Raw genomic sequence first — 72,089 nt, 5'->3', positions numbered from 1 at the left:
GGGCGATGGACGCCGGAGTCCAGCATCGTCCGCGGGAGCTGAAGCCGAAGGGGGCGGGCCTGCAGAGGGAGGACGAGCAGTGCTGGGAGATGCCATCCTGGAAGGAGTCGGGGTATTCTTCGGAGTGTCTTCAGCTTTCTTGTTGAGAGGGCAATCTTTAGCAAGGTGACCGACTTTATGGCATCGTCTGCAACGGAAGGGGACTCCTTCATAATCCAGTAGCTGCACCCTGATACACCTTCCCCACTGAAGCGTGATCTGCTCCTCAAGCCCTTCCCTGGTGTCCAGGTGAACCAAAATCCGCGCCAGTGTTCGACTCCCAGATTCCACAAATGTGCGATCGTAGTCCAAGTAAGTCCCCAGGGCATTGCCAACCTGAATGAAAACTTCTTCAGCCCAGAATGGTAACGGAAGACCAGGGAGACGAACCCATATTGGTCCTGCACCGAGCTGCTCCCTCTCAGGGTCGAAAAGGGGATTCCAGCGCTTGAGGAGGACCGGGGCCATTTCAATATGCCAGTACCAGCCCAAAACCAGGTTTGTTTGACTTTCCTTGGAAAATTTAAGGGAGAACCATCCTCTGGGGAGGACATGGACCTCTGGTAGGTCAAAAAGCACTCCGCCCCAGATCTCCTTCACCCATAGATTGAGCCTCTGTCTCGAGTATGTTCTACCCCTGACGTGCCCTACTAACACAGTATTTGCAATGTCCATATATTCTCCGAGCGGCTTCGATTCGTCGAATTTGATGGAGATGTCCCTTGTCGTAGATCTAACACATTTTGCCTTCTTTTTGCCGGATCGAGGGGCCGACGGATGATCCACCAGAGGGTTGGTAATACCTTCCCGAGAAGGGGGTTGAGAGGGATGAATAACGACCGCAGGAGTTTCAAAGCAACCAGATGGGCGGACTCCCGGGACAGAGGGATGAGATGCGGGTGTAGCGGCCGGCGGGGGGAATGGTACCGATAGGAGGGGCGGAGCCTGTGGATCGAAAGAGGGCGAGGGAGGAGTATGCGAGGCCAAGAACTGCAGAGAACCCGGCGAGAGCGGAGGGACTTCGAAAGGCGGAGATTCAATGGGGTGTGCTCCTGTGGATGATGGAAAGGCGTGATAAGCAACGGGCGCAGCGGAGGATGGGTAAGGTGAGCGCGCAGGGACAGTAGAAGAGGAGGAGGGCGCAAACTGAGAACGAGGAGCAAAACAGGGATTCCCAAAAATAGTTTTGTCCGGCGAGGGATCCGCCGAATAGTCCACCGCTTCATGCTCTGAGTCATCCATAACTGTCACTTTGTCGGCGACCGAAAATGACAGGTGAAGAAATCGATGGGGATGCTGCAGCTGGAGGTTCCCTGGCCGTGACCGCAGCGGTAGTATTCTAGACGTAGAAGAGCTATCGAACCCTAGCCTCTACGAACCACAGTAAGATACGTGAAAGGAAACCCTAGCCCAGTCCTTTGCGCGTGCGATCCATCTCCCCAATCAACCTCCAGGTAAAGGCTTACTTCCCATTGCAGTTATTTTTTTCTTGCACCAGTGCAGGTAGATTTCAAGGTAAAAATATTGTCTTTCTTGTATTTTCCATTTCAAAAATTCCCAGTAAGTTTCTTTTCTAAATTCCCCATGAATTACCTTCCTTTTCTTCCAAGAAACTACCCTTATCTGATTTCGTAGAATCCCTCTTTTCCCTTGATTTTTTTTCCCACATCCTATTTTGTTTATCCCTCTTGGTGATATTGTTTCTGAAGTCCCTGCTATAATATTCCTTGTCATTCTAAAATTTTTACCCCCTCTACCACTTCTTTATTCCCTCATAAGTTGATTGCAGAATTTGATGCAGTCATTCAGAAGGCATGTCAACAAGCACCAAGGGATGGAAAATATTTTTTTCTTGTATAATGAGGAATTTTTTTAAAAAGAAAGTCCAGCTACAGAAGTATGTCCTATCATATTCTTGTTTGGTAAAATTCTTTGGTGCAAGCACAACAATACAAGCAGGTCTGATGCAGAAATTTAGTTGACTGTGAAAGGAATTTACATAGTCCTGAAATGGTTTATCAAAGATTTATGGGCCTATATTTTTTTTTCACATGTGTTGATATGTTATCTCATTCCATGTTGTAATTGATGCTTTGTTTCATTAATTACTAATCTACGAAAAAATCTTTAAAGTGCAAGATGTATAAGGTTGAAATCTAATCTTTTTTTAATAAATGTTGAAATATGTCTGATTGAATTATGATGCTGACTACAGAAGGGCACTACTGTCCGATAACTTGCACTCACCCTCCTTGCAATTATTTTGCATTACCTGACCATCATTAACCTACCCGTAATCTGATCATTCTAGTCATTGCATTACTGCCACCTATACCGCCACTGCATCTAATCATCATGATTCACCTATAACAAGATGACATGAATCTACAATCAATGTGGAGGGGATTATTCCATCATAGCCGGGTGAGTGGGTCTAAAAATACGGAGGGTGAGGAACCTCCAACATAAAATTCTCGGTGAACGTTGGAGTTACCCTGAAATTATTTCAAGGGTGTGATCAGTGAAGTGGAGGAGGTTCAAAATGGCACCTGTGAGGAGTGAACTTGAACAAACCGCCGAGTACAGGAACAATCTTGCACTATTGCAAGAATCAGGGTTCCTACCATTCCTTCAAAAATTTGATGGGTTCGACATGGTCGTAGTGCTAGAATTTGCAAGGACATTCAAAGAAGGCCGAGACAAGGTTGAGTCCTTAAAGTTTAAAATTATTGAAGAGTTCATTTCATAAGCCACAGGCCGGCCACTTACAGGGGAGTGTTGGTTTAAAAAGGAGTGGTTGGCGATGAAGCATTGGCACTGGTTTGTGGTCGATAAGAAGATTAAGGTCGACTAGAAAAGATGACTTCCACAAACCGCCATGGTTAGGAAATGGCGATATTTATTGTTTATATTACAGAATTTTGTCACAGGAGAATGATGCTATACCCTAGCATTCTTATACCACCTTCGATTGCTGTCACATTTCGAGGCAGGGAAACTGATTAATTTCCTTCACTTCTTTCTCAAGAGCCTTGAAAAGATGGCGAAAAATGTGTAGAGAGGAAGTGCAAGCCAGGTTGCAAAAAAACTCTGCCATCATGGATTCATTACAATGCTAGTCAAGAAGAAATTAGAGAAGAAGGGAATAACGTGTGAGGCATTTCTGAAAGAATTCTGAGCAAGGGGTGTAGAAGAGCCTGCTAGCACAAGTGCAAGTAAGAAGAGAAAGGCGGAGACATTGTCTCCTAGCAAGTGGCAAAGTAAAGGCTCACTAGTGCAAGAAGAGAAGAGGGCCATTGAAAACACTCCACCTGCAGCAAAGAAAAGGAAAACTAGGACATCAGTGAGGAGGAAAATTGTCAGCCAAGGATCAAACCAATCGAGTTCTCCCATTGTAATTGACGAGTTGCACCAAGTCTCCCCCACAATTCATAATCTCTCGGTGCTCACAGACATACTGGCACACACTGTGGAGGATGAGGAGAATGTAGAAGATGACATTCCGTTGTCAACATTTATCAACAAGCTAGGGAGCAGAAAGACAACGTCAACACCGAACACTGACGAAGTCCAAGCAGAGGAGGATGAAGAGGAACAACATGAAGAGCCTCCTGACAATTTCAGCGAACTAGATGTGGAGACCCTCAATGATTTCGAGGAGCAGGGCACTGAATACCCTGATGTTTTTGAAGATCAGGGTACTGAAGACCCTGCGGTTTTTGAAGGTCAGGGCATTGAAGACCCTGTGATTTCTAAAGATTCGAACATTGAAGACCCTGTGGTTTTAAAAGGGAAAGATATTAAATACCTTGTGATGTTCAAAGGGCAGGGTGCTAAAGTCCCGACAATGGTAGAAGAACAGGGAACTGAAACCCCTATTGATTTGGAAGGACAGGGCGTTGAATCCCCTGAGAAACTAGGAGAACAAGGTGTTAAGAGCCCAAAGAAATTAGGTGCATAGGGTACTGAAACCCCTGGCACAGAGATTGGTGAGGGCATCCAAACCCTCAGTGACAACAAAACCCCGAGCATAGAAACCCCCGACAACGTCATAAGGGAGACTTTTGATAGCCTTGACCTTGATGATAAATTCATGGCAGAAAAGGCGTTCACACCCGAAGACCTTAGCATGACATCGTCCACTCTCTTCCTCAATAACAAAATAGTGGACCTGGAACAACAAGTCCATAACCTAGAAGCTTTGAACCAGGTCATGAAAGAGCAGAGTTGGAAGAAATAGAGTGAGGTGGAGTTACTGGTAGAAGTAAAAAGGCAGAAGCAGCGGGTAAAGGTATGGAAAAACTGGGCTTCCAGATGCTATAGACGCCTGAAGAAGGTGACTAAGTAGTTGCAAAAAGCCCGAGACAAGAAGCCAAGGATAGTAAAGACATGAATAAACATTCAAGTGTAGAACTAAAGAGCTGGCCATTCATTTTTGAAGGTTTTTTGAAGAGGTAAAATGTTGTGTGAGGACACACAACAAATAAGGGATGGGAGGATGTTGGTATCCTAAATTGCCCTATTTTGTATCCCATTTCCATCAATATCAACCTCTATTTTGTCTTAATAAAAGACCCTTCTTTCTTGAACTAGTACAAGATGTTTTTAAATAATGAATCCATACAGGTGAGGATAGTTTTAGCTAGAGGAGGAATGACCTGTTGTAGAGTTTTATGAACCCAATGTTTCAGACTACCAAGTGAGTCCATCATCAGGGGAGAATGCGTCAATAGATATTCTTAAAATCATAATGATGTATCCAAGAGCTAAAATTAGGGTATATATATAAGTTATTAAACAAAAGAAATAAGAAAATAGGTCGGCTCTTATCCTTTTATTTAATTAATTAATTAAATTATTTATTATTATTATTATTATTATATAATTATTATTATTTTTAATTAATTAATTAATTTATTCAAGGGGATAACTTAATCGAATAATTTTATTATCTATAGAATTAATTATTATGTTTATTAATTCTATTTTAAATAATTGGTTCAATTGATTCATTAATTTGTTTGATTAATCAAATTAATTAATTTAATTATGTATTCATTATTAATATGTTTATTTATTTATTTACATTATTAATTTATTAATTTGATTAATTAATTCATTAATTAATAACTTTACAGGGATAGATTAAGAGCCGACCTATTTTCTTATTTCTTTTGTTTAATAACTTATATATATACCCTAATTTTAGCTCTTGGATACATCAATATGATTTTAAGAATATCTATTGATGCATTCTCCCCTGATGATGGACTCACTTGGTAGTCCGAAACGTTGGGTTCATAAAACTCTACAACAGGTCATTCCTCCTCTACCTAGTACAAGATGGTTACGCTTTCCCTGCACATGCTCATATTTTATATTAAGATTTATTACAGCACTTTATTAATATTTTTATATAGATTTCGTGCCTATTTACATATTTCTTGTAACTCATATTGATTTCCTAGAGTAGCCATGGAACTTAGTATTAATGATGAATGAGTTGACTAGTGCAGGTAGATTCCTGCACCACAACTATCTGAGATTTCCGAGAAGTTATCTTCCACAAGGATGGATCTCAATCTTCGACTCTGTGTCTAACGACTGATGAATTCAAGTAGGATAATAGGTGGCGCACATTTAGGGATTTTTCTCTAAAGTTAGGTTACGATCAAGCATATTTATAACCACTGGCCAAAGTTGTAATTTCGGTTTTCTAAGCCTGTTCAGCCAAGAGACCTGAACTACAATTATATGTAATTAGTGTAAATGGCCTGGAGACAAAAGGATATATATGATGTAGATCATAGATAGGAAGCTAGCGAACCATTGACTACATTTTTGTTTATGTAATCTGTTTATCACCTCGCTCTGGGGCTGGACTGCTCTGTAATGCAATTTCCAAATCGAGTAATACAAGGAACCATTATGATTTGCATGTGCAGCATTTAAATTCATCTTTGATGTATTTTTGAAGTGTTGATCGCTTTCGTTCCTTAGAAGGGGAACGAGGTGGTTGGCTAGGGCCCAACCAACCCAACTTGTTTACCTTTCTCGCTTTCGTTATTCAGAAAGACAGTGTGGTTATTTCTTTTGCAGTTGTGTGATGTAATAGTTTAATCGTTAATCTTTAAGTTCTGAATTAAAATATCTTCTTTTGCCTATGTGTGAAACGGATCCATGGTTTGAAGAGTAGTTGTTCTTGTTTTAATTATGAAATATCTTTCTTTCATTTCCTTTACTCTTGTTTTTTGTTGTAATTCACTTTCAAATGGATTGTGCAAGGAACTCCTTCCTGCACCAATGCAAGCTATTACTTGCACCCTAGTTTAGTCATTCGTTGAAGCAAACATTTAATCACTTACTTGCATTTTACTTTAAGTTATTTCACAAGAAATGAGCCATTAATTGTGTAACTATTTTTGGTATTAAAATTTCATCTCTAAAAGATTTGGAAGCAGTTACCACATTATACTTGCAAAGAATATCATCATTGTGGGAAAAGTACCAACATTGATTAACACATGCAAAGTACTTAAGCTACTATTCAATTCTTTTAAAGCGCTTTTATTTCATGAAGTTTATTTCCTCTGCAATGTTCAATGAGTTGAAGCATTTCCTTTTTAATAGATAGTTTACTTCAAAATTTTGTTTACAATTACAACTATTTTCCATCACATCTTTCATCTTTCAAAAGTAATTTTGGAACTGAGTAAAGGGAACTCTGTTTCGGTGTAAGAGAAAGTATCTTGACACAGAAACAGTGTGCTCTAAGGCTTGAAGCTTAGAGCACCTTCACTCAGAGATAAGTCTTCAGTAAGGAAGGTCAAATATACTCTTACACAGAAATACTGTACCTGCACTAGTGAAAGCAGATCGCAACAGTGCACAGGTTGTTTGTGTGAGATGAAGATCAGACGGAAGATAAGATTCTGCAAGGGCCCACTTTTCAAACTATTTACAATCCATTTGAAGATGAACAAAGCATTTCATTCCAGCATTTAAGATTGTTTCCATCGTGTGGGATTTCTTTACTTGATTTACTTGCAAATTGTCTTTTCCATTCCAGCACTAGAGTTGTGTTATGAAACCAGCTCACAAAAATATAGAAAAGATAGATCAACACCTTAGAAATAATCCTCTTCGAGGGGGAAACCTCCTTTACATTACACAAATGAAATGATAAGACCTCGTTTCTATATATAGGAGTCTAAGGGGTCGTAATATAATCAGAGTCAACATAACAATAATAAAGTAAGGGCACAATAATAACAATAGTGGGCTTCTATGGGGCATAATAATAACAATATGGCGACTACATGGGTACAACAATATAATAAGGGGGTTGTAATAATAACAATAAGGGGTTACACTAGTAGTATAGGGGCCTAACATGCCCCTCTCCTTCAAAAACTATTGTCCTCAATACTTGAGTAGTTCTTGATGCTTCTGTATAAAATTCTTGTCCTCCCATGTGGAATATTTAGTGGGTAAGTTCTTCCACTTGATGAGATATTCTAAAATTGATCGATTTCGTCGCTGTCAGGTTCTTGTTTCTATGACTGCTCCATGTTCCAATATGATTTTTCCTTTCTCTTCAATTTTTGGCAGTATTGTTTGAATTGGGATATTCTGCAACTTTTGAATGAGTGGCCACACTCCTTTTTCATTCTTACATTCATCCCTTGCTTTTTTTATCCAATCTGGTTGGATAATAGAAATAGCACAAAATAGTGCTTCCACATCCTCATCGTTTCTTGACAGTGCATTTGCAACAAAAAATTTCTTCCCTTTTCTGTAGATGATGTCAAAGTCATAATCCAACATATTTGTGACCCATTTTTTCTATTCTTCTAAAGATAATATTCGTTCTAAAATGTATTTAAGACTATCATGATCCCTTTTTACCTTGAAGTGTCTTCCCATTGGGTAAGGTCACCATTTCTTAAGTGCATGTAGTATTGCCAACATTTCCTTCTCATAAATAACTTGCTTGAGATGAAGCCGTAAAAATACCCAATCACTTACATCAAAACTTTTTTCACTGCGATGTTGATATACATGTTATTTCATTCAATTCTGCACCAAAGTGGCATTATCCTTTAAAAGTTGGAGAACTTGTTGTTGATGCTCGATGTGATATTTCACTGCTTGAACCTTTTTCTTCTTGATATGTCCTTTTATCTTGAGAATTTGAGGAGTGGTAATTTCTTCCAATGCTTTACAAGATATGGTCGAATTCATTTCTTGATGCTCGATGTGATCTTTCACTTCTTGAATATTTTTCTTCTTGATATGTTTGTCTATCTTGATAGTTTGAGGAGTGGTAATTCCAGCCAATGCATTACAAGATATGGTTGGATTCATTTCTTCTTTCTCGATGTGATATTTCACTTCTTGAACCTTTTTATTCTTGATATGTCCTTCTACCTTAAGAGTTTGAGGAGTGGTAATTCTTGCCAATGCTTTACAAGATATGGTCGGATTCATTTCTTCTTTCTCTAGGGTTGGGTCCTAGAGTATATCCTCTTCTTTTAATGTTTCTTGATCCTTTTCTTCCTCCTCTTCATACTCTATGTAAAATAATTTCTTCTCAACACACTTATGACCTTTAGTGCATTTGCTATCGCAATTGTAACAAAGCCTTTTTTCTCTTTTTTCTTCCAATTGTCGTCGTGTAAACCTTGTAGGTTGTGGAAGGCTAGGAGAAGAAACACTTCCATAATTATAGTCGTGAGTGGTGGGATTCCTTGTTTCCATAATTTCACTTTCAATTTTTCTTGCCCACTTGAATGCCTTCTCTAATGAATCAGTTTCCCAAAGACAAACCTCATGTTGAATGTTATCCTTTAACGTACCTATGAAGGCATCAATCCTTTGGTTCTCTAGAATATCATTTACCCTTATATTCAATTTTTGAAAGTCATCAATGTGCTCTTCCATTGAACACTTTTGTTTGAGATTTATCAATTGGCTAAAGAAGGTGTTTCTCTTTGTATCCTCATAATGTGCTATCATTTCCTCCATGAAAATTGACCACGTAACAAGTGGTTTACGAGAACAAAGCCCTTTATACCATAAAAATTGATCCGGTTCTAAATATGGAGATGCAATACATACCTTTGTAATAGTTGCACCTCATGTAGATCAAAATATTGCTCCATCTGTAGTATCTAATTTACCGGATCCTTGCCATCAACTTCCTCATATCGCCTTTTCTTGATTTTAGTAGCTCGATCTTGAAATGACTATAACTTTGCAATTTCAGCTCTTCCAGTTCTGAAATTGCAACCTACAGTAGCCCTCTGTGTCCTCTTTCTAATGCCACCAATCTGATCAAAATTGGATTCTCCAAGAAAGTGTTATGCACACTCTCCCAAGCTGACCTGATTATCTACCTTTTCAGAATAGCGAACTTGTATGAAGTTCCACGTGTCACTGTTTTCACCTCTGGTTTTGAAAATACACACAAGAAACTACACTCTGTCCTCCTTTTGTAACTCCTTATGAAATTGCAATCTGATGCTCAGAGAGACAGTTATGATGATCTTCCCAAGGTTACCTATTTGGAAGGTAATTTGGGGGCTGCAAAAACCCTAACTTCCTCAGACTATATCTCTGAAACTATAGTGAGATAGGATCTAAAATTCGAAGCCGAGGTTTAGAAGGATTTCTTCTCAAATGGGTTTTTGTTTTAGATTTTTCAAATTTGTAGCGAAAGAGTTATAGTGAAAATCCCACGATGACCTATTTTAGTTGAAATTCTGGAGCTTGCAAAAACCCTAACTTCCTCAGATCATATATCCAAAAATATAGTGAGAAAATATCTGAAAATCGAACTCGAGATTCAACGTGAGTTCATCTCAAATGGGTTTTTTTCGCTTCTGAAACATCGTAGAAAAAACGTTATAGTGAAAATTCCACGATGACCTATTTGTAGCAGGAAAACCCTAGAATCCAAAGCTCTGATACAAAATGTTATGAATCCATCTCACAAAAAGATAGAAAAGATAGACCAATGCCTTAGAAATAAGCCTCTTCGAGGGGCAAACTCCTTTACATTACACAAATGAACAATTCATGGATGATACAAATGACAAGACCTCCTTTCTATGTATAGGAGTCTAAGGGGTCATAATATAATTAGAGCCGATATAACAATAATAATGTAAGGGCACAATAATAACAATAGTGGGCTTCTATGGGGCACAATAATAACAATATGGTGACTACATTGGTAGAAAAATATAATAAGGGGGTTGTACTAATAACAATATGGGGTTACACTAGTAGTATAGGGGCTTAACAAGTTTCCTTGGTGTTAATTGCCTTTTCAATCACTTTCTATCTGATTCTGCAAAGAATTTCCTTTAAGAAGTAGGATTAGAAATTAGAAAAGTTCATACCATTTTTGGAATTACCTGTGCTTCGTCTCTAAGTTTACGAAACCCCCGGGTTGATAATTAAGTGTTGAGGAGTTTGCTCCAGTGCAATTCCTTCACCCAACACTCCATAAACCCCTTTCTTCATTAGAAAGATATCCTAACTAAGGTAGCTATTCAAATTAAAAAAACCTAAAGTTTTATTATATAAGGATACATGTATTGTACAAAACTGGAAACAAAGGTGTATTCAATATACCTTTTTCTAGCCAAAATTGTCTTAATACTAACGAGAGGATAAATAAATGTCTCTATTGACTCTTATTCATATTCCACTTAGATGGGTAATTTTCCCATAATTGATTGCTAATTATGGGGATATACGAAAAAATATTTTTAGTATTGACCATTGGTAATGGTCACACTTCCTACTCCACATCTAATGTGTATTAATTAATTATTTCCAACCATGGTATTTCCTAGGACAAGAGGGTACCCATTCATTTTATATGTGGGTTCTAAGACAATGAAATCAACAGTATATTTATAGGAATCAAAAGATATTTACACATACTCCAATACTCCCTTAATATTCATTATTGATCTATATACAAATAGGACTATAGTGGATTTATCTTTCATCAATCGTGAGAGTCATAATCTAACCATGGTATTCTTGGTCAAGATATAATGGATTCCCCTATGTTTATCAGTGCATTATAGACCATAATTTTTATGATCTATACATTTACTACATTGTTCCTAGATCCAAATACCTTGGGATAAAAAACTTGCCAAGCGTATGGTTTGCAATTTTTCCTATTATGTTGACTACATGGGAGTTTCTCTTCATCCTTTCATACCTCTTTAGGCATTCTTCCTTGATGAACTACTTATAAATGGAAATATCCTTGATTTCCCATACCTCTTTAGGCATTCTTCCTTGATGAACTACTTATAAATGGAAATATCCTTGATTTCCCATAGGATAGGTATCTTGACACATAAACTCTTAAGCCACTAGAAGTTCATTTTCCATAGAGGTGTAACATTTATTAAGGTTTATTCTTTCGAGATATGATGAGTTTGGTTGACAAATTGTTTTTTGTGGGATGGTATCTTCCATTTTAGAAAATGAATGTTATATTGGATTGGTAGCAATAACCCAATTCATGTGCTAAGGATGGTTTCTTGAAGATATATGGAATGAGATTCATATGTTGGTTAATTTTTATATGCTAGTTGCACTTGCATACCATTCAGATTAGGGGCTCATTGTGTATATAGTTATGGTTGACTTCGAGAATATCATATAATGCCTATATATGGGTTTTATGGTGGAGGAGGAGTGTTACACTAAAAAATGTCACCTTGACTACTTACAGTTAGTATGGCTCAAATCAACAGTCATGCTACCCTCTTAGGCAAGTCTTATGCCTCTGTTATCCATCTCAAACTCAAAGAAGAGAGAAAGTCTTGTAAAAAATATGTTTATCTCTGGGGTCGCAGGTTCTCTCTAGCCTTACCTGCGGGGACGCTGACCATGTTCACAAAAGGTGCGTCCTTGGACGCTCTGTATGTTAAGGGACAGGTGCGTCCTTCTGTAAAAGGCAAAATGCGCGAGTTTCATCTTAAAAAAGTTACTTGTGGTTACTTCTAGAACTTTCTAGAGGTCGGTTTGGTGAATTGGATGCGCCTCCAGTTGGTTCATGTATCTCTATTAAGGAGGAACTTATCCCATCAATAAGGGAGCTATCCCACCCAAAGAGGGGGATTATCCCATTGATGGTGGACCTGAATAACCTCTTTACAGCACTATAAATAAAGACATTGAGCCAGAGGGAGGAGAGGTTGGAGCCATACATTTTCTTTGGGTAAATGCTGCAGGAATTAGGACTCCCATTTAGAACCTTGTGAGGAGAGATTGTCTTTGCTTGATTCTACTTGGAAGTGGGTGAGCTTTGTCAAAGTAGAGGAAAACCCTTGATGGACCCTGGGAGGAACTTGCACAACACCAAGGCCAGGTTGTAAGAGTTTCTTTGTTTCGTTATTAATACAAACTGGTTTATTTTTCTCAATAGCTTGTGTTAATGAGTTATTTCATGTGTTCCTTGGTCTGCATGTTAAATATATGTTTTATTATATGAAATGCAAGTGCTTGGTAATTGTTTGATTGTTTGTGGTTGCAGGAATTGACTTGAAGGAGGAGCTCATCCGGATCGGCAAGGACGGACTACAACAACCGCGTTTTGGAATAAGGTAAGCCTAAACACTTGTAGTTTTCATGTTTTAAAAGGTATATTTAGAGAAAGATCACTCCATTTTGTCTTGTTTGTCGCTAGAGAGTTTAGACTCCTAGGGAGGTCAGTTGTGTCCGCACAAACGACTTTTTCCGCCACGACAAATTGGCGACTCCGCTGGGGAATCCATTAATGAGAGAGTCTTTTCCTTTGTGTGAACTTTGCTCTGTGAAAATCACTTTTATTTTCTGGTTTTTGACTGTGAGAATTAGTATTTGGGTGGCTTAGCTTTAGATTTAGTTAGATTTGGTTTTTCTCAACTTTTCCAGAAGGACGCACCCTCTGAGTACTGCACAGTGCGTCTTTGGACGCGCTGTTTCCGTTTGCACAGAGCGGGCCCGCACCTGTTATAACGGGTTGCCTGCGTCTTCCTGTAAAATTTAGGAAAATTCCATTTTTTGCTTTAATTGCTTTTAGATTTTGATTTTTCTTAGTGTTTTCTACCCAGATCCTTTAGTACCCTGTCAAGAATTTTCACCTGAACTTGTTTTGTGAGCTTTGAGTGTTTTAGTGGATTTCAACGAAGTTTAGGCCTAGGGTTTGATTTTTCAATAGGTCCTGTAGTGACTTTGACGGTAGAAAGTTGTCCAGCCTTAGATCTCTCTGGTTAGTCAGCCTTCTTAGAAGTCGGGCCTGTCGTAAAGTCTCCTTGTGTGAGCAGCTTGCCATTTCAGTTGTTTTGGGTCAAATTTCGAATTACTTGTTTATAAAGTGTTGATTTCCATTTTACAAAAGAACAAAAAGATTAGAGTTTTGTTTTGACTAGTTTTTGGTTCTGCAATAAGCTAGTCCTTGATTTGATTGTAATCAAGTAAAACACCTTAGAATAATCATTGTTGGTTTTGGCCTCGTTAAGATTGCTTAGAGTAAATTTACCTTTTAGTTTGCTTATGAGTGCATTTTCATAGATTTTAATAGTTGTTAAGATTGATTTTTGGTTATACTAGATTTATTTACTTTATTAAAAGAAAAATACAAAAACATCTTCTTTAAAAGTCTTGTTTCAAGTAGCTTTTTGTTTTTGAAAGAGAAAAAGAGTTTTTTCGTGCATGTAAAGAGCGGTCATGTTTTTTATGCTTGGAAAAGACAAACGAATTGTTTCTTTGATTGTCTTCAATTAAGAAGTTGCTTTTATAAAGATTGCATTCTCTCAACTTTTTAGTTAAGCAATTCATCGAAAAAGTAAAGTAGTGGGTAAATCATCCTAGGTGCATTTTGTAGTGGTTTCGAGTCGAGTCAACACACCACTGGTTTCACTTCCATCACCTTTTGACTTAAGAAACGACCTTAAAAGTAACGCTTAAATTAAAATCAATCTAGTAATTTTTATTTTTCTAGGGCTCTGAAACACCAACATAGCTTAGGCTAGGGTCTTGGAGTAGGTGAGTACTTAACTCTCCAAGACTACAAAACCAAACAGATAGTTTATCTTGAGTAGATTAAATCCAATTGTTTCAGTTATACTCTGGGAAAGCTCCTCTTAAAGGAGAAGCACGAGCTCGTGTCCGAACCAGTGAGGGGATCATTCCTCCCTCGTTGGGAACGACGCCAGACAGTACGTATTACAAACGGTAAACCTCGGATTAACCATTGTCGAGGAGCCAGGGGTCACTTATCGGTAAACCTTGGATTATTGTCAAGGAGCCGGTAAGGGGATTGAGCTTGTTACTCTGCCCTTGCGTGCTGTCGGAGTTTAGACTGTTCCCCCAGGTGTAATTGTTGTGATTGGTAACTTTAGTGACCATAATCTTTAGGGTTCTACCGAGGTGACGGTGGAGGGAAGGTCCCACTGTACCTGGAGCAGACGTCGGTTATACTCACTTGGATTTTCCGGGGGGTTCACTTCACTTCGAGACGGTTAAAGTGGAGGAACTTGTGCCGGTCTATTCATTAAGCAGGTTGCCGGGGTAACTGTTCCACCCGCCATTTCTGTATTGAATCCTGTGAGGTTGGGCCTAATCACCAACTAGCGCTTTTGGTCCGGAAGACTACTGTTTGTGTGTGGTTTGACGCTCTAGATTATTTAGGCATGTGCTTCAGGTACAGTGGGACCTTCCCTCCACCGTCACCTCGGTAGAACCCTAAAGATTATGGTCACTAAAGTTACCAATCACAACAATTACACCTGGGGGAACAGTCTAAACTCCGACAGCACGCAAGGGCAGAGTAACAAGCTCAATCCCCTTACCGGCTCCTTGACAATAATCCAAGGTTTACCGATAAGTGACCCCTGGCTCCTCGACAATGGTTAATCCGAGGTTTACCATTTGTAATACGTACTGTCTGGCGTCGTTCCCAACGAGGGAGGAATGATCCCCTCACTGGTTCGGACACGAGCTCGTGCTTCTCCTTTTCTGTACTGAATCCTGCGAGGTTGGGCCTAATCACCAACTAGCGCTTTTGGTCCGGAAGACTACTGTTTGTGTGTGGTTTGACGCTCTAGATTATTTAGGCGTGTGCTTCAAATTTGTTTGCTTCTTTAGAAGACTTTAGGTGGTTTGATTTGAAATTTTTACTTCGTTTTCGTGTGTTGTAGTTAAAAATCTTTAATTGTGGTGGAATTACCGAGACAGTCCCGTAGACTTCGGGGCCAGTCTCCTGAAGTTGTTTCTGTGGCCGAATTGTTGAGAAGATCCCGTAGACTTAGGGGATCCCCTCCTCGAGACGACCCGGGTGGTTTAGAAGGGTTAAAGGTCCTTGTAACTCCTCCTAGTGACAGTAGAGTAGGTTCACCTGAAGAAGGAGAATCTTCCTTGGTAGTCCATCCAGATTACCAAAGTTTAGAAACAGGTTACAATCCTGAAACTGTTACAGTTTCCGAGCTTGCTGGTAGTTTTTCATCTGCCAGTGAAACAGGCGAAGAACCTGAAATTTCCGAACCTGTTACTCCAACTTCTAGTGTCCCTGATTCACCGAGAATAGAAAGAATTATCACCGAAAATCTACCTTCCGGCTTGATTGCTATAGAAGAACTTGCTCCAGAAGAAGATATAGGTGTCTCTCACCTTGAAGGTCAACTTACTATTGATCTAACGGAGCGTGAATCCATCTTTTACAGTCCTCCTAGAAGTACTTCTTGGTACCTTGCGTTAACCAATTTTTTAGACAACTCAGTCGGTTTTTCCACACCTCGTACTCCTTTTCCACCTGGAGGTATTCATACTCCTGTAAATATGTCTGGTCAGTCGTCCGTGTTTACACAAAGTCCTGAATCTTTTTTACACGGCGGTCCTTCTGTTCCCACTGGGTATCAGTCACTTTCTGGTACCTTTGCGGGGGCATCTCCTCAACCCATTGATCATGGGTTATTTGCTGGAAACAGTGGTAATATACCATTGGGTATAGGAGACATTTACATGATGTCAGGTTCAGTTCCCGTTTCCCAACCTCAAGGTGGCCAATTACCGCCTGGGGGGCAACCGCAGTTAACGCCTGGGGGGCAACCTCAAGGTACACAAATCGTGTCTGGGGGGCAACCTCAAAGTCAGTATGTACCTATGGTGCAATACTTACCTCAAGGTCAACCTCAGCCTCAATATGTACCCCAAGGTCAACCTCAGTATCAATATCAACCTCAAGGATGGCAACCTCAAGGATGGCAACCTCAAGGGTATCAACCCCAAAGTTATCAACCTCAAGGGTACCAACCTCAAGGTCAAGGTCAACCCCAGTATCAGTATTTACCTCAAGGTTATCAACCTCAAGGTCAATACTCAAGTCAAGGTTATCAACCGCCTCAAGGTCAGTCGTATGTTCCAAGTATGGGAACTGCACCTTACAATTATCAATCCTACCCTCAATCTGGTTATGGATCTCAGTACCCTCAACCTGTTACGGGTCAGTACCCTGGAATGTTAGTGTGGGATCCCTCACAGGGTCAACAGGTGTTGCAGCCAAGTGTACAGATGCTACCTCAAGCTGGACAACCCGTAGTTTCTGGTCCAACCCAGCAACCGCAACCTGTCCAGCCAAATGTTCAAACTTCTGTAGCTTCGGTAGTTACTCAGCCGTCAATTGCACCTAGTACTCCATCTCAAACGGCTGCTGCAACTATCGCTACATCTACCATACTTACTTCTGGAGTATCGACGGCTCCAGTTTCTACTATCCCTGTTACCACACCTCAGATATCTTTACCGTTGTCTGGATCTACGATTCAAACCACGGTCCAGATGCCTGTAGGTCAGCCTGGTATAAGTACGGTTGTGACTACTCAACCTCAATTTGTTCAACCTCCGTACCAGGGACAGTACCAACCTGGGCAAGCTGTCCAACAACCGGTTTACCAGTATCAACCGTATCCTGGGTACACTTATCAACAACCTCAACAACCCCAGTACGGTCCGGTTAATCCTGGTTTTCCAGGAGGATATAATATCCCAAATGCGACTCCTGTTCCTAGTTATCCTGGATATCCTCCTCCTGGGGCTGGTATTGTGACCCAGAGTTTTAGAGATCCTAACCGGCAGTTACCGTTTATTGCAACTTTAGATTTACCCGACTTGACGCGCCTAACGAACGATCCAATTCAATATCTTCAGTTCTGGCCGCCAATGCCAAATAAGTTGCCCAGTGATATACCCAAGTTCGAAGGTAAGTCTGGAGAGGATCCGTCCAATCATGTGATGACTTACCACCTCTGGTGTGCTTCGAATTCTATCTCAGATGATTCCATCCGCTTACGTCTTTTCCAGCGTACACTCATTGGTCTCGCGGCCAAGTGGTACATTGAGTTACCACGGGCCTCTTTTTACAACTTTAGCCAGTTAGCTACCTCGTTCTTAACTCACTTTCAGTTGCCGGTCAGATACGATAACGGCACGGAGTTATTAACTTCACTAAAACAATCGACGTCCACGTATATTTCTGATCACATTCATGAGTGGAGACGTCGAAGGCGATTAGTGAAAGTTTTTATCCCGGACCAAATCTTAGCTGAATGGTTTGTCAAATCATTATTACCGAAGATTACTGAAGATGTCGCTAAGGCCGGAGTAGTTACTGAGGAGCAAGTCATTGCTCAGGCACAATACCTTGACTTAGTTTACACTCAGTCGGGTACGTTACACGAGAAGATTCTGGATCTTCCAAAGTCGAATCAAATCGCTGCTGCTCCTTCGGGATCTCATGCCGCTGATGGTATGATTGGTATCGTGACTACGAAGAGTAAGAAGAAGTCTTCCAAGGCCTCCAATACTCCAATAATCACTTTGCCAGATTCTCCGACAGGAGAGTCTTCTCCTCCTGAACTTACCGCCGACATTCACGCTGTAGAGTCATCTACGGCCAAATCAAAAAATGGTGGAAAGAAGAAAGGAAAGAAGAAGGCTAAAGCAGACAAGGCTCCAAAGGAGAAAACTGAAAAGTCGGAAACCAATGACGAAAAACGCAAACCTCGATATCCTTGTCTTATTTGTGAAGAGGATCATTTTACGAGAGATTGCCCTCATCGGGCCGAGGTTGTAAAAATAGTCAAAGGTTCTCCCACTCCTGCTGTGCTAAAGAATCCATTTCCAGAGCAGGAGAATAAGATGATAGGTTCTTCTTCGAATGCCAGTGAAGAACCCATTTTGATGATGTCTCATGTGAGGATTGCGACTCGATCGCAAGATTATGGTAGTAAGGCTCCTGTTGATGGCAAGGAAGCAGAATCTTCTCACTCTAACCCATCAACCTCAGCTCCTGGTTCCGATCCACTACAGATCGAAAAACCTAACCCAGACTTAGTGATTAAGCCGCCCGCCAAGGGTGTACTTCGAAGGTCTGCTTTCAATCCACATGCGAGAGCAGCCCAGAATTACAACATTGTTGAGGACTTAGCTGTTTCACCTTCAGCAATGTCGGCACTCGAAGTGCTGCAATCATGCCCAGCACAACGGAAATTGCTTTTGTCGGCTATCGGAGCTGTCGATGTTCAGGACCCGAACCTAATGATCTTTGATCTAGAAAATAGTACACCACGTCTCCCCCATCAAATGGCTTTCCAAATTCCAGTGATAGTCAAAAACAGGCCTATTCATCGGACTGTGATTGATGAGGGAGCTTCTACGTGTATTATGTCGATTCAATGTTGGAGATCGCTTGGTTCTCCTTCGTTGAACCAATCCCCCACCATCCTTAAGGCCTTTGATGGCCGTGGGTTCCGTCCGTTTGGTATTCTACAAGAATTGCCTATAGGGGTTGAAGGTAAAACCGTTAGTCTGGATGTGGAAGTGGTTGATGCCCCTCTAGACTACAACCTTCTTTTGGGTCGAAGTTGGTCATATGCTATGACAGCGGTCGTTTCATCGGTCTTCAGAGTAATTAAGTTTCCACATAACGGTAAGATCGTGACTATTGATCAGCTGACATACTTTTCATCCGACCCAGCCTCTTCAGAGAGTATCCAGCATGTTGGTAAAACGACAATCCCTTATAGGGATGTTGGTGTAGGTTTAGTTAAGGATTCCGGTTTACTGGGAACTTTTCCTCTCCCTCCACTCAACGCAGATCCTTCGTTTGCAACCATTCATATGATTACATCAGAAAACATTATTTATGATGATCCTTGGTTCGTCCCATCTGACTCTGAGATAGACTCACTCGGTGATGTTATGCCTTTGAGTCCATATGAAATTGCTTATGAAGCTCTCATGTCTTTTACTGACTTTCATTCAACCGAAGTCGACCAAATGAATGTGGTCAGTGAAGAGTCACTTTTCACCTCACCCTTAGAACGGATAACGTTTCCCGAAGTCGTGTCATCTGACGAACAACTTCGCGAAATCCTAAGTGTAGACGATCTACCATGGGAAGATCTCCATCACAGATCTTCGTTTTTACCTAAGGATGATGCATTTGAAAATGATTTTTCATCTATCTTTACCGCTGAATATGTCAAAGACGCTCAGGATCCAACGAAACATTCTGATTCAGAGTTGAATTTAGGGAATATTTCTCGTACTATTCCCATTGATATTTCAGTGAAGCCCGGAATCGAGGAAAACATTCATATAGGTGCCGCATGTACTGAAGAAGAAATCCAAACTTACAAGGCCCTATTCCAAGAATTCCGCGACGTGTTTGCCTGGTCTTACGAGGAAATGCCGGGAATTGATCCTGCCATTGTTATTCATGAAATAAAGACCTACCCGGATGCTAAACCCGTCCGGCAACGGTTGCGTCAAATTCACCCTCGAAAAGCGGCTGCGATTAAAGCAGAAGTCGAAAAGCTGTTGAAAGCAGGTTTCATTTATCCGATCCCGTTAACGGATTGGGTATCGAATATTGTTCCGGTCAACAAGAAACAAGGAACAATAAGAATCTGTATCGACTATAGGGATATAAATCGAGCTTGTCCAAAAGACAACTATCCTACGCCTTATATCGATCAAATTATTGATGATTGTGCCGGAAGTGAAATGTTTTCCTTCATGGATGGTTTTTCGGGCTATAATCAAATCAATATTCTACCTGCCGACCAACCAAAAACGGCATTCATTTGTCCATGGGGGACATTTGCTTATTGCAAGTTACCTTTTGGGCTTAAGAATGCCGGGGCCACTTTTCAACGGGCGATGTCTTATGCATTTCATGATATCAAGCACATTGTGCAACCCTATCTCGATGATTTGCCTGCTCATTCTTTACATCGAGCTGATCACCTTGTCCACCTACGAGCAATCTTTATGAGGTGTAGGCATTATCGAATTCGGTTGAATCCCCACAAGTGTGTTTTCTGTATAGAAACAGGTCGATTGCTGGGATTTGTTGTTTCAAAAGCCGGCATTCGCGTCGATCCCTCGAAAGTCGAGGCTATCATCAAATTGCCTCCTCCTTCGAGTTTGCGCCAACTCCAAAGTTTGCAAGGGAAAGCGAACTTTTTACGCCGATTCATCCCAAACTACGCCGAGGTCACTAAAGGTTTTACACGGTTGTTGAAACAGAATGCACAATTCTTTTGGGACGAGATTGCCCAACAATCTTTTGATGCACTTAAACACGCGTTGACCCATGCACCGTTATTGCATCCTCCCAACTACAACCAAGACTACTTCTTATACCTCGCAGCTTCGCATTCCACCATTGGAATGGTGTTAGTTCAAGAAGATGAATTCGGAGCGGAGCATGTGATATATTATCTTAGTAGGACCTTGAATCCAACTGAGCTAAAATATTCGCATGTGGAGAAATTGGCCCTGGCAGCCGTTCAAGCTGTCCAGCGTTTTCGTCACTACATTCTTCTCCGCAAAACTACAGTTATTTCGGATTGCAACCCTATGATTTATATTTTGACAAAACAACTGCTAGGGGGCAAGTACTCTAAATGGATTGTTATCCTGCAAGAGTTCGACTTGGAGTTCGAGAAGTCCAAGTCTAAGAAATCCTTAGTTTTTGCGGAATTGATGTGTGATTTCCCGAGTGCTGACACAGAGACTGTGGCAGAGGAGTCCATTGCGGACGAATCTTTGTTTCTTATCAGTACTGTAGATCCGTGGTACGGGGATATAATCATTTATCTCCAAACCCAAACCTTTCGGCCTGAAGCTTCCAAAGCAGAACGTCGAAAAATTCGGTTTCAATCCCAGCCATACAAAATTATTGGAGATACACTTTATCGCCGGGGGGCAGACTTAGTTTTTCGACGTTGTTTAACTCACGAAGAGGCTGAGAGGGTTTTGAATGATTGTCACTCTGGAGCATGTGGCGGTCATATGTCTGGGTATGCCACAGCTCAGAAGGTGTTGCGCGCTGGTTATTTCTGGCCGTCTATGTTTAAAGATTGTATCATTGCAGTCAGGAAGTGCCACAACTGTCAAGTGTTTGATCGCAAGATGCGCGCTCCACCTGCTCCTCTCCACCCTATAATTGCCGTTGGTCCATTCGCCAAATGGGGTATCGACTTTATTACTTGTAACCCTCACTCGGCCGGGGGGCATGCGTATATCATCCTTGCGGTTGATTATTTTACTAAGTGGGCCGAGGCGATGCCTACATTCGACGCAAGCGGCAAAACAGCTGCAGTTTTCGTATTCAATCATATCATAACTAGGTTTGGTGTCCCACAAGCAATCATTACTGACCATGGGAGCCATTTTCGAAATGTCATGATGACTGAGCTTACAAGCCAGCTTGGTTTGCGCCACGATAGCTCTACTCCTTATTATCCGCAAGCCAACGGTTTGGTTGAGTCTATCAACAAAGTTCTAGTTACCATGATCCGACGAACCATTGGTGTTCATCGGTCGAATTGGCACAACATGTTATTTTCAGCGCTATGGGCATACCGAACCTCAGTGAAAAATTCAACAGGGTTCACTCCCTTCCAGCTAGTTTATGGCTTAGAAGCTGTGTTACCCATTGAATGCGAAATCCCATCACTTCAAATGGCTGTCGAATTACTTCCAGCTACTTCCGAAGAGGAGACACGTTTATTGTACTTGGCTAAATTAGATGAGACTCGACGTGACGCTACATTGGCAATCGAGACTCACGCGAAACGAATGAAAGCTCAGTATGATAGAAATGTAACCCCTCGAAGTTTTTCGGAAGGAGACCTAGTACTATTATATGATCAAGCTAACGATAAGCTAGGTGCCGGAAAATTCGTTCCCATGTGGCATGGGCCCTACATTGTAAAGCGAAAGCTAGCAAAAGGGGCTTATGAGCTAGTTGACTTTGATGGGGACTCTTTGGGTAAACCCAGAAATGGACTTTACCTAAAGAGGTATTATGCTTAAATGAAGGGAATGGAGAAATTTTTAGATAGGTTAGATTTTCTTTCTAGCTAGCAAGTGTGTTAGTTTAGTCAGTGTGCTTAGCTTAGAGAGTGTGGTTTTTCGTCGTTATTCTGGCTTATCTTGGTTTTACTCTTGATATTGCAGATGTCGACGCCTCTCCAAACATATATTGGATTTGCTGATGGTGCTTGTCGTAGTACACGGAACATCTCTTCCGCAGCTTGGGTTATCTATTCGCCCTCTGACGAGTTAGTTTCTATGCATGGGGTAAGCCTCGGTCAAACAACGAACAACATTGCAGAATACAGTGCAGTGATTGAATTATTATCCGAATCTATTTCATTTGGAATTCGACGTTTGACAGTGAGGTTAGATTCTGAACTTGTTGTATTACAGCTTAATAGAGTTTATGCCATTAGGAATCCTGTGTTATTAAGGTTGTTTTTGAGAGTGCGTCTCTTGGAACGTGAATTTGATTACATTGAATATCAACATATTCCAAGGTCTTTGAATACATTAGCAGATGCAATTGCTTCTCGAATGTTGGACAGACATTTACGATAATCATGCAAGTAAATTTAAAAACATTTCATCACATATGTTAAACAAGATAAGCCGGTAATAGTGATATATATATAGATAGAAGTGTGTCAAAAAATATATACATCGTCTTCGATCATAGGTTGAAAACACCTTATGATCGGCAAAATGATAGTACAAAAAGTCAAAATGTCACATGTGACTACAAAAGTGACTAGTCGATCACTGGTGGTGCTCTCTGTATGACACCACTGCGCGGGCTACCTTACGCAAAAATCTCCTAAACGGTCCAGGGACCGCGACTACAAAACGCTGAAGCCTGATAGGAATATCGTCCATAGTAGTCTCAGGTATGTCTGCCGTGAGACGCTCTAGATCATGCTCCAACTCAGCTAGTACGTCTGCAGCCGCGTCCTGTGGGGCCGGTACCGGTGCAGCTGGATGTAGTCTATCAAAAGGCCGGAGGTTGGCTGGACGTTGTGGACCAACATCTGCATTTTGAAAAGTTTTACTATTAGTTTTGAGACGATATATATGAAAAATAAAAAATACATAATTAGAAAACTTGTGAAAATAAAAGTACCTCTGTCGTCCCATTGTTCTCCCTGTGGAAGAACCATGTCCGGATCACCTCTGAAATCCATTCCGGCATACGGAAAGTCCTGTATCGAAAAAACCTGGTCCTCTAACCAGTGAAAGTAACTATCTGAGAATCGAACCACTGCCGCGCCCTCGTCAGGATGCCGGGCCATCACCGCAACCCATCGTATCAGCTTTGGCTCCCGAGGACCCAAGATATCAACAGTGAGTTGCTGAGGGATCAACATTGGAACTCTCTCCAAGGCAAAGCTCACGACTATAGGCCCATATCCAAAAGTCTTTAGTCGTCCGTTCTTTGCCTTGGTCAGTTGGCTCTTCATATGAGCCGACACAGCTTCACACCAGTTGAAAATGGTGCCTTGGTAACAGTCAATTGCCATCCGCATTTGGGATCCGGAAGCAATGTGTAAAGCGGCCGCGCCGCAAATCCTGGTGACCGTGAACGCTATGACTTTGAGTTCAGGCAGAGTGATGTGTTTTATCTCTATGCCTTTTGAATGGTGAGCCCCACGTGTGCACCAATCCTCGCGGAGACTATCAAGGGGTTGGCCACCCGGCCTAGTCCCCGCAAGATTGAGTTGCTCGCCTCTGTTTGGCAAGCCAGTGAGAAAGTATACATCCGAGGGCTCTATCTCGAGCTGGTGCCCTCCTATGTAAAAGCATTGTTCTTGAACGTTCCATCGCTCGACCAGCCATTCCAAGAATCTTACCTGGCCCCTCATGCCCGGTATGGTCCAATATTTGTATAATCCGCATGCTCTTAGGGCATCCAGAGAAGGTTGGTGATTTATTGCAGCTTCATCTTCCTCTACATGCTCTCTTTCTCTCCAGTCTAACATGATTAATGTCCTGCATATCAAAAATAGCAATTAGAAATTGATTTGGGAATTTTTGGTGGTTTTTTGAGAGAGTTGGGGTTTTGAAATGCGCACTTCTCGGAAGACGCACCCCGGCTTTGTAGCACAGGGCGCCCGGACGCAGCTGGCCTGAAGGCGGGCTGCGTCTTCCGACCGTTTTCCCGTATGAGAAAAAGTCGGGGGACGCAGGTCACCCGAAGGGCACCTGCGTCCGCCGAGAGGCGCATTCCAAAACCAAAACCCCCCCAAAAAATGAAACTAAGACCTAAAAATTAATTCTAAACGGATAGAAATGCAGAGTAGGATGTGTAAAATACCTGGATGAGACGGCGTTCGATTCCGACGGTCAAATTTTCCGCAGCGACCACGGGAAGTTTCTTGTCAAAAGCTCCTTTTTCAACCTCCAAAGTCAAACGGTAAAAATGACATGGTAAAAGGTCTTTTTATAGGTTTTTTGGATGAATTAGTTCATTTTTTACCATGAAAAGATGTTTTTCGATGTAATTTTGCCTATTTTAAACAGGTATGAGTAATGTGTCGCTTTCGTGCAGGACAAAGGGATTTCGAGGGAAATTGTAATTTTTTCACAAATAAAATATCAGAGTCATCTTTTAAGCCCTTTTCTGACTCCTAAAAAATGAAAAGATCGCCGAGCGTTTCTTTTACACTCGTTAAAACGGAATTAAAAGACGGTCCCTTTTAGCTCTTTTCTGACCGCAAAATCAGGAAAAGATTGCCGGGTTTTTGTCGTTTCGAACTCGATAGGGAAATAAAACGACGTGTCCTTGATCGCTTTTTACTTTTCAGGTCAACGACACTATTATGAAAGTACTCCTTGGTCGCAAGATCAAGCGGTTCCCCCAGGTATTATTTTATACTTTTTCGGGCTTGAGGGACACAAATATACGAAAAAGTTCAACGTGGAGTCTCCTTTTGTTTTTTCAGACTCTCTAAAAATGAAAAACGCCGAGTTTCTCCTATACTGGGCTCGTTAAACTTTTACAGTAAAGGACCTGTTCAATTACAAACAGGAACGAACCACTCCTTCCTAGGGTTCGAATTTAAACTAGGTTGGACTTGTCCGAAGGATGAGCTTATAATCAAGCATATGTTATCCTCCTCAAGCTTGTTAAAAATAAAGAGGTACTTGCCAGAAATGGTGGGGGAAAAGAGAGAAGAATGAACCTGTTTGTCACCTTTTGTCTCAAAAGAAACTTTATTACCACCCTTGAACACGACACTTTTCATTCACCTGGGTTGGGAAATCTTTTACCTCACAGTTGACCAAACCACTTTGAAAGTCTTTAACCGGGTTCCGGGGATTAACTTTGAGTTATTCGTCACCAAGCCATCTGTTGTGTCGTTATGTGTTCAAGAGGTCTGCAAGCAAAAAACTTTCATCTGCAAAATACTTGTCATCCATTTGACCATCCCTGAGTCAGTCCTTACAGCACCATTTCTTCAACTTGAACAATGATTTCGTGTTGCGGGCTTGCCTGCAACGGGTCGCTTTCTATCGACATCGATACATTATCTAGAAAGATGACTTAGGAATCGACAGCACCTTGAAGTCTGCATGCATCAATGGCAGGTTTCTCGCCTTTGACGTCAGTTTACATCATTGACTTTCGATCAAAGGATTCCGTGAAGTGTTCGACATCAAAACATCTATTCACATTTCACGGGTTGTGCTTGGTACTTTGAGAACCATTGACATTACTGGTGGTTTCTCTCACGCTTGTTAACGGTTTGCATCATCGACTGGTAATCAAGTGGTTTCTAACATGTTCGACATCGAATCATTTAATCACATGGCTAGAATCGTACCAATTCGGGAAGTAGAAGTGAAGACCCTGGATCTAGTTTCTACCATCCAGGCTGCGAGGAGTTTTGTATTCATTATCTATGTAGACTAATCATAAACAGATGGCTGCGTCCATACTGTGTCTACAAAAGTCTATAAAAATGATGTACTGCAAGATCATTCCTGTATCAGAATAGTTAGTCCATTAGTTAAAGTTTTGAATCTGAGTATGGGAATGCCTACCTCAGTGATGATATAATCTTATACATGTATTTTGTGTTGAAAATTGCAGGTTCCAACCAGGTCATCCACAAGACAATCCTTGAAATGATAAAGCGCTTCACCCTTCCTAGAATTACAAAACCCTAAATCTATTCCAGGCTTCGCACTTTAGGGGGCAATCTGTTACACTAAAAAATGTCACCTTGACTACTTACAGTTAGTATGGCTCAAATCAACAGTCATGCTACCCTCTTAGGCAAGTCTTATGCCTCTGTTATCCATCTCAAACTCAAAGAAGAGAGAAAGTCTTGTAAAAAATATGTTTATCTCTGGGGTCGCAGGTTCTCTCTAGCCTTACCTACGGGGACGCTGACCATGTTCACAAAAGGTGCGTCCTTGGACGCTCTGTATGTTAAGGGACAGGTGCGTCCTTCTGTAAAAGGCAAAATGCGCGAGTTTCATCTTAAAAAAGTTACTTGTGGTTACTTCTAGAACTTTCTAGAGGTCGGTTTGGTGAATTGGATGCGCCTCCAGTTGGTTCATGTATCTCTATTAAGGAGGAACTTATCCCATCAATAAGGGAGCTATCCCACCCAAAGAGGGGGATTATCCCATTGATGGTGGACCTGAATAACCTCTTTACAGCACTATAAATAAAGACATTGAGCCAGAGGGAGGAGAGGTTGGAGCCATACATTTTCTTTGGGTAAATGCTGCAGGAATTAGGACTCCCATTTAGAACCTTGTGAGGAGAGATTGTCTTTGCTTGATTCTACTTGGAAGTGGGTGAGCTTTGTCAAAGTAGAGGAAAACCCTTGATGGACCCTGGGAGGAACTTGCACAACACCAAGGCCAGGTTGTAAGAGTTTCTTTGTTTCGTTATTAATACAAACTGGTTTATTTTTCTCAATAGCTTGTGTTAATGAGTTATTTCATGTGTTCCTTGGTCTGCATGTTAAATATATGTTTTATTATATGAAATGCAAGTGCTTGGTAATTGTTTGATTGTTTGTGGTTGCAGGAATTGACTTGAAGGAGGAGCTCATCCGGATCGGCAAGGACGGACTACAACAACCGCGTTTTGGAATAAGGTAAGCCTAAACACTTGTAGTTTTCATGTTTTAAAAGGTATATTTAGAGAAAGATCACTCCATTTTGTCTTGTTTGTCGCTAGAGAGTTTAGACTCCTAGGGAGGTCATTTGTGTTCGCACAAACGACTTTTTCCGCCACGACAAGGAGGAAGTAATGTTTGTTTTTGTTGGTTTGGAGATATCTACAATCTTGGAGGATTGGTATATTGAGGGTTTTGCACTAAAGGAATGTTTTGGAATGTTGGATGAGCGAGGTTGATAGGTTGACTTGGATATTTCCACTAACCTTGCCTAGTTGAAATAAGTGGACAAGATTGGTACGAAGATTGAGAAGATAATTTTATGTTATAAAAACCAAATACTAAGGAGGATTGTAGTTCATATCCTTCTAAAATGATCTAGGTGCTCTTGGTTTCCTTTAATATATGAATCAGAGTGAGTCCACATTCTCCTAAGCTCCTTGATACGCTTCCTTCAATCTTGGAAAAGAAGGAAATTTCTTAGTTTTATTTGATTCATGAAACATTACAAAATTATATACAACATTAAGTAGAAATAAATTTCTTGGAATCCTCATGGTACACTTGGGGTAAAATATAGCCAAGGCTCTCTCTACTTAAGGTTTCTTCCTTACCTACAAGGTGTCCATGTACATGGCTAGTCAGCGTAGAATATTGATTTTTATATCTTATAATAATCCTTCTAACACTGGTTCAATAAGGTTTGTAGGTATGGTCAATGAATTATGGTTTAAATTATGTCACATTAAATTATCAATCTGAGTTTGTAAAGTTATGACCTATACGACAAACTATAGGCTATGATTTTAGCTTCTAATTCTATTGGAAGTAAATCAACATGAAATAAATATCACTCTATGAAAGAAATAGACATATTAGTCTAAGAAGATAAGTTCTTATTCTAATAGATCATTAAAATATAATCTAGGAAAGAAGATAAATATATTCTATGAAAGCATATAAATCTTATCTATGAAAGGATGGAAATTTAATCTAAGAAAGCATATAAGTCTATTCTAAGAAATCATGTAAAATTAATCTATGAAATCATGCACTCTTAATCTAGGAAATTATTCAAAATTAATATATGAAAACATTCAAATTTACTCTAAGAAAGAAGGTAAATTTAGTTTATGAAAGTGTTGAGATGTACCTTCTGTGAAAGCATTCAAACTTATTCTATAAATTCTTTGTAAATTTTATCTAGAAAATCATGTGAATGAGCATGAAATGAGATCTAATTTTAGTGAATGATTATGAAAATCTAAATTCTTCAATGAATCAATAGAGATGATCTAAATTTGATTTTTTTTCTTTTTTAATTTTTTTTTCAAGGACTTGTTTATGGTCTACAAAGAAACTGAGCAACAATTGCAAAAAAAGGCAATCAAAACAAAGCTTGAAACATAGTACTTAGTGTGAAAATAGAGAATCAAAATTTATATGGAAATGAATGAATTACGAGACAATAAAAAATTTATACTACAAAGTAGTTGTTAGGTCCCTATACTACTAGTGTAACCCTTACTGTTATTAGTACAACCCCCTTATTATGTTTTTGTGCCTATGTAGCCCCCATATTGTTATTATTGTGCCCTTACATTATTAGTGTTATGTTGGCTCTGATTATATTATGACCCCTTAGGCTCCTATATATAGAAAGGAGATCTTCTCATTTGTATCATCAAAGAATTGTTCATTTGTGTAATGTAAAGGAGGTTTCCCCCTCAAAGAGGCTTATTTCTAAGGCGCTTATCTATCTTTTCTATCTTTTTGTGAGCTGGTTTCATAACATTTGGTATGAGAGCTTTGGATTCTAGGGTTTCGCTGCTCCAAACAAGTCATTGTGGAATTTTTGGTATAATGTTTTTTCTACGACATTTCAGAAGCTAAAAAAAACCCCATTTGTGACGAAATCATGTTGAACCTCGAGTCCTAATTTCAGATCTTGTCTCGCTATATTTTCGGATTTATGATCTGAGGAAGTTAGCGTTTTTTCAAGCTCTAGAATTTCATCTAAAATAGGTCATCGTGGAAGTTTCATTATAACGCTTTGGCTACGAAGTTTTAGAAGCCAAAACAAAAACCCATTTGAGAAGAAATCGGTTTGAACCTTGGGTCTAAATTTTAGATCTCATCTCACATTTTTTCAGATATATGATCTAAGGAAGTTAGGGTTTTTGTAGACTCTCAAATTACATCCTAAATAGGTGACCTTGGGAAAATCGTCATAACTTTCTCTCTGTGCATCAGATTGCAATTTAGTAAAAATTTACAGAAAGAGGACGGATTGTATTGTGTTTGGGTATAATTTTTAGAACCTAAGGTTGAAACTGTGACATGTGGAATGTCGTACAAGTTCACTCTACTGAACTAGTCTATAATTAGGTCATCACGGGAGATTGGGAATAAATATTTCTTCGGGAATCCAATTAGGATCAAACTTGTGGAGTTAGAAAGAGGACTCAGAGGGATATTTTAGGCCAAACCTTCAGAACTTAAAGATCCAAAATTACAGAGTTACAGTCGTTTCAAGTTAGATATACTAAAATCAAGAAAAAGCGAGATGAGGAAGTTTGTTGGCAAGGATCCGGTAAATTGGATACTATAGATGGAGAAATATTTTGATCTACATGGTGTACCACTGTTACAAAAGGTATGTATTGCATCTAATTATTTAGAACCGAATCAATTTTTATGGTATAAAGGGCTTTGTTCTCGTAAACCACTTGTTACATGGTCAATTTTCATAGAGGAAATGATAGCACATTATGAAGATACAAAGAGCAACACCTTCTTTAGCCAATTGCTAAATATCAAACAAAAGTGTTCAATGGCAGAGCACATTGAGGACTTTGAAAAATTGAATATAAGGGAAAATGATATTCCAGAGAAGCAGAGGATTGATGTCTCTATAGGGACTTTAAAGGATAACATTCAACATGAGGTTCATCTTTGGGAACCTGATTCATTGGAGAAGGCATTCAGGTTGGAAAGAAAAGTGGAAAGCAAAATTATGGAAACAAGGAAGTCTACCCGTCACAACTATAAAGATGGAAGTGTTGTTTCTCCTAGCCTTCCACAACCTACAAGGTTGACACCACAACAATTGGAAGAAAAAGGAGCAAAAGGGGCTTTGTTATAATTGTGATAGCAAATACACTAAAGATCATAAGTGTGCTAAGAAGAAATTATTTTACATAGATTATGAATAGGAGGAAGAAAATGATCAAGAAACATCAAAAGAAGAGGATATACACCAGGAACCAACCCCAGAGAAAGAAGAAATGAATCCGACTATATCTTGTAAAGCATTGGCAAGAATTACCACTCCTCAAACTCGCAAGATAGATGGACATATCAAGAAGAAAAAGGTTCAAGAAGTGAAAGATCACATCGAGAAAGAAGTAATGAATCCAACAATATCTTGTAGTGCATTGGCCGGAATTACGACTCCTCAAACTATCAAAATAGAAGGACATGTCAAGAAGAAAAATGTTCAAGAAGTGAAAGATCACATCGAACATCAAGAAATGAATCCAACCATATCTTGTAATGCATTGGAAGGAATTACAACTCCTCAAACACTCAATATAGAAGGACATATCAAGAAGAAAAAGATTCATGCAGTGAAAGATCACATTGAGCATCGACAACAAGTTCTCAAACTTTTAAAGGATAACACTACTTTGGTACAGAATTGAATGAAACAACAGGGAAATCAACATCATAGTGAAAGAAGTTTTGATATAAGCGATTGGGTATTTTTACGGCTACATCTCAAGCAAGCTATTTATGAGAAGGAAATGTTGGCAATACTACATGCAGTTAAGGAATGGTGACCTTACCTAATGGGAAGATACTTCAAGGTAAAAATGGATCATGATAGTCCTAAATAATTTTTAGAACAAAGATTATCCTTAGAAGAATAGAAAAAATGGGTCATAAATATGTTGGGTTATGACTTTGAAATCATCTACAAAAAAGGGAAGCAAAATGTTGTTGTAGATGCACTCTCAAGAGAGGATGAGGATGTGGAAGCATTGTTTTGTGCTATTTATATTATCCAACTAGATTGGATAAACGAAGCAAGGGATGAATGGAAGAAGGACGAAGAAGTGTGGCCACTCATTCAAAAGTTGCAGAAGATCCTAGTTCAAACAATATTGCCAGAACCTGACAAGGAAGGAAAAATCATATGGGAGCCTGGAGCAGTCACAAAAACAAGAACCCAACGTCTAAAAAATCGATCATTAGAGTATCTCATCAACTGGAAGGACTTACTGGCTGAAGATTCCACATGGGAGGACAAGAATTTTATACAAAAGCATCAAGAACTACCCAAGCATTGTGGACAACACTTTTTGAAGGAGAGGGGCATGTTAGGTCCCTATACTACTAGTGTAACCCTTATTGTTATTAGTACAATCCCCTTATTATATCGTTGTGCCTATGTAGTCCCCATATTGTTATTATTGTGCCCCATAGAAGCCCACTATTGTTATTATTGTGCCCTTACATTATTATTGTTATGTCGGCTCTGATTATATTATGACCCCTTAGACTCCTATATATAGAAAGGAGATGTTGTCATTTGTATCATCCAAGAATTGTTCATTTGTGTAATGTAAAGGAGGTTTCCCCCTTGAAGAGGCTTATTTCTAAGGCGTTTATCTATCTTTTCTATCTTTTTGTGAGCTGGTTTCATAACAGTAGCATTGTGCATCCAAAAATGGGGGTCTCTAGATGATCTCCTAAGCCTTAAGAAAACACAGGAACCTACTCTCTTAACTACCTCAATTACTCATGAATGCACAATGGAAGAAAATGATCAACTATCTGAGATTATATTGAAGAAAATAGTTTATATATTAATTGAAAACTAATGTATATATGTGTCCCCTACTCTTCCCAGTGAGACCCAAATATAGTGATTTTTAAATAACATCTTTTAGAATTAATGCTACAAATTAGAAGAAAGATGATGACTAAGTGTTCTACTACTAATTTTCAGTACATTTCAGATTTAATTCCTATGCCTCGCTTATGAATTATTGAGTAAATATGAACATGTAACCTATTGATGTGTTATTATTCAAGACTATTTGATTCTATGAAAATTTCACGCTCACCTAATCCTAGTTGTTCTGCCATGTAATAGTGTTGATATACTCTATCTTTGCGCTCAGTCACACAATAAGTTGATCTTGACTTTGACATTGGCATAGTGATGACTTAGTTACTTCTTTGATGATCCAGATAGGTGATTCACCATGCTTTCCACTTTTTCCACCCACATATACGACTCGTTTGATTTCGTTGACCCAGAATATGTGTTGACCATTGAATTTGCTACAGTTTTAAAAGAGAGGTACAAAATCTGTTAATTTATGCAATGTTCACAGATTAACCTGTTTTTACAAAGAAAATCACACAAAATTGTAGAAAAATGGAATCATTGCCTATGTTTAACCTTTTGTAGCTCAAATGGAAAATGTACATATGGAATGTGATAAAATTATGTAGAAAGGATGATTATGAAGGTTCATATAAGATAAATATAGTAAAAAAATAAAGTAGCGAGTTGACAAAAATATGTTAGTTCCTCAGCCCATCAGTAGGATGTGAGGATTATATTGTAATTTCATTACCACTTTTTTTTTTCCGAAGAAAAAAGCAAAACTTTTTATTAAGCATATAAAAAGTTTACATTCTTTTTGTGACTTTGAGCAGACCTGATGGCTCACATGATTGTTGTTTTGTTCTTCTTATAAGTAAGACAAGCAAAAATCTCAGTCCCTTTTTGACTGATTGTGGATGATATGATATGTCCTGATACTGCTGAAAATAAAACTGACTAGACTTCCTCCCTTCAGGAGGCTTAAGTACAAGTTATACTATGCATACTCCGGGGTCTCCTTCAGAGAAAGAAAACAACCCCTTACAAGATTGTATATAAAACTGTGAGACAACTGAAAACTGTACAAAAAGATTTTGGGTTTTCTGTTTGAAGTGCTCATGATAAAAATAACAGTAAATATAGAGAAAGCTGTAACAGAAAAACATTGTGCCCATGGAACTGCTGACAAAAAGAAAAGACGAGCCTCGTTCACTGTGGAGGAGCAAAAGGGGGCTGTTGGGAAGTGGATGACTGCCCCTGACTGATTTCTACTATTGACCAGCTGCCCATATCTTGCTGTAAACCAGCCTTAGAAAGCTGGTCTGCTTCCTCGTTTTTGTCCCTGTAGATGTGGCAAATGGTAAAACTGTTAAAAGATGACTTTAAAAACATAATTTCTTCTACAAGAGTCTTCAGAATCTGGTTTTGACATGATGCATTCCCATTAACCCATTTTATGACATTCAGAGAGTCTCCGAAGATTTGAATTGTGAAGATATTTCTTTGAAGTAACCAGCAAAGGAGAAGGCGCAAGGCAGACAACTCAGCATAATTGTTTGTACCAGGTCCTAGCCCTACAGATGCTTTTAAAGAGTGATCAGGATTCAAGTGAATGCACAGGCCTGCTCCAGCCTTGTTATTCTGGGATGCCCCGTCAAAATAGGCCCAAGGAATGCCCTCCAAGATAGTAACAGGCTTTTGATTCTTTTGAGGATTTTTAGCTTCAGGGATCGGGATGGCAGAGTATATGGCAGCACAATTGATAGCTATGGCGGATGTGGGAGTATCCTTGTCTTGAAACAAGCTTTTGTTTCTTGCTAACCATACACCCCAAAAGAAAATAAGAGGCAGATTTCTCATGTTTCCCTCTGGATAGTTTTGCCACCATTTCCTCCAAGCTTCTTCCAAAGGATCAAGTCCCCACTGTACCTTTACATTAAGCAAGCAGGTTACCTCCTCCCAAATTTTTTGAGAGACTACACAGGCTGTAAAGAGATGGCTAATTGATTCCTCTTCAGACTTGCATAAGGGGCACCTCCCAAGCCCAACTAAGAATCTAGCTTGTAAAATGTCCCAAGTTGGGACCTTTATTTTTAGTATGCACCATAGGAAAATCCTGGCCTTAGCTGGGCATTTTAATTTCCATATGTTTTTTGCCCACCAATCTGGTATTCCCCAACCTTTCTTTTTCATTAAGAAGGTATATCCATCTTTTGGGGAATATTCACCTGTTTTTCCTTGCGCCCAAATCAAACGATCAGGTTCGTCTTTAAGCCTGACATTTGAACGATGCAGTTCTTGGATGTAAGAAACCCATTCGTTCTTCCATCTGATATTTATTCCTAAGTCTTCATCATTCTTCCAAGCCTGACCCCATATGGTAGAGTGGCCTACTTTCTCCACCTGATTTAGAGTTGTAATTCCTTTACTATCAAGATGTCTGAGAAAGCCAGGTGACAAGGCAAAAGCTTCATTACAACCTACCCAGGGGTCCCTGCCAATTCTAATATGTCTTCCATCTCCCACTTTCCATGCCAAACCTTGTTCAATCACAGAGAAAGCCTCCACCGTGGCCTTCCAGATGACTGAGATATTCTTCTTTTTCTTATCTTGGCTCCGAATCCAATCTTCCAAAGGAACTGGATCAATGTACTTCCTTTTAACCACCCTTGTCCAAAGATTCTCCATCGAGATTAATCTCCAGCCTGATTTAGCTGCCAGGGAAAGACTGAACTCAGGGAGCCTTTTTATTCCCCATCCTCCCCAATCTTTTGGTCTGGCCACCTTATCCCATGCCACCCAGGGTAAGACGGAGGATTCTTTTGATCCTGCCCATAGAAATCTGCAGCAGATTCTTCTGATTTTCTCCATCACTCCTTTGGGGACCCAGGTTAAAGCTGCCCAGTATACTGGAATGGCTAACAATACAGATTTGATGAGGGTCAATCTGCCAGCTCTGGAGAGCCACTTGAAACTCCAATGTGAAATTCTGGCTTCTAGCTTTGCTATGAGCCAGTTCCAATCCTCTTTCTTATAAGCTGCCGGCTTTAGCCAAAACCCCAGATATTTGAAAGGGGAGTCCAGTGGCTGATGGTGGAAGGGAAAAAGATTAGCCATCATGGATCTTTCTCTTCTGTCAAAATCTGCCACACAAACTTGAGATTTCCTAGAGTTTATCTGCATTCCAGTAGCTTTCAGAAATAGATCGAAAATGCATTTTAACTCCTTAAGTTCATTATAAGATCCATTAGTGAAAATCAATATATCATCGACAAAAAGCAGGTGAGTGATAAAAAGATTAATTGCTACCTCTATACCTTTTACCTTCTCCTCTCTTCTAGCTTTGTGAATCAATCTGCTTAGCCCTTCTGCCACTAGAAGAAACAGGAGAGGGGATAAAGGACAGCCTTGCCTGAGGCCTCTTTGGCTATTGAAAAAAGGGGAGGCTGCTCCATTGATCAGAACAACAAAACTGACATTTGTGATACAGCCCATTATCCAGCTGATAAAAGAATAGTTGAAGCCCAAATGAGTAAGCAACATCCGGAGATAGAGCCAGTTTATTCGGTCATATGCTTTGGAGAGATCTATTTTGAGTACCGCTCCCTTCTTTTTCTTTTGTCTGACACTGTGAATTACCTCCTAGGCTACTCCAATGGCTTCATGAATTTGTCTTCCATCCAAAAAACCAAATTGTTCCATTGAGATGTTTCTTGACAGGATAGGAACAATTCTGATAGCTATCACCTTAGCAATGATTTTATAAATACAATTACACAAGGAGATCGGTCTGAAGTCTTCAAAGCTCTCCGGATCATCCTTCTTTGGTATGAGAGCAATAAAAGTTGAATTAAAAGGCCTGTAGACTTCTCCTTTCTGTCTTGATTCTTCTACTACATCAGTAATTTCAGAGCCTATTTGGTCAAAGAAGGAGAGAAAGAGTTCAATAGTCCAGCCATCAGGTCCTGGACTTTTGTCTTTGGCCATATGTTTCATAGCAGCTTCAACCTCCTCCTTGGAAACAGGGATTGATAGCTCTTCTGCTTCTTCCTCCTCAACGAATCTTGGGAAACATTGAGCTGTTCTAATGACTTCTGCTATGGTGGCCTCTCCCGGATCTGAGAAAATTTTCTGGAAGTGTCTCTGTCCTAAACCAGAGAGATCTGAAAAAGAACTGGCCTCCCTTCCTTCTTCATCTTTAAGGCTCCAAATGGTATTTACAGATTTTCTTCCTTTTGCATAGTTATGAAAAAAACTAGTATTTTCATCTCCTGATTTTAGCCATATTGCCCTACTCTTAAGCCTCCATTCTTCTTCCTTGTCCAAGAGGATTTGGTTTTGAAGCTTCTCCAGATGAAGGATTCTGTCCTTTGAAGCCTGCGAGATATATCCATCTTCCTCAGTGCTCTCCAAATTCTTCAACTCCTCCCTGATTCTAAACAGCTCTTCATTCTGTTTCAATTTCCTGTCCTTTGCCCAGGATATTGTCGCTTTCTTCAATCTTTTGAGATTCTCCATGAACAGGAAGCTTTTGTCCTCTCTTGCATTTCTGTCCGGATGGATCCACGTTTCCTTAAAGAGATTATTGAAAGATGGATCTTGAAGCCATGAGGAATTGAATTTAAAGGGGGCAGGAGGCTTAGGGGGAGGGAAAGAGAGATCCAAAAAAATAGGGAAGTGATCTGAGTTGCCTATCTCCTCAACCCACTGCCTGAGTATAGGAGCTTTAGAGATTAGGTCCTCAGATAGAAGAAAACGATCTAATCTTTTGGCGATCCGATCCTCCCCTGCTCTTCTGTTCCTCCAGGTTGGCTTGAGTTTGATCGGGGAAGGATCTATGAGGTTGTTTTCCAAGAGTAGATTGAGGAAGAAATCCGACAGAGGGTCTTCCCTAGCTGATGGACCCCATGCCTCTGCTCTGCCTATAGAGAAGTTTAGATCACCCCCCACAATCGACAAAGAAGACTTCATCAAAGATTTTGTCATCAAATCATCCCAGAAAATCTCCCTTCCTTGACAAGGGCCATAAATGTTTACAATTGAAATGGGGTGGGAGAAATCAGGAGAAATAACCTCCATGCCCATAACTTGCTTCATCCCCCATTGATTAATGACCTTAATTCGTCCTTCTTTAAACCCAATTGCTAGACCCCCCGAGTGGCCTGATGAATCTATTGCGGAAAAGGTCCATCCTGGCAGGAGAGCCTTTAGCATTGTTTCTACCTCAGTAGCTTTCCCCAACGTTTCTTGCAGAAAAAGAATGTCAGCTTTTGAATTAAGGATCCAATCTCTCAGGGCCAATTTTTTAGGTTTACTGGCCAAACCTCTACAGTTCCAGGATGACATAATCATTTGATAACAGAATCAGGGGTCTGCACTGCTCTAAGAACCCCGGGGATAGAGTATTGTTTTCCATCAGCTACGTCCAACTTGGCTTTAAGTTTTGCCTTAGAAAGGTCCGATTTTCTACCTCTCTTGTTTTTGGCATAACCCTGAGAGGTCGACTGTCCTAAGCCTCCAATTACATCCGACAGCCCAGACTTTCCTCCCATAGATCTAAGGTTATAGGGGCACGGGGTGTGAGGAACTGGGGGAGCAAGAGGGGGCCACATATCTTCACAATTCAAATCAAGAGACGGCATGGCAGCCGAAATAGAGTCTACATCAGGAGAGGTCTTTGCAGGTTCCATGTTCTCGTTTATGCCTATGTTATGAGAGGGATTGTTTGAAGGCGAAACATGCATAGAAACTGAATCATGCTCAGGAATTTTAAGAGAAGAAAGAGGGGGACCTGAGCACATACCCTTTTCAGGATCGCTGAGAGGATTTTGTTCCGCGGATGCGACCTTTGCGTTCTCCTCCTCTGCTTCCGCCGTATGCGATTCAGGGATCTGTGCCGCCTCTTGGATATGGGGGTCTTCAGACACTGGCTCTTTCAGAGTCTCCTCAATCTCCATTTCTTCTGTTGCCTGCTTCGCCATGTCTTCTTTCTCCTGAGGAGCTTGAGTGTGATTGAAAACTGGTTCTCTGAAAACTGAGGTCCTCCGAAAACGTCTCCTTCTCCTGAACAGCGGACAATCCTTTGCAAGGTGCCCATACTCATGACAGCGGTGGCACCTAAAGGGCAAGTGCTCGTAATCCAAAATCTGTTCGAACACATAATCTTTGTATTGTAAATTGATTTTTTGGGCCAGACCTCTGCTCGGATTGAGGCTTACCAGAATGCGGGCCATCGCTCTATTCTTCGTCTCCAGAAATGACATATCTGCTTCCAAGAAGGATCCCAGTCTGTTCCCGATGGCTTTATTTCATTACCACTTATATCTTTATTCTAGTGTATCTAGAGTGTTTTTTAATATTTCCATAATTTCCATTAATATAATTGGAAGATATCTCCATTTCATAGGAGTTTGAGTATGTCCATGAGTTCTCTTATTCCCCTTAGTAAGACATGTCTGACTAAGTTTCCATGCACAATGTAGTTGTGTTGTCTCTTCTAGTAATATTAAACATTTCGTCATATTATTCCATGGAATTATTGATCTCTGCTTGGGCCATTTAGAAGGCATCTTTTATTCCTCTTACTTTGAAACAATATTTGTACTTGTGGAAGAATGTTCATTTCATCCCAACTAGTGATGTTATTTTATTTTATGCTCATCAATCATCTGAATTATATTTCCTTTAATGTGGAATGGAATAGCTTGAGCTTCTACTTATCTCAAGTGTAATCATAGGTCATGCACATGACTAAAAACTCAAACAAGAAAATGTTGTTATTCTCTATAGTTAGGACATGGAAGTGAGGGAGTGAAAATGGATTGATGTTTCTCATTTTTGTATCTCCATTAATTTCTTGGATAGGGAACTCGAAGACCTCTATTTGGTCCCGATAATAAAATATTGTATAGTGATATGGGGCTCCTTATTTCTCTAACATATTCTCAAAACAGATTGCTTCTCTTTATGAGAAGTACTCAAAAGTTTTTTCCCTTCCTGAAGAGAAAGGTTCACAAACATTTTTGTTGTTATTTATTGGAAAGTATTGGTTTGTAGTTAGTGGTTTTGGGTGAAAACTTTGTTTATTTGTCCCTAATTTAACATATATATGCTTAAGAAACTTCAAAAAATTGCAATCTATTCTAAATTCTCTTTAGAGCTATATTTTTTTTCTTTTTCTTGTTTTCCACTAAAATGTTAAATATGAAAAAATGATATGCAATATTTAACACCTCCTAGGAAATGACACTAAATTGTGGTGGTGGGATTTAAAATGGTAGTAATAATGCTTACACTCGCTAGCTATCTACCTTAAATGTCAAACTAGGCTTTGTAAAAACATAAAAGCCATTGTGTAGTATATATGTCAACTACACACAAGCACTTATTTATAGTAGATATTGAGAGTCCTAAATATTCTATGACCACCTTATATTACTCAATGAGGGAGAGTGATACTCAACTAATCATAGAAAATATAAAATCTAAGTTCTACTAAATTTGTAAATTGATTAAAGAAAATAAGAACCAAAGCAAATCTTATAGGGACAAAAGGAAATGATGTTGTAAATTTAGTTGCAACTATATTTGTAAGATATAAAAATAAATATTATTTATATGGAAAAAAATCCCTTACGAAGAAAATATGAAGTAGCTCATGGTCCAACACACTCCTTATAATGCCCACTAATGTTTACAAGTGCAATAAAATAAAGTTGGAAACAATGTTATAGCAATTGTGCATTGTTTTAGGAAATCCTACAAGAAATAGAGAGTGTTATAGGAAAACATATAGGGAATTACAAAATGCTATAGAAAAATGAAGAATTCCATCATAGCCACGCAACACAAGTGAAATCTATTAGAGCAAGCTAGATGTGAAGTTTTTTTTCCATAAAAGAAGTAACTATGCCATGAAAATGTTTTTGCATGGATGGTACGATGAACAAATAGCTAGCTATGTATTATTTCTTACAAATAATCATTAGAATGACTACAATAACATAAACACAAGCATATTCCATACTTTTAGGGTGTCATTGTGTGGGTCCTACCTAATGTCCTCACAACAAACCTAAGAACAACTAATACTAACAAGTTGAGAAATAACACTTCACTATGAACATATCATTGAAACTAAGTTACAAAAGTTGAGAAAAAAATTTCTCTAAGAATCAACATTAATTAACCACTTATAATCATTCAAGAATTAATTGCAACAACAATACTTAGTATTGTTTAGGTAAAAATGATGAGTTTTCTAAGCACAAAGAGAGATCAACCTTATTTTTGGATGGGCCTTATAATATACATTATGGGGGCCCATAAACAAATTCATAAGAGAACGGGGAAAGGAGGGATAAAGCTACAAAAGTTCTAACAAATTTCCAATATATCCACACAATTCTTGTACTAGCTCTAGTGATAATTCTCAACATGGTTACCTATATGACAATTAGACAAGAAGCAACTTCCTCATGCCCTTATAACATCACAAATGGAATTTAGTATGAATTTATCTCTAACCTATGATTTTAAGCTACTTAGTTTGGCAAAACAAAACTCAACATGCATAACAAATCCATGAACACAGGGTTGTCTTTTTTTAGTGATGGAGGGTGGGGGGAAGGGTGAAAGTGTAGATCTATATTAAATAAAATATATTTATAGGAATAGATTATATACCTTGATATATGTCGCAATACTCCTAGTGTTAGGATCTAGACCCCTTGTCCTTAGCCCCAATATCTTCTTGTTGAGCAAGTATGACCTACCATTTTATCATGGTAAGGAAGCAATTCTAGCTCTTACCTAGAGTCTAATTACACCAATGTTGATGTTTTACACTCAACAATATGTAGCAAAATCTAAGCCAAATATTTTGTCCCTCCAATTCACTTGCATATGGATGTTTTGATCTCGTGCTTATTTATAGCTTGGATCCTTCTTATTGAATGTTTGAGGATCTTGATGATAAGATTCATGGCATGTGAACTACACAATTATAAGTTGTAGAAAATCCTATAGATTCACAAGCTCATGCAATTTACTAAAGCACAGGTTGAGAATTTACTCCTACTTTCAACCAGTGGAAGCCAATAGATTGATGAATACAATATGAATAAGAAGAAGATAAATCAATGGAACATGACACAAGATGTATTTGGGAAAATCCACTACTCAAAAGCTCTCTATCTGTTTGCATATATCAGAAATATGAGTGCAGATACAAAGCTTGTTCTCACTAGAATAATTCTGCACAAGTATGCTCAACTCTCTCAACTCAAAATCTAGCTCAAGACAAATCCTTAGCCTATTCAGTAGCTCTCCAAGCACTTAATCACTTGCATAATTCGTAGGATGAATAGCCTGTATTTAAAGGGTATTCATGCTTCCAAAACTGCACAATCCAAACATAGGTTCTTCTCTAATTACATGCATGATCTATATAACTCAGTAAATCACACAACTAATACTACATTGTCCCTGCACTCTAGTCTCAATTGGGTCTTTCTCAGAATCGACATGCATGAGTTTCTCACGATGGAATCTTCAGTTAACTAGAGTGACACTTATGGTTGCACTAGTGCACCAACTAATTGTTAACTCCCTATTAGTTCCACAAACAATTTGGAACTAATTTAACTAAACATAACTTGTTAAACTCAGTTATCTAATTTACAATACAATTTAAACTCATTCTGGACCCCCAAAACTTAGGGATAACACATACATGACTCCAGAAAGACTTCCAACTTGAAATTCGTAAGCTAATTAAGTTAATTAAACTTAATTAACTATTTACAAGTTGCTATGAGAATAGAATTTGATTTTAATTCTCAGTTCAATTCAAGTACAAATTAAATTGGAATTTCTTGTTTCCATTTCTCAACATTCCTTCTCAACAAGAAAAGGATTATCAGCTACCCGATCCTATCTCTGTGAAACTTGAATTTACATATTGACAATGCCTTTGTCAAAATATTAGCATATTTCTTATTCGTGGGAATGTACTCTAAAAACATAATCCACCTCAATACACAATCTCTGAGATGATGATATCATATATCAATATGCATGGACCAATCATAGCAAACTAGATTTTTAGGAAGTTTGATACAACTCTGATTATCACAATAAATCACAATTGGATCCATCTTCTCACCAAATAAACCATTCGAGATCTTCCTCATCAAGATGGCCTCACATGCTGCCTAACTCGCACCCATGTAATCTTCCTCTACCGAATTGACTGCAACCGATCTTTGTTTCTTGTTGTACCAAGAGATTGTCTCTGACCCAATACTGAAGATCCCTCTTAATGTGCTCTTCAGGTCCGATGGAATCCTTGCCCAATCTACATCGGTGAAGCCTTGAAACTTCACTCCCTCTATCCATTTGTACCATAATTCATACTGAGAAGTGCCCTTGTGGTATCACTTCGTATAACTTTAACCTTATTTCCTCACTCTTTCTCCACCAATTCTTTAAACTCACAAAACATTGTGAAAGTTTGATCCTTTTTCTGCATGAAAAATATCAAGCATTTTCGAGAAAATTCATTAACAAATATAACATAATACCTGTTTTTGGTCGTGGATGTTGCTGAGAATGGTCCACACACATCTTAATGGACTCGCTCTAGAATATCCTCTGCTCGACTGTCTCTATAATGAAAGGAAGACTTGGTGTATTTTCCCAAAGTAAACCCCTTGCATATATCAACTAGCTCAAGTGTACCTTTGGGAAGACAGATAGAGATCTGTTGTAATATATTCAAAGCCCCATGATGCAGGTGGCCCAATCGCCTGTGCTAAAACTTGCCAACGTCTCGGCTCTCCACCCTATCTTCTTTTGTTCTCAAAGAAGCACTCTCCTTTACCTCCAACTTATAAATATTCTTCATCTGAATCCCTATATTCTTTACTTGACCCGTGGCTATGTGTTGAAAGAACAACTTTCCTTTCGAGAAGATCACATGAAAGCCTCTATCCTCAAGGATGGAAATAGATACCAAGTTCTTCTTCTGCCCGGGCACATACATAACATTCTTCAAGGTGATTGGAGCCCCATGACTCCTCTGAAAAGTAATCGTTCCCAATTCAGTAACACTATACTTCCCATCGTCACCCATCTCGATATGCATCTTGAGATATTTCTCCTCCACGTCACTAAATAAATCCTTTTCACCAGTCATGTGGAATGAAGCTCCACTGTATAAGTAACATACACTCTACATCTTTTGTGATACCATGCATGAAATGAGGGAAAAGTCCAATTCGAATTGAGACACCAAAGCCTCACCCATTGCTCCTCCTTAGGACTTCTTCTTGGACTTCTTGAGTCGACAAGTTGCATCAAAATGGCCCAGCTTGTGACAATGAAACCACTTAAATTTCATCATGTATTTCATCTTACCTCCATGATAAGAATCCAATTTTGAATGAAAAGCTTTCCTTTTCCCCTTCTTCGACTTAACCGTTAAGGCATGATTCTCTTCATCATCCATCTTTGTTGAAGAGCCATGTTTAGTGTTCCTCGTGATCTCCTCCTACATCAAATCCCACCACAGTCGTTCCTAATCCAACAGCTTCTCCCGACCATTGACAGAGTCCTGATAATTATGCCAACTCTTTGGGAGCCCTAGAAGAGTAAGACTCACTAGATCATCCTCGACAACCATGATTCCAACACTTCCAAGTTCATCACGACATTGAGTGAACTTGGTCAAGTATTTTTGAATAGTCTCTCCTTTCTCCATTTTGATTTTTCGCAGTTTGTCCTTCAATGCCAATTTCCTTTGGTCATGGTTGTCCTGATACAAGGCCATCAATGTTTTCCACATAGCGTATGGAGTTTCCTTTCCATTTAGACTCAAGATAATGTGGTCTCAAACTCCCTCAAGGATTATCTGCCTCGCTTTCGGCACACACTTCTTCCATTCGGCCAAATTCTGTGCATCTAATGTTCTTGGCTTAGGAATTTCTTGATCAACAAATCATTTCAAGCCATTATCCTCTAGCACAGCCTCTATCTTGTCCCTCCAGGCTATAAAATTCAAGTTTCCTTCCAAGACATACTCGAGCCACAAACTGTAGAACGCCATGAGCCGATCTAGAAGTATGTATTGAAAATTCAAATTTCACCTGTAACCCAAAAATAAAAACTTCGAAATCTCATCTAGCATATTATTCTTAGCTCTGATATCATGTAGAAAATCCTATAGATTCACAAGCTCATGCAATTTACTGAAGAACAGGACAAGAATCTACTTCTACTTTCAACTAGCGAAAGCCAATAGATCGATGAAAAGAATATGAACAAGAAGAAGACACAACATGTATCTAGGGAAAGCCAATGCTCAAAACCCCTCTATCTGTCTTGCATATCAGAAATATGAGTGAAAATACAAAGCTTGTTTTCACCAGAGCAATTCCGTACAAGTATGCTCAACTCTCTCAGCTCAAAAGCTAGCTCAAGCCAAATCCTTAGCCTATTTAGCAGCTCTCAAAGCCTCGAATCTCTTGCATAATTCCTAGGATGAATAGCCTGTATTTAAAGGGAATTCATCCTTCCAAAACCGTGTAATCTAAAGATATGTTCTTCTCTAATTACATGCATGATCTATACAACTCAGTAAATCACACAACTCATAGTATATTGTCCCTGCACTCTAGTCTCAACTGGGTCTTTCTAAGAATTGACATGCATGAATTTCTGATGAGGGAATCTTCAGTTAACTACAGTGACACTTGTGGATGCACTAGTGCACCAACTGACTGTTAACTCTTTATTAGTTCCACAAACAATTTGGAACTAATTTAACTGAACATAACTCAGTACACTCAGTTATCTAATTTACAACTCAATTTAGACTCATATTGGACCCCTAAAACTTACGGATAACACATACATGCCTCCAGAAAGAATTCCAACTCGAAATTCTTATGCTAATTAAGTTAATTAAACTTAATTAACTATTTACAAGTTGCTATGAGAATAGAATTCGATTTTAATTCTCAGTTTAATTCAAGGACAAACTAAATTGCAATTTCTTGTTGCCATTTCTCAACATAAGTTGTGTATGAGTTCAATGCTATTATGAATTTTTGACAACACATTATGAGATTTTTCTCAAGTTCCATGCTTAATAGTGAGCTTTTGGCAATGCATTATGAGTTTTTTGCTTAATTATGTAATTTTATCCCAATAACATCTCATAAAAAACTTGCAAAGTGTATCTTTGAAAATACAAACATACCACATACTCATCATGTATCCAATCAACCATTATGTTACAAGGAGAGGCCATATCCTTGTGGGTGCCTTCATTTTCGTCAAATGATGCCCAATATGTTAGTGGGAAGCACCACTTCCTTGTGGATGCCCACTATGTTAGCGGGAGGCATCACTCCTTTTTGGATGTCCCTTATCGCAAATCAATAAATCAATTGTTGTTTTAATATAACGATTCACTCCCTTACAAATACCCCATTTCAATAACTATAAGGATCTAGGTGGAGGTGGAGTAAGCAGGTTGCCTTATGTTGATTGTCTCATTAACATATGAATAATCAACCATTATGTTAGTAAGAGAAAATCTCACTCCATTATGGATTCACCCATTTTATTGACCATAAACATCATGCCATATTATAGCTAGAACAAACACATAATTCCTTGTCAATCCCCACTATTTATGAGCACCATTGTAGATGCCCTCTAATAAGGTGTGACTTTCCCTTATATATACTCCCATTTATATAAACATAAAAATCATGGTATATTGGAGAAAAAGGCCCTACTAATTTGTGGAGACTCTAATTTACACAAAAATATAATATATTAAAAATAGAACAAACGCATATTCTCATCATAATATAAGATAATATGAAAAATTACTTAAAATAATCTTTAAAAAAAAAAAATAATAAAAAATATAGTTTAAAAATAGCACCATATAGTTTACTTCTTTATTATTATTATTCTAATTTTAAATTTTATTTTTATGGGCATAATCAAATGAAATTAAAATAAATATCATGAACACGCGAGGGAACCTGCCGACGGGACATTCACATGCCGGGCCCACATAACCCAGCCTTAACGATATTATAAATACAAAGTTGCAATCACTCGTTTACCACAAACAGATTCTCAACCTTCTCTAGAGTGGAGCGCGTACTCTGCTATCATACCTTCTGATAACCAAGTATTCTCTCCCTAAGAAAACAGTGTCAGTTAGCTTTGGTTTCGAAATGACGAGGAGCAGTGGAAGTATCATAAACGTGCAGGAAGGATGGGCTATTGTCAACAGGGCCGTGAAAGACAAGAGGTTTGATCTGGAAGAAGGTTGGGCTTTTATTTACAAAGCTATCCTACAGCTGAGTAGCCGGTTGGAAGAAGATGTCAACTTTGAGGTGCCTGTGGACGACAAAATGGCTATTTACACTGTCGTCTACTATATTCGCGAGAAACCGGAACTCTATAATAGATACAGGGATTCCATTAAAGAGTACATAACCTTAACGGTTTCACCGGCTTTGAGGGAACAGACTGATGACCAATTGTTGCCGAGAGAACTTATCAAACGCTGGAAAATTTTCAAGGCCATGCTCCGTTCCATGTTCGCTTTCTTCCAACATTTGGATGTCTGGTATCCCTCCGTTCTTTCAGTCAGAGAAGTTGGAATCGAGTACTTCCGAGACCTGGTTTTTCGGGAAATCCGAATTAATGTGAAGAATGCGGCGATTGTTCTTATTGATGAAGAGCGCGAAGGAGAGCCAAGAGATGAGACCCTTTTGAAAGATGTTGTCGCCATTTTTCTGGAGGTTGACATGGATTTCTATACAAATGATTTTGAAGTGGCCATGTTGGAACATACTGCAGATTTCTACTCTCGGAAGGCTTCTTCATGGATTTTAGAAGATTCCTATACCGACTATATGTCAAGGGTGGATGAAGCTTTCATACTCGAGAAGGACAGAGTTGCAAGATATTTGCATAAGAGCAGCGAGCAAAAGGTATTAGAGAAAGTAAAAAATGTATTGTTTTCCCATTTGATGACATATCTTCTTGAGGATGAACATTCAGGATGCCCTTCCTTGCTAAGGGAACATAGATATAAAGATATTTTGATGATGGGGAGGCTATTTGATAGTGTACCTAATGGATGGGAATCAATTGCAAATATTTTTAAGCAGCATGTTATTAGTGAAGTAACATCACCTGTTAAACAAGCTGAAGATGCTGTGCTAAAGCAGAATGCAGGCAGAAGGGATAAAAGTTTATTGTTGCGGGAAGTGTTTGCGTTTGTGAGGAAGGTTATAGAATTACGGGACCAGTATACGAAATATGATGTTGATGTCTTTCAGGAGAATAATATTTTTTCCAGGGTTTTGAAACAAGTATTTGAGGTGTTCTGTAATAAAGGAATTGCAGGAAGTAGCAGTGCTGAGTGGCTGGCTACACTTTGTGATACTGTACTTGAAGAGGATAGCAGCAATGAAACGTTGAGCAGAGACGATATAATTGAAAATGTGGTGGAATTTGTAGAGTATATCTGGGATAAAGATCGGTTTGTTGAATCCTACGGAGAAAAACTAACTCGTAGAATTCTGCTCGGCAAACGTGCAAATATTGGTTATGTGCAGATCATATTGTCAAAGCTGAAGCAGAAATTTGGTGATCAATTAACGTCACAGATTGCTGGTATGTTAACGGATTGGACAGGATCCCAGGAGAGACAAAGTAAATTCGAAACATATCTTAAAAATAATAGAAATATACATCTGGGAATGGAGTTTACAGCTACAGTGCTGACAACTAGATTTTGGCCAACATACAAGTGCCCTCACATTAATTTACCTCCAGAGATGGTTGGATGTGTTGAAGCATTTACAGACTATTATTCCGCAGAAGCCCAACATCAAAAACTTAAATGGATATATTCCTTGGGATCCTGTACTATAATTGGTAAGTTTGATAGAACATCAATAAAACTGATAGCAACAACTTGCCAAACAGCAATATTATTGTTGTTCAATGCCTCTGAAAAGTTGAGTTATTCCAACATCAAAAAGCAGTTGAATTTGGCAGAGGAAGAAATTGATGGACTTCTATATTCACTAGCCTGTGACAAGTATAAAATTCTTCTCAAGATTCCAGATACAGCCGATACAGCCACGGTAACTGCATCAGATGACTTCAAAATCAATTTTAATTTTACAGATAAAAAAGGGAAGATAAAACTTCCAATGCCACTGCTGAGCGACAAGAAAAATTCATCGGAGGAGGATATTCATAAGGACAGACGTTTTGTTATTGATGCATCGATAGTACGCATTATGAAGGCAAAAAACGCTTTACAATACAAAATACTTGTGAGTGAATGTGCTCAGGAACTTGAAGGGCTATTCAAGGTAGATTTCATGCAAATTAAAAGGCGGATTGAAGATTTGATTGAAAGGGAGTTCTTAGAACGAGACAAAAAAGAGGTGGATTTGTTAAGATATATACCTTGAAGAAGCCTATGAAGATAGCACGGAAAGGTATTGAATGCGTTGGTTTTACGTTTTCACTCTGTTGTTCTTTATTTTCGTATCATTTAATGTATCATTTAAACTAGATTGGATATCTTTTTTATTAGTCATATTTATCATTCAGGAAGAAAAGAAGTGGTATCAATGTCCATTCTTGGGTTGAGAGAAAGTTTTTTGTTCCATTTTATTTTTCATATTTTATTTTGGAGGATCTGTACAAGGAAATTCAAAATTGTTGTAAATAGGTATTTGGGAAGTTTCATGGAAGTTATAATAATTTGAGAATATAAATTTTGTGGAACATTTTTGTGGTATCATATTTATTATTCTATGTAGTGTATTGTACTAAGAATAGTGTCATTAGAGATATTGTGGTATTTTATATGTTTTGTTATAATAGCTATTTCTAGAACTATTGTAGAAGTTATATACACTTCAATTTCAGCCCACAATCATTATTATATTTTGTGGACATTTTTCTCTATGTATATTATTTCCAAATTAGGGTTGTAGCATTGTATATGACTAATATTGATAAATTTATGCCATTTTAATGTCATAACCTCAAAACTATAGTTAAGCAAGGGACTTCTATTAAACATAATATTCTCAAGTTTCTATTTCCTAGATTTATGGTGGAAGATAACATTCAAAATGGATATATTATCTCAGTTCATTGAAGTGTACATAGGTTTAAGTTTTCATGAATTTTAAGTATGAAGAAAATCACAAGAGATTGTTACTTCAAGTTCAAGGATTTCTAATGCTCATTAATGTGATTCAAGAATAAGAATACATGAAGCACCTTAAGGAATGTTAAAAAAGGGAGAGAGAACATACAGTGCACCATGAAACTAATCATGAGAACATTGATAAGAAAAATAGACTACATCACAAATTTATGAAAATAGACAGATAAATTTGAGAAGGATTCCATTAACAATAATTACATATAGTGTGGCCAATTTAGAGACATCTCCTTCTAAATGTTAAATAGGGTTGTAGATTCTTTAAGCTGAATAGTGTGGATATTTTCAATTGTCCCTTTAAAGATAGATTTAGAGGTTGCTACTCGATTACATGTTCATGGTGATTAGTACAAGTAGGTTAAATCAGAGTTATAGGAGAAAAAAATTAGGATTTCAGAGTATGAAGGATATACATTAGATAGTGATGGTTTACTACAATTTCACGGAAGGATTTACGTGCCATTGAATGAAGAAGTACTTCAATTGATTTTCAGTGAAGCTCATCAAGCCATATACATGTCACATCGTAGTGTAAGAAGATGTGTGTAGACTTGAAATAAATATTTTTTTGGAAAGGGATGAAAAAGGATATCATGAATTTTATGACAAGGTGAATATAGTGTTACCAAGTAAATGTTGAACATAGACATCTTCCATGACTATTGCAAGTTCATGCAATACCATAATCAAAATGGGAGGTTATTTTGTTGGACATCATTATGGGGCTACTAATGAAAACAAAGAACCATGATTCTATTTTTTGGTGAGGGATAGATTGACCAAAAGTGCTAAATCACACTAGAATATTTTGTATTGGTTCCCTTGAGGCCTTGTAGACCCCACTAAAGTTTAGCACAACTTATTATCCCAAGATAAATGGAAAAATGGAGAGACTAAGAAAACCATAGAAGAAATGTTGGACATGTATGTAATGGATTAACAAAGAATATGGAAATAGTTTTTAGCAATGGTGGAATTTGTATACAACAAAAACTACCATAGTCCCATTAAAATGGTATCATTTAAGGTCCTCCATGGAAGATATAATGCTCCCTCTCATCACCTTGGAATTCTCCAAGCTCATGGAAGGTGTTACTTTTAGCTAACCTAAACTCCATGGTCTCATTATGGAAATGGGATTACACAATTTCTTATTTTATAAACTTGTTGGAATTAACTTTAGATAACAACATTGCATCGTGCTCATTAACTTTCTAGTGATATGATTCTTATCTCAATGTGACCATGTAGCACCCGCGTGGCCATTGAGCCCTTCATAGCTTGAATCCCTCATGCAATTGGCCAATGGTTAAGCCCTTCATAGCTTGAATCCCCTCCATGTGGCCACCTACTTACATCGAAGACCTATATTAATAATGGGTCCCCTTTCCTTCTCCATAGAAAATCAGGGTGTAGGTCCACTATTTTTCATTTATGTGACAATGGTCCTTAGCAAAATCATGTATATGTCATACACAACCCCACCTTACCATTAATGTGGCATCCACATTTCTTAATCTCAATGTCATCATTTTTTCCCCATCATGTTGACATCATATTGATGTCATGATGATGTCACCTTACCCGGTGACATCCTTTCATGGTTCCATGTATCATCAAAAAATCCTCCCCATGACCACCCCAAATGGCCATTTCTACTTGTTGTGTAGCACACTAATAAAATGCTACGTTAGATGATTCATGTCCCTCTAGAATCCTCAGGTGGTTTCCACGTAGCCTCACTAATCCCTCGTGGCACGTACCACCTCAGTCTAGTTAGTGGGTCCCACTAGGCCTTACCCCATTAACGAAAATCATGGATTTTCTTATATTTAGTTCTAAGTGATATCTGATGCTAGGTAAAAATTGGTGCTAAATTCTCATCCAACCTCGGATACAAGTCTACATCTCTATAATACACCAGATTATACATTATGATAATTTGAAAGAGTTTTCCTAGGATTCACTTGAAGCCAAGTGTTTCTCAAAACACTAATTTTTCATAGGAATGAATTCATAATTATAGAAATAAACTTTCATTTATTATACATAGCCATAACACAAGAAATGCGGCTATCAACATAACCACTAGCAGACTCTAAAATAAGCCAAGTTATGGACAACATTTCTTTGTAAATTAAAGTATCGTAAAATCATACTAGTCTATTAATGGACCCTGAATAGACTCCATCAAATTCGCTGATGTAACATGTCACACACAATACTAATTAGGGACTCTCAATAATCATCAAGTGGCATATTATTAACATATATGCCTCAAGCCCCTCATAACCATGAGAAAATATACATGAACATCTCATTGTCGATATACATGAATATCACATTCCTCTAGTGCTAATACATTTTCTAAAGTGGTCTATGTCAAAAAATATTCATGATTAATTAAACAACATTAATGTATACCACCCTGGAAGCCTTCAAAATACATAATCTATCCACCTTTTCTTCTCTTTCCTTCCCTTCACCCCACAATTCTCAGCATACTCTCGCTCTTCCACCAATGCTACTCCCTATCATCTTTCTCCCACAAACTCTCTTGTTATTCTAGTATGCACATCATTGGAATAATCTCTCCCACAAATCCTATTTGTACCACCCCTTCGCCCCACCACACCTTTTCATTTCTCTTCCTATATGTCCCCTTTGCATGTTGACTTCCAAAACATGACCCCAAGGGATAAGGATTGTATGGACCTTTCACCCTCTACTACAGGTTTTTCATTCCCTATTAGCAGACCATAAATTCATCAGGGAGATTGTTAAAAAAATAAATGCAATGGCTTGGATTTACAAGAAACTCCTGCTCATACCTCTAAATTTGTGTCCACACCTCCAACCTAGTCATTGTGTTACATTTCCATAACATCTACATGATTTATAGTTCATGGTGACATTTAAAAGAGGGCTAGGAAAAAGGGTTGTCACATATGCTACCCCCTTAGAGGAATACCATTCTCGATCTTCTATTCCTGAACAAAAATTTTATATTGATATTATATACAAAGCTATTTTTACATTGAATTATATAGTAAACAAAAATGGGCACGATATCCTCATTTCATCAGCCATTTCCCAAGTGGCCTCATCTAGTCCAAATTGCTTCTGTTGCACCTTGACCTACTCAATTTATCAATTTTGAAGTGCGATATGCCTCTTATCTAGAATTCATTATGGTTTTTGTTGAAATTCACCCCCATATTCCAATTATAGCACAAACTAATAAACAACATGATTGGCATCCATGGAAAATTTTAGGGGCGAATTTTCGCCCTTGGGCGAAATTAAGGGGTTTTATATTTTTATTGGGCGAATATTTTGTATCACAGTATATTGTTACAAATCACCTCAAATTTGTTTTATAAAAAAATTAGGTATGGAGGTTAGCCCACCTTATTTTAAGGGACAGTAAAAAAAGTAAATTTAGCCCTTGAAATTAGGGGTTACAACCTTCCATTGGCCCTAATTTTCAAGAATAGGTATGTATGATAGTTATTTCACCCTCCTCATTCGGTGTAAAAAATGTTTTTTTCTTTCATTTTCCCATATTTCATGGTATTGGGGTTAACTTCTAGAAAATGACCTTATTTTTTGCAACAAATGGTCACAAAAGAATAATTCATTTTATTTAAAAATTCAAGTCTCTTATTTTCATGTTTATTTAAAGATTTAAATGTTCTTTCCATATTCCAAGTTTGCATATGTTTAGTCATTATCATATAAAGAATAATGGAAAACATTTTTTTACATTTACTCCATAAGTCACCTTATATTTATGTGTAAATGAATAAAAATAAAAATAAAGTGGAGTATAGTAAATAAATAAAACCTCTCTTTATACTTACTCCAAAGGTATGGTAAATAAATATAAATATAAATAAACTAGAGGTATGGTAAATAAATAAAACCTCCTTTTATATTTAGTCCATAACCCTCTTTCTATTTAAGAAGGCTCAAAACAGAGTTTTATTTAAGTGAATCCTATGGGCCAGATACCATATTCATAAAAGAGGTATGGTAAATTAATAAAAATATAAACAAATAAGAGGAATGGTGAATAAATAAAACATTTTTTTATATTTACTCCACAAGTCACATTATATTTAAGAACACTCAAAAAATGTGTTATATTTAAGTGAAGCGTATGGGCCAAATACCGTGGGCCAAATTATTATTAATACCATGCAAAAAAACATTATTAACCCTAATATTAGTATTAATAAAAAAAAGATGGCACATGGTATTGACCCATGGTATTCATGTGGAATGTAGGCTATTTAAAGAGGGAATTAAACCAGCATAGATCCATCTTTACTCTGGATCTACTAAGCCCTGGGAGGGATCAAATATCGTGATATGAAAACTAGCATAGAGTGAAAAAAATATTTGATCCTCAGGCTTGGTAGATCAACGGTAAAAATGGATCTTGTAATTTAATGTCACTTAAACATTTTAATTTGGTAAAAAAAAAATTAATTATTAATTTTATTAATTTTTATAAATTACTAATAGTAGTTTTTAAGCTCATGGTATTCATGTGAGCCTAGACTATTTAAAGGGGAAATTCTATCAGGTTAGATCCATCTTAATTACGGGTCTACCACGCGCTGAGAGGGATAAATAGATTTCATCCTCCAAGAGTGGTAGAAGTGGAATTAAGATGGATATAGGTTGGTTTTTATGATAATGAAGATATTAAATAGACTGAGGAAATTATATTATAAAAAACATCTTAAGGTGAATGGTTAAACCTACATTTAGCCACTTCACAAAATTTAGTAAAAAATACCAATATCTCCATTAATATTGGTTTTTATGACTTAACAAAAAAAAATTCAAAACATTGAAATCTTATCACTCTTTCTGCATCACCCTCGCAGAAGAGAGATAGTCAATGCCCATATGTTCTCAATATGATATCTTCATGAAAAAGTTAAGGTACTGATGTTGGATTTGTTGTTTGAAAAATATGCTAGTTTGTACAACCTCTCATCTTCTATATTATTCTTAATTTGTCGCAATGATCTGTAGGGGTTGGGCCAGTGCTTGAAAAATATGTTGGTTTGTACAACCTTTCATCTTCTCTATTTTTCTTCATTTGTCATAATGATCTATAGGTGTTGGGTTAGTGCACCATATTATCCTAAAAGGCGGAGATTAAGCACCAAAAAGGAAATCAACAATTTAGATTGGGAGAGACGTAATTAAATTTTATTATTTAATTCAAGGATTTCCAATTAAAATAATAATAAATCTATATCTACATATTAATATATTGATTGGAAGGCTTGACAATGGTCACTTCTTTCCATTAGAACCCCTTCAGGCCTTTGGGATACCTATTACTTTCTTATATTATATAGTTGGGGCTTGCTATTTGTTGGCGTGTTCGGGTAAATAAAATGTGTTTTTTTTATCTCACAGTTGGATTCTATGGAATAAGAAAGAAATTTGATAGCTTGACAAAAGTGGTACAAAATGTGTTTTTTTTTTTATCTCGTAGTTGGACTCTATGGAATAAGAAAGAAATTTGATAGCTTGACAAAAGTGGTAGCTTGAAAAAAGTGGTAGAGAAAATATTAATCTCTCCTACCTTGACAGAACTGGTGGTCAAGATCAACACCTATAAGATCTTTGTTGTGGAATATTATCAAAACTAATAGAAGGATATGAAAGAGTGTACAATGAGAACCTTGAAAAACATGGCCACTGAAACTTGCAACATTGTTTGTAGGAAGAGAAAATTATGTTTCTTTTTTCCAAACATGTTTGTTAGTATATTATAATTTAATGAATATGTTTTCCTATTATCATAAATGGTTTCATACTATAACAAAGCATTCGCCAAGACTTCACTTTTTATTATTCAGTGAAAGATTTGCCAAGATCTTACAAGGTTTTATAATTCAGTGATAGATTCGCCATGACTTTAGAAGATAATATAATCTGGGGAGAGATTCGCCAAAAAAATATATATACATATTATATTATTGATAAAATCACCTCCCACTTTTCCTATGTATCATAGGGATTCGCCCAATTATTATACATATAAATTTAGGGTGGTTCTTAAAATTTTCCCTGTTGGTATCATGCACATACTTGTTAAGCAAAGAAATATGGATAGCATCATATGCTTTCACTATGGGTGGTAAGGCTAGTCTATAATCCATAACGGTGACTATTGGTGCAAAATGAGGGAAACTGATTTGACACTTCTGAAAGGAAAATGAAAAATTAAAACAACACTTGTACAAGTTAAAATAATTTGAAACACGAGAAACTATTAAGAGAAATAGGTAAAACAACACTCACACAACCGAAATGACAAAAAGCGACAAAAAAGCGAGAAAAGGTGAAAAAAATGAAACTCACTCGGAAAGACGACAATAACTCCACCAAAGGTTCCTTGAACTCCTCAGGAATGATAGAGCTCCAAGATTGAATGTGAAAATGAGTTCTAGAGGTGTCAATTAAATAGATCTTAGCAAATGAGGGTTTATGACATGCATGCCTAAAATTAAGAAAAAGTGACACTTGGTAGAAACTTCTAAAAATAGAAATGTGCCAACTCTAGGAAACTAATAATGGATCACTACTCCCTAGGGATGATCTTTTCCCTTTAGTTTTCTTTCTCTTCATGCATGCTGTTGAGAAAGATTACACAATTCTGGGGAATTGGGGAACTTTCCCGCTTAGTGCACTACGCAGTTTCTGAGCTCAGTGAGGATTGCATAGTTTTTAAAGAAGAGCACATAACTCTTGTTTGACTAAGTCAGGAGGTCATCTTGTGAGTTATAAATACCAAGTAAGTATGGAAACAAAAGAAAAAATTAGATAGATAAGCCTCAGTCGAAGCATGAATACATGGATTAGTGTAAGATAAGCTCTCGTGGATAGGATGGAAGGCTCTAAAATCAACGCATAGGAAACATTTTGGAGGGTGGTTGTATCTGCTACAACAATGATGATACATTGGTAGAAATCTACACCTTTGTATGGATCTTGTCTCATGCAAAACAAGTCTAACTCTTCTGGAAGTATTTTTTAGTTCATTGATTGTCACACCTTCTTTACTTAGATGGAGTTAAAGATATAATCCCTACTATTCTCTTCATCAGAAGCACACATACCAAGCCAAGTTAGACTAATTTGTTTCGATTGGGGATGAGGAGTATATAAATGCACAAGTAAAAGAAACTGTTGGAGTTTTAGTTTTCATCTCTATTGTTGCTTTGCTTCTAGAAGGCCTAGATAATACCCTGGTGGAGTCACTTTAGGAACATAAACATTTCTTTGTTGCCAGCAAGCTTGGACAGTACCCCAAAAGAGTTTCTTGCTTCACTTCTCTGCACAGGAATTATTTCTCTTCTTTTTCCCTTTATTTCATTTTTCATTGTTTTCATTTTTATTTGTTCAAAGAACTGTGCATAAGCACTTATTTATTTCATGGGGAAAAAGAGGGATATCGACTTATTGAGAGTAGAAGACGTTGTCCCTTAAGAGAATGATATTTTTATACACCTCTGAAATACTTGTTAAGGTTCTCCTCCCCTCCTTAATCTATTGGAATTATTTGACAAGGATTAATCAAAAATAGAAGACCAATTAGAGTAGGCGGTACTAGTTAAAGTGTAGGCATCGTGATTTCAATTGTGACTTTCTCCCAAAGGAATGTATTTTCCATCCCAATATCCTCGACTAAAAGAAATTTAAGATTCACATAAAGAGGTGAATAGAAAGAGAACCAACCGTCGATAGCAGTACAACTTCCTCTTCGACTTCGCCTTGCTTTTTTGAGAAGTGAAACATAGTGTCATGTGGAAGCTACCCAATGATTAAAAAAAAAAATGAAAGAAATGGAGGGAAAACAAATAAATGTAAATAAAATCAAAGGAAATAATAGAGAAAAGTAAAACGACTCCTACTCCTAAACTAAACAGAGCATAATCTAGACTGACATGAAGTGATACCTCCAATTCAACCACTGCCGCATTAGCTGACCTATGTGGGTGAGGGAATGCATGTCAAGAAAGATATACAAGAAAATCAGTAAACAAGAAAGACAGGACAATAAAAACCAAAACGTTCTAAGTTTGAATATATGCATAGAAAAGCAAAAGTGAAAAGTGCATGGAATACATTTTGTGATTATATAATGGTTTCTCGACACACTATGAGTTTAACACGTACAAGCAAAAAATTTCAAACTACGAAAATGAGTGAAAATAAAAGAAGATAATTTCTAATTTGCGACAGTGCTCTCTAAGTACGACTCCTCCAATGAATAAGTGATAGGATTGTGCAATATACATGGAGGATGTGACAATTGTAAGACAAACTAACTTTCAATAGGTGTGATAGGGTGATGAGGGGCCTCGAAAGATTCAAAATTATTATTATTAGAAGTAGAACTATCCTCGAGACTACGAGAATTTGACATAACCATCATCTTGGGCTTAAGTGCGTTCATAGCTTTGGGAAGTTTCAACTCATCAAAATGTATATTTTCACAGATCGGTGGCTAGGAAAGATCAACAACATAAAAATAGGAATCATGATTGAATGAATCAATGAAAAGGTCATGACAGCCATGATCAGAAATTTCAAGATTACAAATAGAGGCACCCTCATGATCTAATGAATCTCGAGAAGGGGAAGATTGAAAACAAGGAATTTCACCCTCTAAGTTTTCAAAAAGATGAGATGAGAGATTAGGAAGATTTAGCATAGAATATTGTTCCTCTCCACATCTCGATGAAAAATTGGCATCCCATGTGTTCCGGGAATGATAAGAAGTAGTAACAACATCAGAAACTAAATTTTCACAAGATTCAACAGAATTGACAGAATTGTGGGAAATACAAGGATGATGAAGGAGAGGTGCAGAAGGAAGAGAATCATCCTTCATCACATATTCTTGTTCAACTCTAACACCAAGGTATGTTGGGAGTGGTTCAAAAGATTCTAACTCGTGTAGATTTTCTAAAATGTGAACAATATATTCAAATCTTGTTGACAAGAAATTCCAATCAGCTTCATATTTTAGAAATTCAAAGAAAATATGCATGATAAAATTATGAAAATGATGTAGTGATTCATTAGGTGATTTTAACAATTCTAAAATTTTCTAGCACAAATGTTTACAATCATACATATAAAAAGTGAAAAACAATACTCTGAGAAGATGTTCGAAAGAGTGTATGAAGGCATCAGTCAATGTGTGACACCATTGCCTTACGTGCCCTTCGAACGTGAGGATGAACAACCTACAACCAACATCCTCACAATGGATGTTGTGCTTTGTGCATAATATAAGAAAATGAGCAATATTCTCAAACAAGGTTGTCTCACCCTTGCCTTCGAATTTGAGAGTTGACAAGTCATCTATGATACTTTTTGACACTAGTTGACTTACATTTTTGGAAAAAAATGTCGGCGTTATGGTTGTGGAAGAAGTCATTAAATGTGTGTAGAAATTCAAAATAGACTTCAAGGTCTCAACTTGTCATTTGGACATCCTTCTAGTGCTAGAAATGTTGATGGTGCTGGACCCCCCAACATTCAAAGGATATCCTTGATATGAAATCCCAACTAGACATCACACTGTTTGGAGTAGGAGTCCCACTAATGGGTGGTAATGTTATGCCTTGAATGCAAAAACACAAAAACTGAAGCATGGCATGTTTTAGAAGTGTTCATCATATTCACCAAAATGCAATGTTAATAGTGATATTGGAGGAGATATGGAAAAGGAATTCCAAAATTGTTTTAAATAGATTTTTGGGAAGAATCCTTGAAGTTATAAAAAATTGAGACTATAAATCTTGTCAAAAATTCTTGTGGCATCATATTTAATATTCTATGTAATAGATTGTACTAGGATTAGTGCCATAAGCAGAGATATTGTGGTATTTTATATTTTTTGCTATAACAGTGATCTTGAGAAGTATTGTCAAAGCTATACACATTTTAATATCAGCCTAAAACCTTTATTAGAAATTCTTGTGGACATTTTCTTTTGTGTAGAACATTTCCAAATTATGGTTGTAGCATTGTAGGAATACAAATCTTGGAGCTTTTGGAACATATTGAACAATAGTATAAAATAAACGTAAAGGATTGTTGTGATTTATATTATTCTTATGATCTAGATATTAGGGAATGTGATCCAGAAGGATGGAATGCTAATAGAGGAGGAGAGAACATATATATATGCCATGAAACTAATCACAAAAACATTGATTTAAAAAAAGAAATAGAATACATCACAAAAATATGAAAATAGAGAGAGAAATTTGAGAAGGATTCCATTAACAACAATTACATTCAGTGTGGCCAATTTTGAAAAATCTCCTTCCAAACCTTCACTCTCTTCTTATTGCCTTATTATAAGGCATGTTGTTAACATAGTCAACTTTAATTAGGTTTGAATTCGTCACTTACATATCTACCAGGTTTTCTTTTACATAAAAATATGACTTTGTGATTTATTGATTTAAAATTAAGTTATAAATCCCCTGAGATTTAGATCAATCCTCTCTCTCTCAGAAAATGATGGTCCCCATAAATCACTGAAAGTTTATCATTGTGCATGGAAGAAAATTTGAATGAAAGACATAAAAGGTGGTCAAAATTAACTAGAAAATGCCATTTTCATATTACATATATAAATGAAAATTATATACGGTTGTAGATTCTTTATGCCAAATAACATGAATATTTTCAATTGTCCCTCTAAAGACGAATTTAGAAGAGGCTACTTGGATTATGAGTTGATGATGATTATTATGAGTAGGTTATAATGAGGATTTCATAGCTTAAATGATGTACATTAGATAGTGATGGTTTACTAAAATTTCATGGAAGGATCTACATGTCATTGAATGAAGAAGTACTTCTATTGATTCTAAGTGAAGCTCATCGAGACATATAAATGGAACATCCTAGTGTTAAGAAGATGTGTGTAGACTTGAAAGTAATATTTTTTTGGAAAGGGATGAAAAGGGATATCATGAACTTTGTGGCAAGGTGAATATAGTGTTAGCAAGTAAGTGTTGAACATAGACATTTTCCAGGACTATTGCAAGCTCATGAAATACCATAATCAAAATGGGAGGTTATCTCATTGGACATTCTTGTGGGGCTACCAATGACAACAAAGAACCATGATTCTAATTTTTTGGTGGGGGAAAGATTGACCAAAAGTGCTAAATCACAGTAATCAAGGCTACACATATGGTTCCCAATATAGCTCAAGTTTTCATTGGTTAGAAAATGATATTGCATAGAGTATCAAATATAATCTTAAATAGGGGAATTCTAATTTCTAGAATATTTTGGACTCGCTCTCAAGAGGTCTTGTGGACCTTGCTAAACTTTAGCACAACTTATAATCCCAAGATAGATGGAAAAATGAAGAGACTAACAAAATCCTAGAAGATATGTTGCACATGTATGTAATGAATCAACAAAGAATATGGAAATAGTTTCTACCATAGTTATAATTTGTATACAACAACAACTACCATAGTCCCTTTAAAATTTTTTTGTTTAAGGTCTTACATGGAATATGTAATACTCCCTCTCATCCCCTTTGAATTTTCCAATTTCATGGTAGGTGTTACTTTTATCTAACCCAAACTCCATGGTCTCATTATGGAAATGGAATTACACAATTTATTCTTTAGCAAAGTTAAAGGAATTAATTTTAGATAACACAATTGCATCCAACTCATTAATAGTTTTGAGTGATATGATTCTTATCTCAATCTGACCTTTGGATGAAGAGATATGTCCCCCTAAAGTCTAACCAATTAGGCGATGTCATGTGGCACCTACATGGCCAATGGTTAAACCATTCATCACTTGAATCTCTCATGTAATTGGCCTTAATATATTAATGACCTGTATTAATTACTTCCCTCTATAACCTTTGGAAAATTAAGAAGGCTCAGGGGTCCACAAATTTGTTTCTTCTGTGACTAAGCCCCTCACAATTCTTCCCTGACCTATTTCCTCCATATGTCCACCTTTTTACATCAACGACCTATATTAATAGAAAGAACCCCTTTCCTTCTCCATAGATAATTGGAGGGGTGAGGTAGGTTTACTATTTTTCATTTATGCAACCATGGTCCCTACCACAATCAGGGAAATGTCACAGGTGGCTCCACCTTAGCATTAATGTGACGTCGAAATCCCTTAATCTCCATGTCGTCATTTTTTCCCATCTTCTTGACATCATATCGATGTCATGATGATGTTACCTTACAATGTCACATGATTTGATGGTGCCACGTATCATCCAAAAATCCTCCCCATGAACACCCTAAATGGCAATTTCTACTTGTGTGGGACACTAATAACATGCCTCATTAGTAGAATGCTCACATTAGATGATTCATCTCCCTCTGGAATCCTCACAAGGTGTCCAGATACCGTCACTAAGCCCTTGTGGCACCTACCACCTCATTCTAGCTAGTGGGTCTCACTAGGCCTAATGCCCTTAATGTAAATCAAATATTTTCTTATATTAGGTTATAAGTGATATTTGATGGTGTAGGATATTTGAACATAGTCCAACTTCCCGAACCCCTGAATCCCTATAATTCATCCTACCTAAAAATACATTCATGCCTCGGCAACATCTGAGCTTCCCAATTTTACATCTTGGTTGTCGCCCTCAAATGTTATAGATTCTTAGATGTATCTTCTTCTTGAGAGAACATATAGTCTGATGTCAAGTTGTCAGCAAAGGTCCCCACCTTGGATTTCATTTGAAATCTAACCTATGTGCATATTCATCTACCCATCTTTGGTCTCCCAAAATGGGCCTCCTCCTATATATGTGTTGTACCACACTTTCCCCAGACATCTCTAGATCAATTTGAGTATGGTAGCTTTAGGTAAATGCATATCACTAAACTATTAAATGCCCAAACTTCTAAATACATCCATGGAACCTATAATATATCTGACCTAGATATAAATTGGTGCTAAATTCTCATCTCACCTTGAATACAAGTCTACATCTCTACAATACATCGACTTAGAAATTTTGAAGATATCAAAGACTTTTCCTAAGATTCACTTGAAGCCTAGTGTTTCTAAAAACACTAATTGTTCATAGGAATGAATTCATCATTATAGCACTAACCTTCCATTTATTATACATACCCACAACACAAGAAATGAAGCTATCAACATAACCACTTGCACACTCTAAAACAAGCCAAGCCATGGATAAGATTTCTTTTTAAATTCAAGTATCGTAGCATCATACTAGTCCATTAATGGACCTCAAATGGACTCCATTAAATTCACTGATGTAACATGCCACACACAACACGAATCAAGGACTCTCAATAGTCAACAAGAGACACAGATCCATGATATTCATAATATATCAACGAGAGTCAATTAAACACATTAGAACATCATTCATAACCATTTAAATATCACTACAGTACAAGAAAATATTACCAACATATAGGGCTCAAGCCCCTCATAACCATGAGAAAATTTACATGAACATCTCATTGTCAATATACATCAATACCATACTCCTCTAATTCTAATACATTCCCTAAAACTGCATATATCAAACAATATTCATGATTATTGGCATAACATGAATGTATACAAGTAAACACACCAATCTCTACAGCTCAGTAACTAGAAACTGTAGGAGGGACTTCAACTTTCCACCCAACCAAAGGCCAAATACATTGCAATCTTTCTTATAGTTGACCACCCTCGAGCTAGATCCAACATCTGAGGAGTTGGGTGCTCAAGGATTTTACACCAATAATAGTCATATAAATCACAAAAGACTCCCTAGGTCATGATGTCTCCACTTACTAAATAACACATATATTTAAAAACACATAGAGTCTCCATTTTGTTAAAAAATAATATGGAGTACACAATGTTTCCGCCTACTCCACCACACAAGCATTCAAAATACATAATGTCTCCACCTTTTATTCTCTTTCCTTCCCTTCAAACCACACTTCTCAACATGCTCTCACTCTTGCACTAATGCTACTCCCTATCATCTTCCTCCCACAAGCTCTCTTGTCATTCCAGTATGCACATCCTTGGCATAGTAACTCCTAAAAATCGTATTGGTACCATGCCACAGATCCATTTGGGCACATCAAATCCAAACATCCAGATCACTATTTTAGGGCTCATCAAACCCTAATTTTAGTTGCTTCATGCCCTAAACAATTCACCCCTTTGAATGCCTCCTTCGCAGATAGTTTCATGACTTGAAGACATCCAAAAATAGCCTCTAAAGGGACCAGTGCAAGTAATCCCTTGTAAAGGTGAATTGCAGAGTAGTTTAGTCCACTATGAGGGTGCTCTGTAGAGCACTTAGGCTTCCTTTCACTTGTGCTGGGCGAGATTGAGTGAAATTCACATAGGGTTTGGCAAATATTCTTATCTTTTGGAGTCATATAGAAGGTTCCCTCACTTATCAACTCCTATGAGCTCGAAAGTGGATGAGGAATGAGTTAAGGTGCATCCTATCCTCTCATTCCTTCTTTCATGGAACTAATTCTATGTATGGAGGGCCATCCAATGCCACCATTTATGACAAAAGCTCCTTCATCTTCCTATAAATTAACCACTCATCTAAGTGATCAGGGGCTGGATTATCTTGAATTGTAAGGAGATAATGCTACTATGAGATTTGGCTTTGAAGCAAGTATTGTAATGCTACAATTTTTTCATGCTTTTGATGTGATGTGGATAGGATCCAAGCTAGAGGAATGAATTTGAATCAGACACCAATGGTTGTAATTCCTTCTTCTATATAATAATGTGTTTGAACCTTTTTCCCATATGTTTTTATTGCTTCATAATACTTACATGTGTGAACTGTATCCAATTCGTTTCACTTATATTCAATAGATCGTATGCTTTGATTGGTTATTTGTTTTCTATTGTGTTTACAGGGTACTTATCAAGCGTATTAAGTATGGGAAGGAGTGACAGGATCAATACAAGGGAGACGAGAGGAAAGCAGAACTACAAGTAGGCCTTCTTATCTTCTCATCTTATCTATTGCTTATAGGAAAAGTCTAAAACACTTTAACTTGTTTTTCTAGATACATCTACTTATCTAGGGAATTAGTATTTATCCGTAGATACCAAATTCTCCCCAAACAAATTAGTAACTCTGCTAGGGAAAGATCCTCTTTCCTAGTAGCTTATCCACCTCCTAAGACATCCTTGTAGACCTTCTTTGTGTTCATAGATTGTAATTTAGCACTTTATATTGAAAAATTGGTCAAAGCTGTGTCAAATTGCCTCTTGAAATGGCTTGATGTCACTAACACAGGCTTGTGAGGGACATAGTGCGCTGCAGAGCATCAATGGCTTAGGGACAGTGCTGTAAAGCACACTGTCTCCCACTTTGTGTTGCGCTGATCCTCCCAGGATTAGTTTCCCACCTTTGGAAAGTGTTTTTCCAACTTTTCTTTGTTTGTTTGTTTGTTGATTGATCAATGAATGTTATGTCTCAGAAAATAAGTTTCTATCTCCTGGTCTAGCCCAACTTTTATTGGATTGATTAATGCTTCTTATTGTTTTATTTGTCATTATCGATCAATAGTCAAAGTTAGAATATAGTTGATTAATCTTTGATCTGAAAATCACTCGTGAGTGATATTAGTTAAATAATTAATGAATGAAGGTATTACAGACTCATGTGCTGGTGTGTGTCTATGTTATTTTAGGAAACAGATCGATGAGATTGCAAAATACACACGCACTGGAAAATGGAAAACAGAAAGGGAAGCATAGTAAGAAAATACAAGAACACAACAAATTAATAAGGAGTTCACCCTATTCTCCAGGGCTACGTCTCCAATCCAACTTTCAGTGGTGGCCTTCTTTTATTGTGTCTTTAAAGCAGAGATTTACAATGAGGAGCTCAATTTGAGTCTCTTGAAATAGATAATGCTTGGCAAGGTGGTTCTTGGATTCCCAAAGCCACTAGAGTGTGCAAACTCTTTTCCTTTCCAAGTCTTTACCTCTCTGGTCTTTAATGGGAGGAGCCCAATGTGGTACTCAATTCCCGACAGATCCTCACAGGGATTGCTTGAACCTCTCAAGCTTTCTGTCTGCTCGATGCTGCCTTAGGTTAGCTTGGCTCTCTGTTTTCTTCTTCTTGCTTCACTGTCTTTTCTTTTCTCTCGCCCTTTTGTCTTCATTCTCTTCTCCCTTGTTTTGTTCTATTTCTATTCATGGCTTAAAGCCAACTTTTCTTTGATTGTTCGCTTCCTCTTCCGCCCCTTCGGTTTGCCTACTGCTATTTGCTTGGAGTTCCTTGCCTTTGTGTCATCACCAATGCCTCATAAGGAGTGGCCACTTGTCCTCTCACGAACTGTGCCGGCTCATCTTGAACGGTACGGTATTTTAGTTACACTGTGGAATGACTCATCTGCCAACTCAGCAGTCAAATGAGACTTGAGGCTTTTATGTGATGTGGCTTAATTCCCCTGTCATATCTGGTTTCTCCATTGGGCACAATCTCCACCATCAAATCTGGAGCCCCCAGATCCTACGATGTTCGCTCATTTTGAACGGTTGACTTGCTCGATCGTTAGCACGCGATGAGAGGTGGTTTTCTCTGTCATTTGTCGGACACGCATCATGCACTAAATGGAATCACTCGTTTTCAGCCAAATCCGCTTACTGCCCAAGGGTGCCTCCGGTATACCGCCAATTTTTGGAGCGCGGGACCCGGCTTTCACCTTAGCATTTTCCCCACGGTTTCCTGGCTTCCCATGTGATCGAGCGCTTTGGCACTTTTCCTTCTCGAGGGTTTTTACCCAGCGATGCACAATTCTAATCGCGCATCAGAAATGGCCCCGCTTTCCTGATTCGGGCTTCCCAGTTGCCAGTTTTTCCTCCTGCACGGTCTCCATGGGCCTCGATCAGTGCACTTTGACAAAGGTCCTCATCGTTCCTTGCTGGCTACAAACTACCACTGTATAGAGGTCTTCCTGATCACTCTGTGTTCATAAATTTGAAGTCTGCCGTGATTTGATACAGTCATAGAACTTGGATAATTTTCATGGATCCAATTCAGACCACGACCAAAAAATCTTTTGGACCACCTAAAGTTGGTTTTCAAGCGTCGACTAAGTGAGGGTACAATTGTCTCACTTTTCTAATCTCTATCCACTTTGCACTGCTCGACTTTGAACCCTTGAGCCCAATTCCAAGATACTCAACATCTCCCCTACATGTAGTCCTCACCTTCCTGTCCAGAACTGTGTCCTCATGTAATTCGTTAAGATATTCAGGTAGCAGGTCATCAATAGAAGGCAATTGACTCTGCTCTTCGGGATCCTCAACTATTGAAGGTTCAAACAATCTTAAACAATCTTCATTTACAACTGAGTAGATGTGCATGGAAGCTGGTAGATCAAGGTGAAAAGCATTCTCACCAATCTTCTCAAGTATCCTGAAAGGTCCATACCTGATAGGCTTTAGCTTTTTACCTTCACCTTGCATCCTATCCTTGCTGATGTACAACCAGACTTGGTCACCAACTTGGAAACTATGCTCCATCCAATGCTTGTCATGTGTTGCCTTGTATTTGGCTTGGCTCTTTTCCAGCTGTTCCTGTACTGCCTGGTGGATCTCTTGGATTTGTTCAATGAACCGAGTTTCCCTATCCACATCACTGTGTCCATCAACTATGGTGTCTTTACCAAAGACAAAATCCAAAGGAGACCTTGGTGTGAAACCAAAACAGGTCTCAAAAGGAGATCTCTATGTAGAAGAATGTTGTGCTCTATTGTAAGCATGCTACACATAACACAAATGTTCATCCCAAAGCTTAGGATGTTTGCTGCAATATTGCCTGAGTAATTGGATCACTATCGTGTTAAATACTTCTGTCTGGCCATTAGTTTGTGGATGAAAAGTTGTGCTTTTCTTCAGTTTGGTGTCCATCAGTTCCCATAGACTTGACCAAAACTTCCCCACAAATCGGGTGTCTCGATCAGATACAATGGAAGTGGGTAATCCAAAATGAACCCATACATGTTCAAAGAGCCGTTTTGCAGTTTGTTTAGTTGTAATCTGTTTATTACAAGGTATCAAAATACACATTTTGTTGAACCTATCCACAACAACATATAGATAATCATGACCTTTCCTAGATTTAGGCAGTTCTCCAACAAAATCCATGGAAACACTTTCCCAAGGGTGAGAAGGATCTGGTAATGGAGTGTACAAGCCTAGTTTTCTATTGCTGGGATTACTTTTAGCACACATAGTACACCCTCTTACATATCTAGAAACTATCTCGTTCATTTTTTGCCAATAACAAAATCTTTGCAGCTATGAAACTGTTTTACTTACCCCAAAGTGACCTAATATTAGAGAAGTGTGTGCTTCTCGAATTATCTTTACTCTTTTAGTTTGTGGAATGCATAACTTCCCATAATGATATAAGAATCTGTCCTTTACATGATAATCCAATTCTTCTACCCGTTTGCCTTGACTTAAAGTTGCATATACATCTTTAAAGTCTATATCTTGAGCATATTGTTCAATGTAGCTCTCATGTAACAAAAAATTATGCTTAAGTATACTAGATGCATTTATAATTGGTCTAGATAACATATCTGCAACTTTATTATGTATGCCTTTTTTATATCTGATGACTAAATGAAATTGTTGTAGAAAACTCATCCATCTATAGTGCCTTGATTGCTGCAACTTAGTTTGGGAGTGTAGATATTGAAGTGGTTGATCATAAGTATGTATTACTGTCTCTTTGCCCATTAAGTAATGTTTCCACTTTTTCACACTCTGTACTAATGCATACAATTCTTTATCATATGTAGGATAGTTAACTACTTCAAAATTAAATGTTTCAGAATGATAACATATGGGTTTACCTTACTGTGTCAACACTGCTCCCATGGCAGAGTCACTGGCATCTGTTTGGATCTCAAATGGTCTTTCAAGATCAGGCAGTGCTAGCATAGGTGTTGTACTAATCTTTTCTTTCAAAGTGTCGAAGGCTTTCTACTGTTTGCCTCCCCACTGAAACACCTTGTTCAATCCTGTTAATGCATGTAAGTGAGCTGCAATTAAGGAAAAATTAGAATCCTTCAATATTGTGCTGCTCCTAAGAAGCGTCTAACTTTTGTAGCAGATTTGGGTTTAGGCCCGTTCAAAACGACTGCCACTTTAAAGGGATCTATTTTGAATTCACCACCCCCTACTATATGACCCAAATAATTCAGAGATGTATTTCCAAATTCACATTTTGAGAGTTTAACATAAAGTTATTCTCTTTTCAAAACATCTAGTGTCTGCTTAACATGCTTTAAGTGTTATTCCCACATTTTGCTAAATATCAAAATGTCATCCAGATACATAATAAAAAAATCATCAAGAAAAGTTCTGAGTACATCATTCATTAATCTCATGAAAGTAGCAGGAGCATTAGTTAAGCCAAAAGGCATAACCAGCCACTCATACAATCCCTGCTTTGTTTTGAAAGCAGTCTTCCATGCATGTTGTTCTACAACTTTGACCTGATGAAATCCACTGTGCAAGTCTAGCTTGGAGAAATAAATGGCTTCTTTCAATTGATCTAAAAGATCATCTATGCGAGGAAGGGGATAACAGTTTTTTATTGTTATCTTATTCAGTGCTCAATAATCAATGCACATTCTCCACGAGCCATTTTTCTTTCTCACCAAAACAATTGGAGATCCACATGGTGATGTGCTAGGTCTGATGAACCCCTTCTCAAGCAACTCCTACACCTGCTTCTTGATTTCAGCATTCTCTAAAGAGGACAACCTGCACATTCCAATGTTAGGAAATGGAGCATCTTGTTGCAAAATAATATTGTGCACTATTTCCTTTTTGGGTGGCAGACCTTTAGGTTCTTTAAACAAGTTATCATACTCTGAAATAACCTTTTGTAAATGAGCTTGTTGTTTAGCATTACAACCCTCAAATACATTGGTTTTATTAGGTTCTCTTCCTTTACAACCATCAGTAAGAATTTTTTGCATGAATTTATCATTCTTTTCATCTGCCCTGAGTTTATGAGAGTATAATTATTCTTGAGATTATGAGATCTTACAAAGTATTCAATTCCATATTTAACAAGTAGATACTTGCTTTCAGCTCTATAGAAAATAGCTTTTTTGTCATACAAGTAAGGACTTGCTAAAACAATTCCACATATATCCAAAGGAATTATGTCTAACTCAACCTCATCTACAAATGCTGACCCAAAAGAAACTTGAGTTTGCACTGTCTAGTCACCTGTAGTTGTGATTTATCATTCAACCATCCTAATGGGCATGGTTTCTTGTGAGGTGTAGTCACTAATCCCAACTTCTTTACAATTGCTTCAAACATTAAATTTACTTGTGAGCCACTATCAAACAAAGTATCAATCTTTTGATTTTTGGAAACAAATTGAATATGGAAAAGCTCATGTCTTTTTCTCTCATTTTCTTCACTAATAATTGATTGTGCAGAATTACTAGTAGATGCTTTAGAATTCTTACCTTTTATACATGTGGTTGCAATAGTTGTTTCATCTCCTGAGTCTGACCCTAAATCTTTCTGAATAGCTGCAACAATCTTCTTCTTCTTTCCCTCGAACTTCTTAGGCCTCAGCTTTGGATGCAGAATCCAACAATGCTCATCATCATGCCCATCCTTTTTACAGTGAGTGCATGAAGCGTTGATTTTTTGTGCAGTGTTAGCCTTCCTTTCTTTCCATTTCTGCTTTCTTTTCTCCTTATTCTTGCTTGTAGTGGGTTGAGAAGATCCCCCAACTTGTGGATTTCGATTCTTTCCTATAGCTTCTAGATGAGTAGCTTGTACATATACCTCATCTATACTAGTGGGATTAAACATGAGGATAGTGTGCCTCATGTAGTTGTGTAGACCACTAATGTACTTCAATAGAGTCTCAGGTGAGTCTAATGAGATTCATAGAATCAATTCTCTCTTTCTAAATTCTTGAGTGTACCCTTGCACACTTTTCCCTTTCAACTGTCGAAGAGTTTGCCAACTCATCATGGTTTGCTGCATGTAGGCCAATGGATAGAACTATTTTTTGATTGCAGAAACAAATTCACTCTAGAAAGAGATAGTCTTACCATGTCTCTTCATGTCAGCTTGGGTCTTGCCTTCCCACCAAACCAAGGTAGTGCCTCCAAGGCGTAGGCTTGCTAGCTGAATCTTGCTCTTGTCTAAATCGATATTCTGCACTCTGCAATAAACATCAATTTGTCTAACTCGATATTGTCCAACTTTTCTACATTCAACTCTCCATCATATATAGGTAAATCAAATTTAACATCTATCTTAATCAAAGATGCCTTCTTTTTATGTTCAGGGCTATTAGGAGGTGTGAGAAAGCTTTCCTCTTTCCCTTTTCCTTTTGAGTGGTCATGGAAGTGAGACTCATATTCTCCTTTGTCTTGTTTAGAGGCTGATGAATCTTCATCCTTATGTTTGTTGAAGTCCCTATACATTTCTTCTACCATGGAATTTATGGCTAGGAAACTATCTATGAATTGGGGGTCTTGTCCCACAGAACCTTCTTCTGAAATTGTCTTCCGAGGATAGACTCTCCCAATTTCAGGATTAGTTTCAACCAACTCTCCTTCTCCTGATTTGAGCTTTGATCTGGTTAGCATTCAACAGCTAAACCAACATAAGCTTGTATAACCTTAACAACTTAAAGCTCTGATACCACTTGATCTGAAAATCACTCGAGAGTGATCTCAGTTAAATAATTAATGAATGAAGGTATTACAGACTCATGTGCTGGTGTGTGTCTATGTTATTTTAGGCAATGGAATGATGAGAGTGCAAAATACACAGACACTTGAAAAAGGAAAACAGTAAGGGAAGAACAGTAAGCAAATATAAGAACACAACAAATTAATAAGGAGTTCACCCTATCCTCTAGGGCTATGTCTCCGGTCTAGCTTTCAGTGGTAGCCTTATTTTATTGTGTCTTTAATGTAGAGATTTACAATGAGGAGCTCAATTTGAGTCTCCTGAAACAGCTAATGCTTGGCAAGCTGGTTCTTGGATTCCCCAAGCCACTAGAGTGCACACACTCTTTTCCTTTCCAAGTATTGACCTCTCTGGTCTTTAATGGGAGGAGCCCAATGTGGTACTCAATTCCCAAAAGATCCTCATAGGGATTGCTTGAACCTCTCAAGCTTTTTGTCTGCTCAATGTTGCCTTAGGTCATCTTGGCTCTCTGTTTTTTGCTTCTTGC

At 38.0% G+C, this 72,089-nt stretch overlaps 1 protein-coding gene and 1 pseudogene across 1 annotated transcript; one reads left to right on the top strand and one right to left on the bottom strand.

Moving 5' to 3' along the window:
• Positions 1–33,684: 33,684 nt before the first annotated feature.
• Positions 33,685–37,821, bottom strand: LOC149221596 (uncharacterized). Its single transcript, XM_089387425.1, has 2 exons — positions 36,252–37,821; positions 33,685–35,393 (listed from the first exon to the last, which is right to left on the bottom strand). The coding sequence occupies exons 1-2, from the start codon at positions 37,819–37,821 to the stop codon at positions 33,685–33,687; spliced, it is 3,279 nt and encodes a 1,092-aa protein (XP_089243551.1).
• Positions 37,822–46,733: 8,912 nt separating this feature from the next.
• Positions 46,734–48,998, top strand: LOC149221595 (cullin-1 pseudogene; annotated as a pseudogene).
• Positions 48,999–72,089: the final 23,091 nt, after the last annotated feature.

The sequence above is a fragment of the Pinus tabuliformis genome, chromosome Q (assembly GCF_031772625.1).
Source record: "Pinus tabuliformis cultivar Carrire ecotype Pingquan chromosome Q, CPIR1, whole genome shotgun sequence".
Lineage (NCBI taxonomy): Eukaryota > Viridiplantae > Streptophyta > Pinopsida > Pinales > Pinaceae > Pinus > Pinus tabuliformis.
Note: the sequence above shows the minus strand (reverse complement) of the source record. Positions and strands in the feature narration are given on the sequence as shown.

Bases quoted from the DNA above. Each gene is read 5' to 3' on its own strand.
- LOC149221596 (XM_089387425.1), bottom strand. From the start codon at position 37,821: ATGTCATCCTGGAACTGTAGAGGTTTGGCCAGTAAACCTAAAAAATTG. The intron at 35,394-36,251 runs GTAATTGTATTT...CTGTATTGTTAG, and splicing joins CTTCAGACCGATCTCCTTGT to CCATTCCAGTATACTGGGCA.